The following is a 71,260-nucleotide window of genomic DNA, read 5'->3' as shown; positions in this document are numbered from 1 at the left end:
ATACCTCTCATATGGACCACAGGGACTTTATCTCCATCTACAGTATTCAAGAGTTCTGATTGGGCAGGGCCAGCTCGATTGATGGAAGTAGTTAAGGAAGATGAGGAGAAGGCTGAGGTACTTAACACCTACTTTGCCTCAGTTTTCACCAGTAAGACAGGTGGCCCTCAAGACAACTGGCCTCTGGAGCTGGTGGACAGGGAGAGGGAGCTGAATACCCCTCCTGTATTCCAGGAGGAAATAGTGACCGACTTACTGAGCCAACTGGATCCTAACAAGTCTATGGGACCAGATGGGATCCATCCCAGGGTGATGAAGGAGCTGGCAGAAGAGCTTGCCAAACCGCTCTCCATCATCTTCCAACAGTCCTGGCTCTCTGGGGAGGTCCCAGATGATTGGAGGTTGGCGAATGTCACCCCAATCCACAAAAAGGGCTGCAAGCAGGACCCTGGCAACTCCAGGCCTGTCAGCCTGACCTCTGTGCCTGGCAGGGTTATGGAGCAGTTCATCCTGAGTGCAATCACACAGCACCTTCAGGGTGGACAAGGGATTAGACCCAGCCAGCATGGGTTTAGGAGGGGCAGGTCCTGTCTGACCAACCTGATCTCTTTCTACGATCAGGTGACCCACCTGGTGGATGAGGGGAAGGCTGTGGATGTGGTCTATCTGGACTTCAGCAAGGCCTTTGATACTGTCTCCCATAATATACTCCTGAAAAAGCTGGTAGCCCATGGCTTGGACAAGTGTAGCCTCTCCTGGATTAAGAGCTGGCTGGAGGGTCGGGCCCAGAGAGTGCTGGTGAACGGAGCTGCATCCAGCTGGCGGCCAGTCACCAGTGGTGTTCCCCAGGGGTCTGTATTGGGTCCTGTCCTGTTTAACATCTTTATTGATGATTTAGATGTGGGGATTGAGTCCATCATCAGCAAATTTGCTGATGACACCAAGTTGGGAGGGAGTGTCGACCTGCTGGAAGGCAGGAGGGCTCTGCAGAGGGATCTGGATAGACTGCAGAGATGGGCTGATTCCAACGGGATGAAGTTCAACAAGGCCAAGTGCCGGGTCCTGCACTTTGGCCACAACAACCCCCTGCAGCGCTACAGGCTGGGCACAGAGTGGCTGGAGAGCAGCCAGGCAGAAAGGGACCTGGGGTGACTGAGTGACAGAAAGCTCAACATGAGCCAACAGTGTGCCCAGGTGGCCAAGAAGGCCAATGGGATCCTGTCCTGTATCAAAAATAGCATGGCTAGCAGGACCAGGGAAGTGATCCTTCCCCTGGACTCTGCATTGGTGAGGCCACACCTTGAGTACTGTGTTCAGTTCTGGGCCCCTCAGTTCAGAAAGGATATTGAGATGCTGGAGCGGGTCCAGAGAAGAGCAACAAGGCTGGTGAAGGGACTGGAGCACAAGTGCTATGGGGAGAGGCTGAGGGAGCTGGGGTTGTTTAGCCTGAAGAAGAGGAGGCTCAGAGGTGACCTCATCACTGTCTATAACTACCTGAAGGGAAGTTACAGCCAGGTGGGGGCTGGTCTCTTCTCCCAGGCACTCAGCAATAGAACAAGGGGGCACGGGCTCAAGCTCTGCCAGGGGAAATTTAAGTTGGATATCAGAAAAAAATTTTTTACAGAGAGAGTAATCAGGCATTGGAATGGGCTGCCCAGAGAGGTGGTGGATTCACCATCCCTAGAGATCTTTAAATGCAGATTGGACGTGGCGCTGGGTGCCATGATCTAGTAAATGAACTAGAGTTGGACCAAGGGTTGGACTCGATGATCTTGGAGGTCTTTTCCAACCCAATCGATTCTATGATTCTATGATTCTATGGAGCCCTGGGTGTTGACCAACCAGGTGGCCTTTGCCAAATGCAGCTCCCAGTGTTCGAAAGTTCCCCCACCCAACGCCTTCAAGGTTGTTTTCAGCAGTCCATTACATCGCTCAACTTTCCCGGCAGCTGGAGCATGGTAGGGGATATGATACACCCACTCAATGCCGTGCTCTCTGGCCCAGGTGTCTATGAGGCTGTTCTTGAAGTGGGTGCCGTTGTCAGACTCTATTCTCTCTGGGGTGCCATGTCTCCACAGGACTTGTTTTTCAAGGCCCAGGACGGTATTCCGGGCAGTGGCGTGAGATACGGGGTATGTCTCCAGCCATCCAGTGGTTGCCTCTACCATGGTCAGCACATAGCGCTTGCCTTGGCGTGTTTGGGGAAGTGTGATGTAGTCAACTTGCCAGGCTTCCCCATACCTGTATTTCGACCACCGTCCACCATACCATAGAGGCTTCACCCGCTTGGCCTGTTTGATGGCAGCACATGTGTCACACTCATGGATAACCTGTGAGACACTGTCCATGGTTAGATCCACCCCTCGGTCACGAGCCCATCTGTATGTCGCATCTCTGCCCTGATGACCAGAGGCATCATGGGCCCATCGGGCTAGAAACAATTCACCTTTATGCTGCCAATCCAGATCTACCTGAGAGACTTCAATCCTGGCAGCTCGATCCACCTGCTCGTTGTTACGATGCTCCTCATTAGCCCGGCTCTTGGGTACATGAGCATCTATGTGACGGACCTTCACACTCAGCTTCTCTACCCGGGCAGCGATGTCCTGCCACATCTCAGCCGCCCAGATGGGTTTCCCTTTGCGCTGCCAGCCGGCCTTTCTCCAGCGCTCCAGCCATCCCCACAGAGCATTGGCCACCATCCACGAGTCAGTGTAAAGGTAGAGTCTTGGCCACTTCTCTCGTTCAGCGATGTCCAAAGCCAGCTGAACAGCTTTCAGCTCTGCAACCTGACTTGATCCACCTTGTCCTTCAGTCGCTTCTGCAACTCGACGTGTAGGACTCCATACAGCTGCTTTCCATTTCCGGCTTGTCCCCACAATGCGGCAAGAGCCATCTGTGAAGAGAGCATATCGCTTCTCCTCTTCTGGTAGCTGGTTATATGGTGGGGCCTCCTCAGCTCGTGTCACCTGCTCCTCTTCTTCTTCAGAGGACAATCCGAAACTCTCACCTTCCGGCCAGTTAGTGATGATTTCCAAAATCCCAGGGCGATTAGGATTCCCTATCCGGGTTCGCTGCGTGATCAGAGCGATCCACTTACTCCATGTGGCATCAGTGGCATGATGGGTAGAAGGAGCTTTTCCTTTGAACATCCAGCCCAACACTGGTAGTCGGGGTGCCAGGATGAGCTGTGCCTCAGTGCCAATCACTTCTGAGGCGGCTCGAACTCCTTCATAAGCTGCCAGGATCTCTTTCTCAGTTGGGGTGTAGCTGGCCTCAGATCCTTTGTATCCCCGACTCCAGAATCCCAGCGGTCGTCCTCGAGTCTCCTCAGGTACTTTCTGCCAGAGGCTCCAGGATGGGCCATTCTCCCCGGCTGCAGTGTAGAGCACATTCTTCACATCCTGTCCTGTCCTGACTGGCCCAAGGGCTACTGCATGGGTAATCTCCTGTTTAATCTGCTCAAAGGCTTGTTGTTGTTCAGGGCCCCACTGGAAATCATTTTTCTTCCGTGTCACAAGGTAGAGAGGGCTTACAATCTGACTGTACTCAGGGATATGCATCCTCCAAAAGCCCACGGCACCTAGGAAAGCCTGAGTTTCCTTCTTGCTGGTCGGTGGGGACATAGCTGCTATTTTGTTGATCACCTCTGTTGGAATCTGACGACGCCCGTCTTGCCACTTCACTCCTAGGAACTGAATTTCCTGAGCAGGTCCCTTGACCTTACTTCGTTTAATGGCAAAACCAGCTCTTAGGAGAATCTGGATTATCTTCTTCCCTTTCTCAAAAACCTCCCCTGCTGTGTTCCCCCATACAATGATGTCATCGATGTACTGTAGATGTTCTGGAGCCTCACCCTTTTCCAATGCAGTCTGGATCAGTCCATGGCAAATGGTGGGACTGTGTTTCCACCCCTGGGGCAGTCGATTCCAGGTGTACTGCACCCCCTTCCAGGTGAAAGCGAACTGCGGCCTGCACTCTGCTGCCAACGGAATGGAGAAAAAGGCATTGGCAATGTCGATGGTGGCATACCACTTGGCTGCCTTGGACTCCAGCTCATACTGAGGCTCCAGCATGTCCGGCACAGCGGCGCTCAGGGGGGGTGTGACCTCATTGAGACCACGGTAATCCACCGTCAGCCTCCACTCTCCACTGGACTTTCGTACTGGCCATATGGGGCTATTAAAGGGTGAGTGAGTCTTGCTGACCACCCCTTGGCTCTCCAGCTCACGAATCATCTTGTGTATGGGGGTCACAGAGTCTCGGTCAGTGCGGTATTGCCGACGGTGCACTGTGGCTGTGGCCAGCGGTACCAATTGTTCTTCAACTTTCAGCAGTCCCACAGCAGAAGGGTCCTCTGAGAGGCCAGGCAAGGTGCTCAGCTGTCTGATTTCCTCTGTCTCCACAGCAGCTATGCCAAAGGCCCAACGCAGTCCCTTTGGGTCTTTGAAATATCCATTCCTCAGGTAGTCTATGCCAAGGATACATGGGGCTTCTGGACCAGTCACAATGGGGTGTCTATGCCATTCCTTCCCAGTCAAGCTGACTTCAGCTTCCAGTACAGTCAGCTGTTGGGATCCCCCTGTTACCCCAGAAATAGAGATGGATTCTGCCCCGACGTATCCTGATGGCATCAACGTGCATTGTGCACCAGTGTCCACTAAAGCTTTGTATTTCTGTGGGTCTGATGAGGCAGGCCACCGAATCCACACAGTCCAATAAACCCGATTGTCCCTCTCCTCTACCTGGCTAGAGGCAGGGCCCCCCTAGTTCTGGTCATGGTATTCACTGCGCTCTCCCTGTGAATATGACCGGGAGGTGCCTTCAAGAGGATCGGGCATAACATCATCATTTCTATACTGTCTGGAGCCTTGCCCACGAGAGACCGGAGCAGCCTTCAAGCTTGAAGAATTCCCTGTGTTAGTTGTGCCTCTTTGCAATTCACGTACCCGAGCTGCTAAGGAAGAGGTGGGTTTCCCATCCCACTTCCTCATATCTTCTCCATGCTTATGGAGGTAAAACCACAGATTGCCATGTGGAGTGTACCCTTTCTCCTTAGCTGGAAGACGCCTGCTTCTGATGGCAGAGACTCTCGTTTGTTCTGGAGAGATATGGAAGAGTCCTTCCTTAATCTTCTCTTCCAGTTCAGCCAGTTTTGTTTCCACAGCTGAGACGTGGGCTCGTAATGGAGCAGTGACAGTGTCTTCATAAATCCTGAGTTTGCTGACCAGTGCACCCACCTTGTCTTCTCCCTCTCTCCACTGCAATGTTGCAAGGTAGCGAGAATACATTTCTGGCCCAAGTCGTGCAAATTTTAACCACATCTGGGATGTGCACTGGACACCATCTGGGCTTTTAGGGAATCTCTCATCCTCTGAAAAGATTATCTCCAGTACGGCTAATTCCCTTAAGCACCGGATACCTTGTTCCATCGTGTTCCACTGTCCTTGCTGTACGTGGAGGTCCTCCTTACAAAGATATCTCTCCCTCACGCTTGACAACAGTCGCCGCCAGAGGCTGAGAGTTTCCTGTCTCTTTCCAATGCCGTGATCAATGACAACATCTCGAGAAAGGGATCCCAGCTGCCTTGCCTCACTCCCATCTAGAATTGTATCATTGGCTGCAGCATCCCAGATTCGAAGTAGCCAGGTCAAGATGGACTCATTTGCCTGTCGTGTGAACTCTCTCCGGAGCTCACGCAGCTCTCCCGGGGATAGGGACCGGGTGATTATTTCTGGCTCCATTTCTTCTGCTTGAGATGAAGGTCCTGACTCTTCCTCGTCATGCGCTATAGGAACTGATTTGGTCTTTGATTTTCTTTTCTGGACAGGGGCAACTGCTATTGGTTTCTGTTGTCCTTCTGGCTCCTCCATGGTTTGTGTGGACATGGTGCTGGTTGATTTGTTTCCCTTTCTCTCTGGCTCAGCTGTGGTTTGTGTGGGCATGGTGCTGGTTGATGTATCTCTTCTCCTCTCTGGCTCAGTCATGGTCTGGGTGGACATGGTGCTAGTTGATGTATCTCTCTTCCTCTCTGGCTCAGCCGTGGTTTGGGTGGACATGGTGCCTGTGGTTTGCTCCTTTTCTCCTCCTCCTGATGATGCTGTACCACCCCAATCAGTGTGCGGTAGGCAGTGGCCAGGGCCCAGCAGGTTGCTGTGAGCTGCACATCTCTGGGACTACCAGAGCATCTTCCTTTCACATAGCTTAGCATTTTGGCAGGGTCCTGCAGTTGTTCCGGGGTGAATTTCCAGATCATTTGAGGAGAGAAGGTCTCCAAATACTGGCCCATATCTTCCCACTTCCCGTGCCACTCAAAGTCATCCGCTCCCAGGGCAGGCCTCCAGCAAGTCTCCTTAGAAAGCCCAGTTCTGACCCTAAACATGGTGTATACAGTATAGAAGAGACAAAGCAACACTAACAGCACTAACAGTAGGATTATGCTGTCCCTAACATCAAAAGGAAGCTCAATATTTTCAATGATTGTTGTAGCAGAGGTGAAAAGGTGGAAGTAACCATCTCCGCCTGTTTTCCCCACAGTCTGGGTGCTATTTTTAATGAGACCCCAGAGGTAACAACCCAAACCAGGACAGGCACACCAGACTGAATATACATTCACAATGAAATTCATTGCTTCTGATGTTATGACAACATAAACATAGTATATTAATAAAGCAATTTTGATCCTTCTCCCTGGTATTAAAGAGAGCATCAAAATAGGCACATGGTTCCCCATGTGTCGAAATATGAACAGGCCCAGATACACCATCCACATGAATACATCAAGCAACATGGTAGTCAGGGAGTTTCTGTATCCAAATACACAAAATGAAATTGTAATTCTGACTTCTCTCTCGTGGCCCCACGTTGGGCGCCAAAAGATGTGCTGGTTTAAAGGTGAACCAGCAGGGGAAATGAACTCACCACGAGAGAGATTATAAGTCAGACCTAAAGTTTAATAATAATATTTCAATAGCAACACTGACACACAAGGGAAATTGCTTTCAACTCACAAAACCCCAGCAGTATAACCCAGTGTCCTGGGGCACAAACCCAAGGGGGTTTGTTTGCCCTTGTGCTGAGACCCCTGTGGTTCCCCCAAGTCCAGAGCAAAAGGAAAAGAAAAACCTGTTGGTGCAGGCGAGGGCTGTGGTCTGGGCGAGAGCGGTGATCTCCTCCTGTCGAGGTCCTGCTGCTGCTCTGGATCCGACGAGAGGTTCCCGAGGTCTTCTTACCCACCACTTATGTACCCTCAGGGAGCTCTCAGTCCCTCCCCCTGGGCGGGGACTCACACAATGGGTGATTAACTCTGGGAGCCAGGGGGTGTTGAGCTGTTGATGGCCCATTAGCAGCTCTGCCCCCCTCAGGCTGGGTGTGAAGGTGATAATGGCTCCCTGGGCAGCTGCTGCTAATGGCCCATTGACCTTGGGGAATGAATAGAGGGGGTAGAATACACAGCTTTGATCACCCCCACACAGGGTTAGCTGGTCCCTCCTGCTGAACTAGGACACTGGGGAAGAAAAGGTCCTTCTGTGCCTTTTCCTGAGCTGAGGGTGGCTAAACCCCAATGGTTTGCCCTCAAGAAGGTTTGCTGCCCACCCCCAGCCTGGGGCACAGTGTTGGCACCAGCAGGTTTTGTTCTTCTCACCCCATTTCCTTGGGAAGGATGGAAAATACAGCAAGTGCCCACGGACACTGTGCAGGGCTTCACCTGCTCAGCAGGGCTGGAGTGACCTGCAGCCCTACTCTGGGATCACTCCAAACATCCCCAGGGCTTGGCTTGGGGGTCTCCCCATCCCCAGGACACCTCTGGGTGCAGCTCAGGGCAGGAGAGGGAGAGACTGAGCTCTGAGGCTCTGCAGCTTTGCTGGGACAAGTGAACAAAGAGGCACCTTGTGGGTTTTCTGGGCTCTCAGAGAGGCTTGGGAGGTTTCCTGGCTGAGCAGAGGGATGTGGGGGGCCTGCAGCTGAGGCAGAGCATTAAAAGCAGATCAGGGAGCACAGAAGAAGAGCAGCTTCCTCCTTTGCTCCCAGTATGGTCCCTTTCTAGGTCCTCACTGGCTCTGGGCTCTGCTGGGAGCTGGAGGGGTTGGGCCACTGGTCCTGGTGGGCATCGTGGTGTGGGGACAGGGTGAGGCATCCAAATATTGTAGCACATTTCGCCCCCCCCCCCTCCCCCCCCGCCCCGGCCACTTGAGTCCATGGTAAAACTCCCCCAAATCCATGAGAGCCCAGCTCCAGGCAGGGGGTGGAGCAGATTCCCCCTGTATTTCCAGCAGGGAGCAGCTCCTGGGCAGTGGCAATCCCTGAGGGGCAGGAGGGCAGAGCTGCCAGCAGGGGCTGATTGATGTGGGTTTGGGGGCTGAGCAGCTGCAGGCCCCTCTCTCCACCCTGATGGTGCTTGCAGAATATCCAGGGATTCCCTCTGTGCTGTTGCCAGGAGGAGTTTCCACAGCTCCAAAATCAAATTAAAGATTCGTGGTTGTGTGTTATTAAGGGAAGCTGGTGGTTGATCTCTTCAAGAGAGAAGTATCAGGTGGAATTCTGGGTTCCTGGATCTTTTAAACCCCACTGGGGCTCCTCTGGAGCTGACTGCAGATGGAGAATTTCCTCTGGAAGCACCAGTCACTGCTGATCCCATCTGAGTAAGTGTAGGCACATTGGCCATTGCCCTGGATGCCAAACCTGCACCCAAGAGACCAGCCAGAGCTCAGGGAAAGAATTCCCATTCCCAGAGAGATGAGGATTCCCTTTCCCAGAGAGTGCTGCAGGAGCAGGGACCACCCTCCCCAGCAAAACTCCCTGTCTTGGATTGAGCTGGCAAAATGCCAACTGCCCAATAGAGAGCCAAATCCTCCCTCCCCCTGCCGAGAAAAGGGAGGAAAAAACCCTCTGGAAACTCAAACTAAGTTTCTACTTAGACTAATTATATATATTTATACAGAATAGAGAAAATTATAAGCAAACTACAAGATAACATACACTTCCACAAGTTAGAAATAACAAAAAATAACTGGCCATCAAAGAAAAATCCCACCATTCCAGCTACAAATAACTCTGGAGAACTCAATTACCAAGAGACAGAAAAAAGCAGAGAGAAAGACTAAGAACATTTTACTTCCCTAAGATAACATGGTGGTGAGCTGGAGCTGGTGTTTGCTGAATTTGAGGCCTAGCTGAAACTAAAGCCGAAACCACTACAATGTGTTATATCATATTCTGGTTTGGTTTTGGTTGTTTTTTTTTTTTAATTCTGTCTCTTTTACATAAATATAAGAAGCTTGTTTATTTGGATATAATTTTATTTTCCTTTCTCACTTTTTTTCCCCCCCCTTGCTCCTTTTCCTTTGGCAGGGAGGCAGAATCTCACTCTCTGTGCTGGGCAGTTGGCATTTTGCCAGTTCAAAATAACACTAATACTTAAAGACAAATATAGTGATTAAAACTCCAGAGGACCAGCAGGTGTTTTAGTATTGTCCTTTCAATCCTGCTGTAGGAGCAAGTGGGTCTGTAGCATTAAATCCTGTACACCCAGAATGAAGAGGCCATTCCTTTCAGGCACTTGGAACGCTGCTCCCTTTACTCACAGACTTCCCAGCATAACAACTGCGGCCCTTTCCTTCTGGCTTCTCCCCTCGCTGTCCATCCAAGACCCTTTGCAGCTGTGCTTCTCAGGCCCCAAGGTATGGTGTGACCCCCCTGTGGAACCTGTCCTGTCCCACTGAGGTCACAGTGACACAAACGAGTCAGGCTGTGCCTGTCACTGTTCCAGGGAACGGCCCTGGCGCCGAGTGCCCGCTCGGCACTGACGTTGGCAGGAGTGACGGGTGGGAGTGGGAGGAGGGAGGAGGTCACTGCTATTGTGTTGGTGTTTCCACAGAGCACTCCAGACTCACAGCCTTCTGGACCAAAATGTCTGGGTGACCCTGGCTAAGGTCACCGGACAGGACACTGTGTCCCTTGACACCGCCACAGTCCAGAACCCACTCATGATATGCCTGGTGGGTGTTCCTCTCACCAGCCTCGAGTTACAGCAGTCCTGCAGCAGCACTGCTGCGTTTCCAGCCTGCTGGACATCAACTGTGGCCACAGCTGTCCCAGCTCGGGAAATCTCCTGCCTTACCCCCACATGAGCTGCGTATCCCAGGCACCTGGAATGCAGACAACAGTGCTGCCTTTAAATTCACCAGCACAAGAGATGACACTGTGTCCTGGTGGGTTAGTGCCAACATACTGTGGTATCAAACTGCTTCCCTAATGGTGTAATTCAACCACAGCCAATCCAGCCACAAGTTTCAGCACACATGTGCAACTCACACAAGGTGTCTCTTTAATCTGTGGGGACGAGCCTGGGCCAACATGCAAATGGCAATTAAAGGTGGCTCCTGTACCTTGGGGAATCCAACTCTCTTATCTCCAAATGTAACTGTTCTTCAATATATAGAAACTCACCACCTGCATACCTGAGACATTCATGTATTGCTCCTGATTGCCAAGATACAGCTGAGTTTTGGGGCACTGCCAAAGTGATTGCTGCCTCTTTGCTGGTTGCTGTGGCAGCGAGAGCTCAAGCCCTCTCAGACTTCAATAGACTTGGCTGTTGGTTACCAAACCTCAGCAATGCCCCCAGCACAGCTCTGTCTGACTTGTTAATGGATGCAGAGAGCATTAGACACGCTGCGCTACAAAATCAGGCAGCAATTGACTCTTTGTTTTAGCACATTGTCCTGAATGTGGAGACTTTGAAGGGTTATGTTGTATGACCTTAAGGGACCATTCCAACTCTGTTCATGTACAACTACAAGAACTACAGACTCCCAGTCAACACCTCGTAGAGAACTCCAGCTGGAATCCATTTACGAGATGGACATGGGGCTGGGATTGGTTAAAGAAGGGATTGGTGCTTTGCACTGTAGGCATTGGGTTTTTATGCATTATCTGTTGTATTCCTTGTTCAGTATCATTAATATGAGTCTCAATAGACAGTGTGTTCCATCCCATTCTGTTCTCATGGCAGAACATCGACGTGTTCCAGCCACGGCCCAGGTGGTGACACTTGTGTCAGAGACCAGAGCCGTGTCTGGGCCTGTCATGTTTGGTCTGTGGTTGTGCTCATCGATGTGGTGTGAGAAATCACTGCAAAGTTTCCCTGTGGAGAACTGAAGCCTGGAGAAAGAGCCATCAGTGTGATGTGAAGTGCTGAGAGCTTGGGCTGTGCCCCAGGAAGAATGACGGGCAGAGCCATTGTTGTCCCGGAGTCAGCCCCTTGAGCTGCTGCAGCCTGGGCTGGTGCGATGGGCACGCAGGGGCTGGTGCTGCAGCTGGCAAAGCTGCCCTGCAGAGAGAGGAGCCAGGAGGGGTGGGCTGGGCTGGGGGTGAGGAGGCCCAGCTGGGCCTGGTTTGGTGCAGGGCAGGGACTCAAGGGGCACTGCCTGCCTGCCCTGCCACCAGTGCCGCTGCACCTGCTGCTCCTGCCCCGCGGGCTGGGGAGATTGCAGGGCTGGGGATGTGCTGTTTGCTGTGCCAAGGAACAGGATCCATTGGCTTGACTCACCAATAAATTTGCTTTGCTTCCTCAGGTGTGTTTTACCCTCCTTTACTTTGTGCTGGGAATCCTCCTGTACTCAGAACATTGGGAACAACCTGGTGTCCCACATTCCCAGTGACCCACGTTGGGAACACACCTGGCTGGTGATCTCCACACCCTCCTGGTTGCCTGTGGGCACTTGGGTGAATGCAGGGGGAGGAACATCCATCAGGACACAGACCTTGGGAATTCATTGGGAAGAGGGAATTTATTGACTTTACACCCCCAAAAATCTGACCTGCTCTGTCCATTGTTTCTTAAGGTGCCATCAAGCCTCCTAATTCCGTCTGAAATCCCTGAATTCCACTCAAGAGTCCCTTAACCTCTCCTGGAATGCCCAGAATTTCATTCCAAATCTCCCCAGTTTTACCTCAAAATCTAAAGTTTCCACTCAAAGTCACTTTAATTTCATTTCAAATTCCTTTAATTCCATCAAAACATTCCCTGATTTTCACCTTATACTGTAATTGTTCTCCTCAAAGTTGCCTTAGTTCCACCTTAAATCCCTATAAACCCATAAAATGCTGCTGATTTTCCCCCAAATCTCCTTAATTCCACACTGAATTCCCTTAATTCAACATTAAATTCCTCTCATTTCTTCCCAAATTCCCAAATTCAACCTAAATGGCTTTAATTTTACTGAAGATCCCCATTAATGTTGCACAGAGATCTCTTAATTCCATCAAAAATTTCTCCATTCCCATTTATTTACTCAAATTTTTATTAATTTCACCTATTTTTTTTCAAATCTTCCTATTTCACATCAAATCCTTTTAATTCTATCAAAAATTTGGGTTTTTTCTACCCAACAGATGCCTAATTCCACACTCAATCTTTAAACTCCGCTTAGGAATACCTTAATCCCTTTCACAATCTATGGTATTTAATCACAAATCCTGAAGATTCTACAAAAATCCTGTTAATTTCACAAAATTTATTTAATTCCAACCCAAATTCCCTTCATTGCACCCAACCTTTTCTAATTTTACCTCAAATCCCCTGAATTCCACTCTAAATTCCTTTCATTGCACCCCAAATTCCTTTTATTCCATCCAAAACTACCTTCATTCCACCCAGAATTCGCTCAATCCCACCTCAACTCCCTTCCCCAACTCCCCGGCCCGCCAAGTGCCCCCATATCCCCTCCGACCCCCAAGTGCCCCCTTGGAGCCCCAAATCCTGGGAAAAAGCTCCATGGGAAAGGGGGTGCTGGGGGACTTTGGAGGGATTGGGGTGGAATTTCCGTCTGGGGGGCATTTGGGATACAGTGGGGTTCCCACGGGGGTCTGTGAGGGCATTTATGGGGCACTTGGGGGTCCAAGGAGACACTTTGGGGGTCACTCGAGTGTCCAGCAAATGAATCTGGGGGTCCAAAGAGGATTTTAGGGGTCACTTTTAAGTCCTGGAGGAACTTGAGGGTCACTTGGGGGTCCGGGGAAATGATTTGTGGATCTTGAGTGCGTATTGGGGGAGCACTTGGGGGTCCTGCGGGCACTTCTGGGGCAGTTTGGGGTCCGGGGGGCACTGGGGAGGGGGCTGCAAAGCGGCTGGGACCGACCCGTTGGGCGCGGGGCAGACGGGAGTTGTAGATCCACCTGTGATTGGCCAGAGCGGGACCGTATTGCATGATGGGAGTTGTAGTACGAGACAGGCTCAAAATGGCGGAGATTCCATGCCCTGCTTCCGGTTCGGCATTCCTAGACGCTGATTGGCTGCGGGCGCTGACAGTGAGGCGGAGCGACTAATCAGAGACGGCGCAGACGGAGGGCGGGACTCGACGGTCCTACGGGTGGAGGTGAGTAAGATGGCGGCGAGTTTCGGGTAATTTCTGAAAAATTTGGAGCATTTGGGGGGTATTCGGGGATTCAGGGCGGGTTTTGGGGGTCCCTCAGGACTCTCCCACCCCCCACAAAACCCGGGACGCCCCCGGGGCCGTGTTGGCCATGAAGGTGAAGAAGCCAGGTAAGCCCCTCCCCCCACCCCGGGATGCGCCTCAGAACGCCGCAAATCCCCCCCGAAAATACCCCTGAGAACCCCAAAACCCCCACCTGGTACCCCCCAAACTTTCTCGGACCCTCAGGATGCCCCAAATCCCCTCCTGAATTCCCCTGAGCCTTTGAAACACCCCGGGCTCCCCCAAACACCGCAGAGACCCCCTAAACCCCCTTTCAGACCCACCAAACCTCATCCAGACCGTCTAAACAGCCCCGGGCCCCTAAAATGCCCCCATACTCATCTAAATTCAGCTTTCAGACCCCCAAACGACCGCAGGACTTGCCAAACCCCTTCTAGGGCACCCAGACCTGCCCAAATTCCCTCAACCTCCTCCCAGACCCCCACCCAGACCACCCTAAACCTCTCCAGGACCCCCAATCTTCTTCAAGACCCTCCCTAATCTTTCTTGCAGTCCCTCCAAGCCACACCAGGTCCCCCAAACCGCTTCCAGACCTACCCCAGCTATCCCAGGATCCCCTTAAAACTCCCTCCCAGACCTCCCAAAACAACTCCAGGGCCCTCCAAACCCCTGTGAGGAATGCCGAGGGTCCCAGGGGTGGCTTCTTGCCCTGAGTCTCTGCTTGGGGTGCTCGGGGAACCCCTGGGACACTAAAACAGCAAGCCTGGAGAGTGGGGACGCCCAATACATGTAGGACCCCCAGCAAACCCATTCGGGGAGACCCCCTCAAAGCCCAAAGTGGAGAGACCAGAGAGCAGAAACTTCTTGGAGGCTTTTTTGTGACTGAATCTTTGTGGTGCAGGAGGAACACAGAGCTGGGGAAGGGGGTTTTCAGGAGGCCACAGGGTCAAGGAAAAGGGGATGTAGCAGCTTGGAGAAGGGAAATGGGGGTCCAGAGGGAGTCTGCGCCCAGCAAAGGGGGGTCCAGAGGTTCCCAATGTTGGGCAAAGGGGAATCATGGGATAGGGAGACCTAGAGTGTCCAGAAAAAGGGATTGAAAAGGTCCCCCAGTGTTCCAAAAAGGTAGAGAGGGGGAGGTCTGTGGTCTAGGAAATTCAGGAGTGGGGTTTCCAGGGATCCCAAAGTGAAAAAAAACAACAGGAGGTGTAGGGGCTGGAAGAGGTGGAATGGCCAGGAAAGAGGGTGCAGGGGGGTATTGGTGCAGGGGATCCCAGTTCTTGGGAGTGGGCGTTCAGGAGGGTGCCAAAGTGAAGAAAAGGCAGGACTGGCGTGGGGAGAGGTAGTTGGTGGGTCCAGGGGGTCCCTGTGCCCAGAAAAGGGGAGCCCAGGGGATGGCAGGTTAAAGGAAAATGGAGTGTGGGATGGGTGGGAAAGGGGGGTCAGGGTTGTCCTGGAATCATAGAATTAAGGGGTGTAGGGACAGGAAACCTGAGAATGGCTGGGCAGGGATTTCTGGAGCCCCGGCAGCCTGGAGAGGGAGGTTCCTCAACAGACAGGAGACCCCGAGCAGCCCACAGCACAAAACACTCACACCTTGTTTTTCCCCCCAAACCAGGATTTCTCCTTCCCAAATCTTGTTGGGATGGAGGACGAGACTGCGAGGAAGAGCAAGATGCCCCGGGACCCCCAGGCAGGTGAGGAGGAAGTCAGTGCCCCTTTGCCCCTCTCTTGTGCTGCATCTTCCAGCCCAGCATGGCCCCGGCTGCAGGACAACCCCGCTGCCGACGCCGTCCTGCCGGGGCCGGGTTTGGGGGGATGTCCTTGGCCTTCCCTGTGGGCCGGAGACAAATGCCCTGAGTGTCCTTGTTCCTTCCTCCCCCAGGCCCTGAGCTGAGCACGGAGAGCACAGAGGACAAATCCCCCCGTCAGAACCAGGTGGCAGAGGCTGTTTTGAACAGCTCTGTGGCACAGGAAGTCAGTGGGAAGGAAAAGCCACAGAGATACCCCAGTAGGATGAGCTCCAAACCCAGCCTAATGTGCTCTGAGAAGGAGCAACCCATCCTGTCCCAGGAAGGCGTCCAGAGCTGCAGGCAGATCTCCAACCTGCAGGTCCATGTTCAGTTTAACCCTATGGAGAAGCCCTACAAGTGCTTGGAATGTGGGAAGTGCTTCAGGCAGGTCTCACACCTCTTCATGCACCGAGAAGTGCACGCAGAGAAGCACTGCAAGTGCTTGGAATGTGGGAAGAGCTTCACCCAGAGCACCCACCTGATCCGACACCAGATGATCCACACCGGGGAACGTCCCTTCGAATGTTCCGAGTGTGGGAAGAAGTTTCAGACCCGCGCTCATCTCCTCGGTCATCATCGCATGCACACGGGGGAAAGGCCCTTCCACTGCACCGACTGCGGGAAGAGCTACACCCGCAAGGACATCCTTATCAGCCACCAGCGCATCCACACTGGGGATAAGCCTTACAAATGTGGGGAGTGTGGGAAGAGCTTCACCTGTAGTAAAAGTCTCCTCCTCCACCGGTTGGTCCACACTGGGGAGAGGCCTCACAAGTGTGACAGGTGTGGGAAGAGCTTTAAGTGGAGCTGTGACTTGACCAGACACCGACAGACCCACCAGTAAGGGAAGGCCTATGAGTGCCCCGACTGTGGGAAGAGCTTTGTCTGCTGCTTCATCTTCATCACGCATCAGCAGAGTCACGTTTTGAACAGACCTGGGGACCGACATTCCCAGTGATCCACATTGGGAAGTGAACCTGGCTGGTGGTTCCTACATCATCCTGGTTCTCCATGGGCACTTGAATTAACACAGTGAGAGGAACATACATGGTGTCATTGGCTTAGTTACGCCCAGATTTAGGCCTTGGTTTTTAGAGCAGGCCTTGGGCAATCAACTGACTTGAGCTGGGTCAGGCCAGCTGACTTCCACTGGCCAATGATGTTGCATCCCATATTCTGCCATCATCTCAGATAAAAAAGGGAGTGAGTAGGGGTCTTCCTTCTTCTTCCTGCTGGACAAGCAAGGAGTTGGGTGTCAGCTCAGAGCTCTTCGGGAGAAACCAAGGCCCTCGATCAGTTCTTCGTCTTTACTAGGAAAGTAGAAATTTATTTTCGTTTGTTCTTGCAAACTTTTATTCTTAGTTTTGTGTTTGTTTTTTTTTTTTCCTCTTCTGTGTAATACATCATATCGTACCGAACTATGGCCTCTGTTTTAACTTTTTTTGGGGGGAAGGGTAAGGTTTTGTTTCCATGAGTGATTATTTGGCATTTTGCCAGGTCAAAACCATCCCACATGGGAACAGAGACTGATGTGGGAAATTCATTGGGAAGAGAGGATTTGCTGACTTTTGACCCTCAACCATCTCACCTCCACCATCCAGCTGGTTCTTCTGGTGCCCAAAAGCAATCCTGAATGGTGTTTGAAATCTTTTCTAAACTAAATAATTTCATTATTTCAATTATTTACAGCCCTGCCTCTTTATGGGCCACCCGACCCAACCCCATGCACACTCACAGGATGCCTTTTTTTGTGTTTTGATTTCATTTGATCCATTTTCCTCCCTTAAAATCACTTGAAATGGGGTTAAAATAAGGAAATTGAACAAAAACATTTAAATTCCCACATTTTTGCAGGGATTTGGGAAAGGAGTTTGGGGTTTGAAGGGATATTCAGGAGGATTTCAGGGTTCTTTGGGGAGTTGATGGAGTTTTCCCCAAAACTGAAGATTTCCAGACCAAGTGACTTTTTTCCACCATTTTGCAGTCTAAATCTCAGAGGGATTGTTCTGTCCCTTCATAATGACTCGATCCTACTGCAGAGAGAGGGGGGACACCAAACCCTGAAGGGGTGGTTTGAAATTGGGAGAGCTTGGATGCAAATTGGGAGGGTTGGGATGGGACTTGGAAGGGGGTGGGCTGGGGTTTGGGAGAAAAGAGATAAGGAACTCTGGAAGGACTGAGGGAGTTTCTGGGATGCCTTCCTATCCTGAGGGGGTACTGTGAGGGAGTGGGTGGGATGTATGACATCAGCACTTGGAGTGGGGCCCCACAGAGAGAGAAGCAGGGAGCTTGTTTTGGGGAGGACTCTGCTGCTTCCCACGAATTAAGGAGACTATAAACATCTTCTGGCTGTAAACATCATTTAGGGGCTGAAGTGAATACCTCACAGTTTTGAGGTTGTGAGATGACCCTAATTAGGGGAGGATCCTGCAGTTTTCAAGCAATTTTTATGGGTTCTAAATGGCTCTTGGGAGTTCCCTACTCGCTCTGGGGGTTGCAGTGACTCCCTGGCTCCACTGGGGGCTGAGGGGGGTTATAATCCCTAATTCTGAGGTGTTACAAGTGACTTGTGAGGAACCCATGTTGGATGCACATCACGACTGCAGGAGGGTGTTCCTCCTTCCTCCATACCTGCTGGGGTGGGGCTGGGACCCCTCCCCACACAGGGAGCACTGACAGTATATCTGGAGAACGGGGCTCCTCATTCACTGGGACCAGCCCAGCTGATGTCACAGAACCCCAGAATGTGCTGAGTGGAAAGGAACCCACAAAGATCATGGAGTCCAACCCTCAGCCCTGCACAAGACCATCCCCACGAGTCACACCTTGTGCCCCAGACCATCATCCAAACACTCCTTGAGTTCTGTCAGCCTTGGGGTGTGCCCACTGCCCTGGGAAGCCTGATTAGTGCCCACCACCCTCTGGGGGAAGAACCTCTTTGTAAGATCCAACCTAAGCCTGCCCTGACACAACTGCAGGCCATTCCCTGGGTGCTGTCCCTGATCCCCACAGAGCAGAGATCAGTGCCTGCCCCTCCTCTGCCCCTGCCCAGGAAATAGTACATGCAATGAGGAGATCTCCCCTCAGTCTCCTCTTGTGCAGCTGGACACACCAGATGCCCTCACACACTTTCCTGCAGGTCCTTGCCCATCTTGGTTGCCTCCTTTGGACACTTTCCAATGGCTCAATCTCTTCCTTCTGTTGTGGTGACTCAAATTGCCCCAATATTTCAGATGAGGGAACCGCCAGGGCTGTGTGATGTGGGGCCTGAGGGTGCCCAGGGGACACTGTGACACTGCAGGGCCCAGGGGACACTGTGACACTGCAGGGCCTCCTGGAACCCAGGGCACACTGTGACACTGCAGGCCCAGGGCACACTGTCACACACAGAACCAGCCAGCCCTGCCCGGCGCTTGACAGCAGCACAGAGGGCACTGCCCCCCCCCGGCGCCCATGGAACCACAAGAGGAGCCCAATTGGCCTCTCTGTGTCCAGCAGCAAAGGCAGACACAGCCCTGGCACAAGGGGCAGCTGCAGCTGCTCCTCCCTGTGCCCAGCAGGGCACACACATGCACCCCCCAGCACAGCAGGAGGCACATCCAGCTGCTCCTGAGCCAGCACAGGCACAGCCCCTGTGCCCCTCCAGGCCTGCACAGCTCCCTCTGTCCCGCCATCACCTCGGGCAGCTGCCCTGCACCTCTGGGGCTGCTCCCTGGCATCTCAGCTCCATCGGGGAGATGGGAAAAGACTCCAGGAGAGGCCTGGGAGGAGTCTCAGGTAGATCCTGGGAGATGGAGAATCTACAAAAGAAGAAAACTCATCTTGGGTACCTGCCTTGGAGGAGTCTGGAAATGATACACAGGATTTCAGATACTTAAATCACAGCTCAAAACTCCAGGACAAGCCTTGGAGGAGTCAGGTGCAGATACTTGGAAATTCAGGAACCACACAAATGAGAAAATCACCTCAGGAATCATTCCTGGAGCAGCGTGGGGCAGGCACCTGGCATTTCAGGTCCCCAGAAGAAAAGTTAAAACTCCAGGCAATGTTTGAGAAGGGTCCAGCTGGATCCCTGAGGATGCAATTTCCCTCCAAACAGAAAAATCATCTTTATTACCTGCGTTGGAGCTTCTACCCAGGATGTGAAATGCCAGAATATGAGAGGAAAAGACTCTGGGAGATGCCAGGAGGAGTCTCCAGTGGATCTGAGAATAGAAAGTTACTTCCAAACAAGCAAAACATTCTGGGATCTTTCCCTGGTGGAATCAGGGTCTGCTTCCTGGGAACTCAGCTGCCTCGAGGAGATCTGTAGACTCTGGGATGCACTTGGATTGAGTCTTGGTTTATAACAAATCAAAAATTTCTCTCCAAAGGAGATAAAAATCATATTGGAAACTTTCCTTGAAAGACTCTGGGCATGCAAAGAGTATTTTAGGTTCCTAAATCAGAGCTCAAAAGCCTCCAGGAGAATCCTGGGAGGAGTCTGGGGTGAATCCAGGAGGACAGAGCTTCCTGCAAAATATTCAGATTAAGGCCAAATAAATACAAAGCACCAAGATTCAGATCCAAATGAGCCCTCCCACAAATTTGCTCCTTGTCTTCTCTGCGCTTGGGGTTCTGGGGGTCCCCCCTGTCCTGGCTGTTGGAGGTGCCTTGTGTTTTGTGGGTCCCCTCTCTGGGGTTCTGCCTTTTCCAGGCTTGCTGGAGATCTCGAGAATTTCAGGGATCCTCCACTATGTGATCTGACCCCTTTGGGGTTCTGGGATTCCCCCCTCTCCAGGGTCCCACTTAGGACTTTTGTTCCCTAGAACTTTGCAGGAAAAGGATAAATCTTTTCACAGGTGGCAATGGCTAAAACAGAGACCAAAATGTCAACTGCTTTAATTCCTGATACAGGAACCCCCTGGGACCCCAAAACAGGGATTCCAGAGAGGGGGCACCCTCGGCACCCTGCAGAGAGAGGGCCCTTGGGAACCACCACCCCAAGCAGAGAGTCAGAGGAGAAGCTCCACTAACACCCAGCTCTACGATCACCCCTCTCTGCTCCCCATCTCCAGAAGTCACCACGCATCTGGTGTCCATAATAAGCCCCAAACTACCAAGATCAGGAAAAACAACCCTCATCAACATCAAACCTGCAAAACATCAAGATTCATCCAAAACTCCCTCAAAACCATGGAGATTAACAAAAAAAAAAATCCTTCCAGGAGTTCCCTTCCTCTGATCTTTCCACTTTGGTGTTCTGTGTTCCTCCCCCGTCTGGGCTGCCGGAGGACCCATGTGTATTAGGATGGGTGAGTAGTCCCGTTTTCTCTCATCCCAGCGGGTAAACCTGTTCTCTCTCAGCCCAGCGGGTAGACCTGTTCTCTCTAAACCAGGTGGGTAGGGCAGGTAGACCTGCTCTCTTCGACAAGCCTTCTCTTTCACCCGCAGCTCTCCCTCCCTTGCCTGGTCATCCACGGTCAGACCTGGGCTTGGCGGCGAAAGGGTAGACCTGTTCTCTCTCAGCACGGCGCCCACACCTGCTCCAAAACCCGCTCTGTCCACCCCACTGGGACCTCCCTGCCAATGCCATGGGTGCTGCTGACACAGGAACAGGCCCGGGAGAACGGCAGGGGACAGCCGCACTCCTTCTTCTCCTTTTACAGGGCTCCATCTGCACACCAGGAGGTTACGGATGAGTGGTTTGGCAGGGTGGGAAAGCGGGGAGAGGGGGAAAGAAGGCCTGGGCTCTCCAAACTCCACAGTGCCCCTGCTGCCCCACCAAGGGCCGTAAGGGCTGTGCCATGGAACACGAGAGCCGGGATGGGCCCGGACAAAGCCCCCCAAGGGTACCAGGATGTGCCGCTCCTTGGAGCCCGCGCTGGGGCTGCCGCAGGGCTGGGCCGGAGCTGCACACAGGGACGGCAAAATGACCCGAAAAAGTGCTGCAGGACCCCCAAGACGAGCCCCAAATAGCCTAGGGGAGGCTCTGAGGGGGCTGGGTTGTGTTTGGGGGGATGGTTTGGGCTTGAGCAACCACAAAGCTGAGCCGCCAATGCCCCTTAGGGGATATTGGGGGACCTCGGGAGGTGTTTTTGGGGGTCCTGGTTTCGGTTCCCGGCAGAGCCTCTAGGTGGGTGGGGGGATGCAGGGACCCCCTTGAGGGGGTTGGTGTGCCTCGGTCAGGCCTTTCATTGGCAGCCTGGAGAGGGGGGACCCAAGAAAGGGGGGACCCACAGAGCCCCAAAGTGGAGAGATCAGGGAAAGGGATCTGCTGGGAGGTTTGGTGTTGTTTTTTTGTTGTTGCCTTTTTTTTATTGCTGAGTCTTTGTCTTTTGGGCAGAATGTTGGGGGTGCAGCAGGGGACACAGTGTTGGGGAAAGGGGCTTTTAGGGGGTCTCAGGGCCAAGGACAGGGGGTGTAGAGGCTTGGAGAAGTGGGATGGGGGGGGATCCAGGGGGTTCCTGTGGCCAGGAAAGGGGGTTCCAGGGGTCCCTGATGTCGGGGAAAGGGGGTCATGGGACAGGGAGACCTAAAATGGCCAAAAAAAGGGGTTCAAGGGGTTGCCCAGTGTTCCAAAAAGGGACGTATCTGTGGCCTGGGGAATGAAGGAGTAGGAGTCCTGGGGGTCCCAGAGTGAAGGAAAAGAGGGGTGTGGGGGCTGGAATAGTTGGACTGGCCAGAAAAGAGGGTGCAGGGGGGTATTGGTGCAGGATAAGGGGGTGTGGGGGCATCGCAGTGCCTGATCATGGGGGAGTAGGAGGGTTCCAAGGTGAAGGAAAGGAAGCAATAGGGGTGGGGAGAGGTGGCTGGTGGGTCCAGAGGATCCCTGTGCCCAGAAAAGGGGAGTCCAGGTTGTGCCAGACTAAAGGAAAAGGGAGTGTGGGGTCTGGGGGAGGCAGGATGTGTGGGAAAGGAGGGTCAGGGGTGTCCTGGAGTCAAAGAAATAGGTTTTGTGGGTAAAATTCCCTGGGATGGCTGGGAATGGTGGCCTGAGGGCCTCCTGAGGTCAAAGAAAAGGGGAATCCAGGGGCTGGGAGAGGCCGGATAGGCAGGAAATGGGGGGGAGGTGAAGCCAAAAAAAGCTTCAGAATAAAAGGAGATGCTTAGAGACATTTTCATTCTTTTAGCAGCAAAGGAATTTGTTTAAAATATTGGAGGCAAAGCCAGTTCATGCTGGGCTAAATCTTGCCTGGCCTGTTTGTGTAAAATAAGCAATTTATACAGTTTTGAGTTCATGGTTACACCTTCTAATTTGCATATTAATGAGTTGGTGGAATATTGGGTGGAACTTTCTTTTTCACTTGAAATTTGTGTAGTAGTCTCCTGACTTCATTCCTTTAGGTGGTCTTGAAGTGTCTTCATCATTGTTGGACTTCTGCCTTTTCTTTGTTCAGTGACATGACCTGTCAAACTTGTCATATCTTGTCTTTAACTCTACAAAACCTTCTCTCTCGTACTTATTTCAAATGTTTAGGTGCAATTAATGTATGGCCTGGGAGTCTCTTGTGTCAGACTTTGGTTCAGTGAGCAGAACAAGTACTGCTATGGTAAAACAAAAAGAAAACGTGTTGAGTAATTTGGGCAGTTTACTTTTCTTAGCAGAACTGGGCACTTTTAACTCTTTTAGGCCTTGTTCTGCCATCACAGGAGGATTCTGCAGTCAAAGAAAGGGGATGTGGAAGCTGGAAAACCGGGAATGGTTGGGCAGTGGGGCCCTGGAGCCCCACTAGCCTGGAAAGGGCAAGGACCCTGGAGAGGGAGGACCCCCAATACTCAGGAGACCCCCAGCAGCCCAGACAGGGGGGACACCCAGAACCCCAAAATAGAGAGGCCAGAGAGAAGGAGCTTGAGGTTTCTTTGGTCTGAATCTTGGTGTTTTGGAGTTATTTAGGGACAAAAGATTCCTGGTGACTTCCAAAGATGGACTTGGGCAGGAGAAAACCCCAATTCAATGCAATCACACCCTGTTTTTTCCCTTGAGAATAGAACTTCTCTTCCTGAAGGTTGTTGGGATGGAGGAGAAGGCTGTGGGGAAGAGGAAGATGCCACAGACCCCCAAGCAGGTGAGGAGGAAGTCAGTGCCCCTTTGCCCCTCTCTTGTGCTGCATCTTCCAGCCCAGCATAGCCCCGGCTGCAGGACAACCCCGCTGCCGACGCCGTCCTGCCGGGGCCGGGTTTGGGGGGATGTCCTTGGCCTTCCCTGTGGGCCGGAGGCAAATGACCTGAAGTCCTTATTCCTTCCTGCCCCAGGCCCCGAGCTGAGCACGGAGAGTACGGAGGACAAATCCCCCCGGCAGAACCAGGTGGCAGAGGCCATTTTGAACAGCTCCACAGCGCAGGTAGTCAGTGGAGAGGAACATCCAGAGATCCTGCAGGAGGAGGGGAAGCTCCAAACCCACCTCCCCATGCTCTGAGGAGGATGAACGCAGCCAGTGCTGGGAAGGCAAATGGAGCTTAAGCCAGAGCTCTGACCTAAAGTAAAAAATGTCAGTTTTTGAGCTCCCCAGGGTCTGGGTGCAAGAGTCAAAGAGGTGTCCTTCATAGCAGTATAGTCAGTGCTCTGATTTATTGTTTACATTACACACACACATCACACACTTTTTGAGTCCACGAATAGTACAGGAATATTATTGGTCAATGACTAGGGTGTGCTTGCTTTACTACACAACTTGATTGGTACTTTTCTCTAAACTATGTCCCTCTGTATCTGTGTTTCTACCTGCTTCTCCTAACAGCTGCCACATACTTTATTGTTTACTGCTCTTCCTGAAGCAGGCTCAAGGATACAGGGGCCTCGTTTCCCTTTCCATGGGCTGGGTTGTGCACAAAAGCTTCCAAGTTCAAATGTCCCCCAACAAATGCCCTCTTTTCTTTTTGCACAACCCAGGCCTGGTTAATTGTCTTTACCTAGCCATTTCATACAACTTAAGGCACAGCTAAGCACAAGCAAGCAGATTAAAATAGTAGTTAAACACACAACACTTTACTTAAATAACTTTTGTAGCTACTTGGTAATACTAAATGACTTAAACTAATCACTGAAGGGAGAAGTTGAAACTGTCAGTTGTTTGAAACTTTCTTGCAGTTGCTTAAGGCTTTTATGTGTAGATTGGGAATGATCAAATAGATTCATGCAACACATTCTTTCAAAGTCTTTACACCCATGGCCTTGAGCTAACAGCAGGAAGGTTATGGCCACGCTATTTTGTAAAACTGTGTGCACAATGCCATCTACGAGTGGTCAATTTCGAAAGAGTTTTTGGTGTTACGTTTAGTTCTTTTTGCTGTTTAATAAGCCAATTGTTGAATTAACTTTAAAGATTTTATGGTGACTTTTATTAAACATGTTTTGAACGGGTCTTTGGGTGTTGCTACAGAGAGACAAAAAGAATTTTCCTTAGTTTTGTTAACAATTAAGGCAATAGGACTAAAATAACTACAGTGTTTTGAAAACTGAATAACTATTAAATCTCAGCTTTTTCAACTAAAAACCAAAAGCAGATGATGTTACTGCTACCTTCTTCATATAGTCTTTTAGCCATCTTAAATCTGCATGAAAAGACACTGAATGATTTGACAAATTCATTCAGCGCATCTATTTAATTCTTCAAAACTAAGGACCTGAGTTAAAAGCTGTGCTGAAAGCAAAGGAAATTAGAAGCAACTTTAATTTGCAATAATGCATACTTAATACTTATCTAAATCAGTGGTAAGACAGGGCATCTAAATTCTTCATGTAGATTTTTGGTCTTTTAAGATGCATTCATTAGTCATTGCAAACATCAGAGGACAGACACACACACAGTCATTTTGACAATTTTCTCTTTTTGTAATTGTGCCATAAAAATAGCAACAGTAGCCTTTTGCAGGGCCCTTGCAGACGACCAGTTGCACTTGGTGTTAACCACAGCACAGTTGTCACAATTACAAAAAATTTCCAATTTCATTTTCACCATAGATAAAAACTTTTTAGTTATAATCTATTTATAGTCCATTTTGAAGCAATTTGTTTAGCTACTTTTACTTATCATTTACTCTATTATTCACTGTCATTTACTTTTACTTTCACTTTTCTCCCCCCCTTTTTTTTTACAACACATGCTTTTAAAATTTTTGACATTTATTACTTTAAATTAGTAACAGAAAGTTATTTGCTGTTGTATATTGTATCATAGCAAGCTTAATACTATTTACTAAAAGTATTAGCTAATAGCATATTTAAAGCTAAAAATGCAAAATCGTGTTAAAGAAACTTAATTGCTGCAGCATTATGTTATTTTACTTAGCTATTATTTTAATTTTTATTAAATTTACTTTACTTTGCTAACTTAATATCTTAACTTTTTACTAAAGTAATGTTACTTTGTTTACTTAACTTCTTAATTTTTTTAAGAAATTAATAACATTTTTATTAGCTTAATAACTCAACTATCTTAACAGAAGAAAGAACATTATTTTGTTTGCATAATGTCACTATTTTCTATAACAAAGGGAAAAACATTCCTGCAGGAATTGTGCTTGATGCATCAAGAAAAACTTCAAAGCTTTAACAGAAATATACCAACACTACACAACATTATTGCTATAAACTGGCTATGTTGCATTGAGTCTCACATTCATAAAAACAGATTTTTAATACTTTTTTAGTCTTGCAATTTTACTGCTACTTGTGTCAAACATTCATCTTTGCATTCAAAAGAACATATTTAAACCAATTTAATGCTTTATAACTAAAACTATTATTTGTTTTAATTTACTTTGGCATTTTAAAAGGAGCTATTTTTTCTTGAAAATGCTCAAAACCAACAGATGGAAGCACATCAAGCACCACCAGGTGTCATGAATCTTGCATCTAAGGGATCAAATTTAAAGCTTTAATTAGTCACTCTAAATTTCTGTCATCAGATCTTGATTTAGTCAGAGGAAACTGGTTGTTCTTATCCAATGTTGACTTCAACCTGTGGAGACAAAAATAGAAACATTTCCCTAGATTATTAAATGCTTACAACACTTTATAACCATTTAATAAACACTGAATTAACAAGGGAATTAGTTTAACAGATTTCTTTTAGGTTTTTGTGTTGCTGTCTGAATTGCTGGAGAAAGATGCTGCATTCTGTCTTGCATGCTGTATTGCGGAACTGAGATCACAGGGCGTGAGGTGCTTGTGTCCTGTTGTTTCAAAGGCAAACTTTGCTGATGCGTGTTAAAAGTGAGATCACTCAAGTTGCTTGCTTTCTGGTTAACTGACAGGCTTGCAGTCCGTCAGAGGGTATGCTGGAACCACAATTCCCAAGGCTCTTTGCAAGACTACATTTCCCATAAGACCTTGCAAGGAGCTGATGACTTAATGCAAGGCTTTGCCTGTCCAGCTACAGAAACCACAATGCCCTGCGAGACTCGCGCATGACAGAAAGTTCGGTGACGCATGGAGGGAGCTCACCCCCGTCCCCATCGGAGGGGTGGCTGGCCCCTCCCATCTTGGAGTAGGAAGTGCCATTTTTAAATTACTCAGGAAAAATCTCTCATCGGAAAGCTGGAATACAACTCGAAACAAGGTTTTGCAGCCTCCACAGATGAAAACAAAGCAAAATTGAGTGAAGAGAGCAGTTTTTGGCAACGTACGGCTTTTTTGCAGGCTGAAGAGAATGTGTGGAGCTCAGAGACGATACAGAACAAAGCCCACGTGGTACGACCGGGCTGTACCGTCCTTTGCAAGTACAGATTTGTGTCCCGTGTCCCGTTTTGTGCTGTCTTTCTTTCTTGCACCAACTCTGGGATTGTGTGCAATGCAGCGAGGGGCAGCAGGAGGGGAAAAGAGACGCTCCCAAGGCAGGGAAAAAACAGCAGCAGGCGAGAGCAGCATGGGGTGCAGGTATTGCCAAAAGCAGTGGGAGCTGGAGCCGCAGCAGTGTTGGCCAGGGCTGAGGGGGTAAAGAGGCATCAGCTTCCCACAGAGACTGGTGCCGGACCCGCAATGCCAGCTCAGGGCCGGCGAGAACTAGTGGCAGGAGCGAGGGGAAAGCCAGCAGTTGTGCATGACTTCTAAAGGTGTTCCCCCACAGGGTGGCTTGCGGGGGGGGACTGTGGCAGCAGGAGCAGGAGCCGATCATGGCTAGTGCAGAAAACCACGGCAGTCCTTTTAGTTTTTATGTTCCGCAAAGCGTCCCCTGCAAGTTTCCTCTTATTTCTGAGTTCATACCAGAGGTTTTTTCTCATGGCTTCCCACATAAATAACGTGGGCAGGCTTTGGAAAAAGCCTTGCTCTCTAGGCCATACAACAAGCTTATCAAAAAGCTTTTCGTTGACTGGCTCATCACGCTTAGCCAGTGTGCCCAGCAAAAGCCATTTCACAGCAGCCGTCTCAGCTTCCATTTTTTCAATAAGCCAAGATTTTGATAGGAGGGGGAGAGCGACTCCCACTTTGGCTTACCACAAACCTTTCACTTCCCTCTGCTGGTAGCCTCTCCTATCTCAGCCTCCTCAGCTTGGACAACCAACGCAGCTCCACAGGCACCGATCTCAGCTCCCTGGTCCAGACTCCGACCGACTTGTGGGGGCGATGTTTCGCCACTTCTTTGCCCACAAACTCCACCAATTAAAGTAAAAAATGTCGGTTTTTGAGCTTCCCAGGGTCTGGGTGCGAGAGTCAAAGAGGTGTCCTTCATAGAAGTATAGTCAGTGCCCAGATTTATTGTTTACATTACACACACACATATCACACACTTTTTGAGTCCACGAATAGTACAGGAATATTATTGGTCAATGGCTTTACTACACAACTTGATTGGTACTTTTCTCTAAACTATGTTCCTCTGTATCAGTGTTTCTACCTGCTTCTCCTAACAGCTGCTGCATACTTTATTGTTTACTGCTCTTCCTGAAGTAGGCTCAAGGATCCTGGGGCCTTGTTTCCCTTTCCATGGGGCCTTGTTTCCCTTTCCATGGGCTGGGTTGTGCACAAAAGCTTCCAAGTTCAAATTTCCCCCAAGAATGACCTGCTGGTGCATCAGCAGCTTCAGACAAGGAAGAAGCGCTACAAGTGTTTGGCATGTGGGAAGAGCTTCTGCCAGAGCTCTGACCTGATAAAGTACCAGCACATCCACACTGGGGAATGGCCTTACACGTGTGGGGAATGTGGGAAGGGCTTCAGACAGAGCTCCAACCTGATCCAACACAAGATGATCCACACTGGGGAACGTCCCTACGAGTCTTCTGAGTGTGGGAAGAGGTTTCAGAGCAGCTCAGATCTCCTCAGGCATTAGCGTACACACACGGGGGAGAAGCCCTTCCACTGCACTGACTGTGGGAAGAGATTCAACCGCAAGTCCACCGTCCTCAGGTACTAGTCCATCCACACTGGGAAGAGGCCTAACAAGTGTAGGGATTGTGGGAAGAGCTTCAACCATATCGCTGACTTGACCAGACACCAACGGACCCACCAGTAAGGGAAGCTCTACGAGTGCCCCGACTGTGGGAAGAGCTTGGGTACTGCTCCAACTCCATCACGCATCAAAGGACCAAGGTTGGATGATCCTCAGTGACCCATGTTAAGCACATACCTGATGAACCATGTTGGGTAAAGACTTGATGACCAACATTCCTGATGAGCTCTGTTTACACAGTCCTGGTGACCCACATTCCACATGATCCATGCTGGACAGTTCATTGGGTTTGCATGGCCAGATTTTGGTAGTGGAGGGACTCTAGGGGTGTGTTCTCTTAGCAGCTGCCAGAAACTTCCCCCATGTCTGGCACTTGGTGTGACCCCCCTGAAGGTGAGGGTGACCCAGGTGCTTGTTAACCCACCACTTGGGGCAGATCAGATTTACTTTATCAATATATGTGTATATGTAGAGTTTAGAATAGTTTTGTTTGCATGTAAAGTAGGTTTGGAGAAGTTTTGGTTCCTGTCTGTAGTGATATAAAAGCATAAAATAAGAGTTTCCTTTCCTGGCTCTTAGCTCAGCCTGTCCCCTCAGGGGTGGGTGTTCTCCCCTCTGCTCTGGGTGGCTCCTTTACCCATGGATAGCAAAGCACCCATTGCTTTTGCAGCTGGAGAATGTTGGAGCCATGAGCCATCAGCATTCCAGTCGCTCCCAGTTTTGCGCCCCAAAAGCCAAGAGGGATTAATCAATCTCATCAAAGCAACCCAATCCCACTGAAAATGGCTCCATTCCACCCCAATTTTGTTTGATCCCACCATAAATTACTCAATTCCATGCAGGGCCAGGATTGAGGCTGAGGTTGGGGGTTGGATTGGCACAACCAGCCTCCAGAATGGATCGGGAATGGGGACCCCTGTTGGTCCCCCCTGTCTCACCCCACTGGGGGACTTCTGAGGGACCACCTGTTGACTAAAACCAGCTCTCAAAAGAAACCTCTCAGACCCAACTGGTGAGCTTGAGCAGCCAGACAGTTATTATCACAACGCCCTGCATGGTCACAGCCCACCGAGTGCCCTGGGAATCAGTTCTCAAAGTGCACACAGAGGGACCTTCACTGCAGCTGATGTGTCAGCATTTCATGAATATTCATTGTTTGTCCCCTTCCTTCCAGTTACATATTTGTGACATTTCTCAACACTTACCAGCATATTTGCATGTCCTTAGAAAGTCTCTGAGGGGTTTCTTTGTGGTTCTCTGACCAATCCGTAGCTGACATGACCCTGCCATTCCCAGGAAGACAGTTCATGGACTGTTCATGGCTCAGAAGGAGACAGGTGGCTTCTTCTCTTCCTTCCCAGTTTCCAGACTTTCTCACTCAAAGCAAAGATTTTTCTTTCTCAAGGGGATTCATAAAAAGGCATCTTTTAAATCAAATCCTCTCAGCTATTCTAGCTTAACATTTAAGGGGTTTCTCTTAGGTCCTGCACTAATCGATAATCTTTCCCATTTCTTTCTTTGTGGGTACTTGGATTTACAGTCTGTAAAGAAACTATGCTTAGCAAATTTGTCTGTTATTGGAACCAGTCCAACCTGGCTTTCTCGTTCCAAAGGATACAGGTTTTGCATTACCAGCTCCTGCCTTAGGGGTAATTCTTATGGGTTCTGCCCTTTTCAACTTTCCTGCAATTCCACTGGCCCACACAATAGGAACAACTGCATGTTCAGCTTCAGCTGGGATGTGGCTGCTGACCGGAGTTATTTCCTGCCCAAGAAGAGCTGCTGCACTGACATGTGTAGCCTCAGGAATTACGATTTCAATATCCCCATTTTTAAAATTTAATTTCTGCCTCAAGTTTTCCAATTCATCCTTCTACAGAAAATGTTTAAGGAAGTTTGGCAAGTAGAGAAACTGATGAATTACAAAATGGTTTCCCAGTTTAACCCCTGTCACACACATAACCTTTCCAGTGGTATTCTTTAATTCTCCTATTTTGTTAAGGAATGAGAAAGTTGTCCCTGTGTGTGACCAATTCATGGGACAACCAGACAGTGGGGACTCAACCCCACACCTTTACCCAAACAGTGGTATAAACATCAGTCTGATGCCTTAGAGGGTATTTTGATTTTTGATTTTTAACTTTATAGATTTTAGAAGTAGCTATAGTGAGCTATAGTGAATGTAGATTTTAGTGTGCCAGTATTTCTAGTAGCTTAAAGTTCAGTGTTTATGCACACCAGCCCTTGTCCCATATCAACCCCTCCAGATTTCACGAGCTGTTTAGTCTGGTTTTCAAGGTAACGGCTGTAAAGCACCTCAAGGCCTGCACCATGAGACACAAACACAGGCTGAGTGACCTCCAAACCCAGAACACATGAAAGCCTTCAAGTGCCCCTTTTGCCATGAGGAGGATGAAGATGATGAAGAGGGGATCCCAAAACTCCCCCAGACTCAATTCCAGATGGGTGTGCTGGGGGCGTAATGGGGCAGGACTGAGGGGAGAGTGAACGGGGATTGGACAGACATTATTATAAACCCATGAAGCCAGTGTTGGGGCAGAAGCGTGGACGGGCATTCCTGGGTGAGCCTGGGTGCTCATTAAAGCTGCTGCTCTCTTGTCTGCACCTGAAATTGGCTTGGAGTCTTTTTCTCCTTAGACTTTTCAGGCAATAATGCTCAGGGTATAGAGTGGGGGAAGAAGGAGGTGGGTGGGACACATTTGGACTGATGGAGTTTGTCTTCCCAACTCACCATTCCATGGTGTCCTGGAGGTGCTGAACACCTGCCCAGCCATGGGAAGAAGGGAAGGAATTCCTTCTTTTGTTTTGCTTGTGTTTGCAGCTTTTGCTTGGCCTTATTAAACTCTCTTTATCTCAACCCACATGTTTTCCAGCTTTTCTATCCCAATTCTGTCCCTGATCCAGCTGGTGGGGGAGTGAGAAGTGGTTGTGAGGGGCTTGGGGGCTGGATGGGGTGAAACCACACCAGCCTTTTTTGATGTCCAGGGTGGGGCTGGGAGTGTTGAAGATACCAACAGATAGGATTGGGATGTGCTGATGGAATTTGCAGCTGCTGGTGCTGTCTGGGCCTCCTGGCTGTGTATCAGAGTCTGGTGCTCCTTGGTGTTGTCGCTGCTACTGAGCTGCTCAGCTCTGACCACCTGTTATGCTTTGAGCTGGCAAACTGCCAACTACCTAGTACACAGTCAAAGAGATCCCCACCAGGGAAAAGGAGTGAGGGAAAAAAAACCAGTCATGAAGCTTTGAAATGGTAGGGCTTTTATATTTACACAGAAAAGAAGAAAACTCAAAGCAGAATATTACACATATTGAATGGAAATAACAACACCTCCACCGACTTGCCCATCTAATAACCCAGATTCCAACCACCCAAATCCCAGAAAACCTCCCAAAAACTCTTCCCGAGAAACCTCCCAGCAAGAGAGAGAGAAATTAACAAGAAAATGTTCATCTTCCTAGATAAACAACAGCATGGAACAACCTAATCTCAGGAGTCAGGGTAGCAGGATCCCCTCTGGTCAGGAGCAGGGACCGAAAGAGGACAGAAACTCATCTTCCCTCTCTTATTATACCCCTTGACACTTCTCGATGATGTCAGATGACATGAAATACCTCTTTGGTTGCTTAAGTCAGGCGATGTTTGTCCCTTCTATTCTATGTCACATCCTTTGAGGCCTGCTAAAAACTGAGGCCTAAATGGGACCTATACTGAAACTAAAGTCAAAACTACCACAACCTCCACCCCTTATTTCATATCATATGACGCAAAAAGCCCATATCCCATATAAATAATTTTCCAGGCTTAAACAGTCCTTGTTCTTTTTCGGAGCCATCTTCCACCCCTCCGTATTGTAGGTAATAGTCCATTAGGATGGGGTAGACATGTTGGGCTGGAAAAGCAGTTCATCATTGGACACCAACACTGGTTCAAGCTCAGGTCTTCTTTATCCGCTGGTTCATGTCCTGCAACATACAACTCAGAAAGCAAGCTACTTTTTCCCCAAGGTTAAATCTTCTTGAGGCACGCATTGGGTCATCCCATCTTCTCTCATTACCCACCAAGTGCATCCTGGTCCCTGAGCAAAAACAATCCCACAGATGAGTTTGCTTTTGTTCGAGGCAGGATTAACCCAGACTGGTTTACCCAGCATGCCTCTCAAGCAGATGATGGGAACCCTGTCTCCATCCACAATGTGAAGGGACTCTGACTGGGCAGGACCAGCTTGGTTAACAGAACCCCTAGTGTTGAATAACCATGTAGCCTTTGCCAGGTGCTGATCCCAATTCTTGAAAGCGTCCCTACCCAAAGCTTTCAGAGTGGTTTTCAATAGTCCGTTACACAGCTCAACCTTCCCAGCAGCTGCTGTGTGCTATGGGATATGTTACACCCATTCAATGCCATGCTCAAAGGAGCAAAGGCCCAGGTGGTAATCAGACTGTTCTTAAAATGAGTCCCATTGTCTGACTCAATTCACTCTGGAGTACCACATCGCCACAACACCTGCTTTTCAAGACCCAGAATGGTGTTTCGGGCAGGGGCAAAAAGCACCGGATATGTCTCCAACCAACCTGCAGTTGCCTCCACCATAGTAAGCACATAGTGCTTACCTTGGCGAGTCTGTGGCAGTGTGATATAATCAACTTGCCAAGCCTCACCATATCTGTACTTGTCCCACCGCCCACCATACCACATGGGCTTCATTCTCTTGGCTTGTTTAATGGCGGTACATATCTCACAGTCACGGATAACCTGGGAAAGAGTGTTCATGGTTAGATCCACCCCTCGGTCTCGTGCCCACCTATAGGTCGCATCTCTGCCTTGATGGCCTGAGGTGTCATAGGCCCTTCCAGCTAGGAACAATTCTCCTTTGTGTTGCCAGTCCAGATCTACTTGTGACACTTTAACCTGGGCAGCTTGGTCTACCTGTTTGTTGTAATGTTCGTCATTAGCTCGATTTTTGGGCACATGGGCATCCACATGACGAATTTTCACAGTCAAGTTCTCTATTTGGTTGGTGATGTTTTGCCATTGTCTCAGGTTTGGCCCAGTTTTTACCAACCCTGGACTGCCTCCCCCCTCCTCCCAAAGCCTTCCCAGCAAAGGAGAAAAAAACTGCAAAGAAAAGAACTCGAAAGAAACTGAACAGACTTAAAAGGAAATTACATTTTCTAACATCCACAAACCACGTATGCAATTGTATACACTATATGGGGCCCCACCCCAGGGAAAAAGAAGGGAAAAGGCGGGGGGGGGGTAGGGGAAGAACTGGTTAACAAGAAATATGGAGAGACAAACCCAAACCAAAACAAATGAAACAGACAGACACAATTAAAAACTTCAGGAAAGGAGAACAGGCGTGGTACAATCTCACCCGGGCTAGGAAGACCAACAGAACCAACAGGACCGTCCAGGCGCCTCCCTGCTCCCTCCAGCTCCCGGAGGAAGGAAAACTAAACTCCTCCTCTGTTATGTGGAAAAACACGTGTGGAATACTTTGTAATGTCCACTTCCGTAGTTATACCTAGTTGCTGAGGAAGCCATGGGTCAAACCCATTACAGCCATATATGTGCAGCCCAGATGGGTTTTTCTCCATGTCTCCAATTGGTTTTCCTCCATCAGTTTAGCCATCCCCAGAGGACATTTGCTGTCATCCACGAGTCAGTGCAGAGGTAAAGCCTCCACCACTTCTCTCATTCAGCAATGTCCAGGGCCAATTGAACCGCTTTGAGCTCTGCAAATTGACTTGATTCACCCTTCCCCTCAATAGCCTCTGCTAATTGTTGAGGGGGACTCCAAACAGCTGCTTTCCACTTTCGGGTTTTCCCTAACACGTGACAAGAATCATCAGTGAAGAGGGCATAATGCTTATCCTGCTCAGGCAACTGGTTGTATGGTGGGGCTTGTTCGGCTCGGCTCACCTGTTCTCCCTCCTCCTCATCTGCCAGGCTGAAATTCTCGCCTTCAGCCCTATTTGTTATGATCTCAAGGATTCCAGGGTGACTTGGTTTTCCAATTCGAGCATGCTGTGTAATCAGAGCAATCCACTTGCTCCATGTAGTATCAGTGACATGATGTGTGGAGGGTACCTTCCCTTTGAACATCCAGTTCAACACTGGTAGTTGAGGTGCTAGGAGAAGCTGTGCTTCTGTGCAAGTTACTTCTGAGGCTGCTTATATCCCCTCATAAGCTGCTAGGATCTTTTTCTCTGTAGGGGTGTAGTTGGCTTCAGATCCTCTGCAGCTGCAACTCCGGAATCCAAGTGGTTGGCCCCAGGCTTCCCCAAGAACCTTTTGCCAGTGGCACCAGGAAGCACCATTACTTCCAGCAGCAGAGTAGAGTATATTTTTCATGTCTGGTCCCGTCCTGACTGGTCCAAGACCCACAGCATGTGCAATTTCTTGCTTAATCTGCTTAAAGGCTTGTTGCTCTTCAGGGCCCCATTGGAACTTGTTCTTCTTGTGAGTCACTAAGTAAAGTGGGCTTACAATTTGACTGTACCCTGGGATATGCATCCTCCAAAAACCTATGGCCCCCAGGAAAGCTTGCGATTCCTTTATGTTAGTTGATGCAGCCATTGCTACAATCTTGTTGATGACTTCTGTTGGGATCTGTCATCGTCCACCTTGCCACTTGACTCCCAGGAACTGGATCTCTTTCGCTGGTCCTTTGACCTTGCTCTTTCTGATGGCATGACTGCCTCTAAGGAGAATTTGAATGATTTTTTTCTCCTTTTTCAAAGACTTCCTCTGCTGTGTCTCCCGATAAAATAATATCATCAATGTATTGCAGGTATTCTGGGGCCTCATCCTGCTCTAGTGTAGCCTGAATTAGTCCATGGGAATGGTGGGACTATACTTCCACCCCTGGGGCAGTCGGTTCCAGGTGTACTGCACACCCCTCCACGTAAAAGCAAACTGTGGCCTGCACTCTGGTGCCAAGGGAATGGAGAAGAATGCATTAGCAATGTCAATAGTGGCATACCACTTTGCTGCCTTGGACTCCACCTCATACTGCAGTTCCAGCATGTCTGGCACAGCGGCTCTCAGTGGTGGCGTAACTTCATTCAAACCCTGATAGTCCACAGTCAATCTCCATTCTCCATCAGACTTACGCACAGGCCAGATGGGGCTGTTGAAGGGTGAGTGGGTCTTGCTGACCACCCCTTGGGCTCTCCAACTCTCGGATCAACTTATGGGAACCACAGAGTCTCTGTTCCTTTTTGCTGTTGATGAACAGTTCGGGTGGCAATTGGCACTTGTTGGTCTTTGACTCGCAACAATCCCACAACAGAAGGATCTTCCAAAAGGCCAGGCAGGGCAGATAATTGTGTAAGTCTCTCTGCAGCAACTGCAGCCACACCAGAAGCCCATCGATAGCCCTTTGGATCTTTGAAGTATCCTCTTTTGAGGTAGTCCATGTCAAGAATGCAAGGGGCATCTGGGCCAGTCACAATGGGAAGCCTTTCCCATTTGTCTCCTGTCAAACTCACTTCGGCCTCTACCACCAATAACTCTTGGCTTCCCCCTATTACTCCAGAGAACCACATGGGCTCTGTGCTTTTATGCCTCGATGGCATCAATGTACATTGTGCACCTGTATCTACCAAAGCTCGATATTTTTGAGTCAGATGTGCCAGGCCACAGAATCCACACAGTCCAAAAGACTCGGTTGTCCCTTTCCTCCTCCTGGCTGGAGGCAGGGCCCCTCCGTTGATGTTCCCGGTCAAAGCATTCACTATCTGACTTCAGCAATGTTCTGTTAGAGACTTGTCTTGGTTTGAGATAAGCAACTGCCAACCCCTCCCCCAAGAACAGAGAGAAAAGCTTCTCTCCTAACACCAGGGAAAGGGAGGAAAAGAGAGGGGAGAGAAAAAAAACACTTCAAATCGCATTTATACTAAAACTACATATATTTTTCACAGAAAGAGACAATTAGAAGAGAGTACAAATATACACTCACACAAGTCTGCAACAACAAGTTCCCCACCTCAACTTCATAACGAACACACAAATTCTACTGTACTAACTACACATTACTTAAGAAAAGACTTATTCCCCAGGGAGACAAACTCAAGCAGAAAGGAGAGACCCCGAACAACAGATTTTACTTTCCTGAGATACCCTGTGAGCCAGTGGTGGGCCTGGTCCTCTCCATCCCCCCTGGGACAGCATCGTGCATCCTCCCAAAAGGAGGGCTGAGAAGCGACTGCCCTAACCACTCCCACACTGGTTCCTACTTCCCTGGAGATGATGTCATAATGTGGTATGGAATACAAAATTACTGGCTAGGAGAGGTCAGCTGTTAGCTCAGCCCAGCTCAAGTCAGCTGACAGCTTCGGCCTAGTCCAAACTCCAGAGCCCAAATTTAGGCCCACCTAGGTGAACCCATAACAGTGGCTCTGGTGATGGGTGATGGAGTTGGAGCAGCAGACAAAGCTCCTCCCACATTTGGGGCACGCACAGGGCTTCCCTTACTGGTGGGTGCGTTGGTGTTTGGTCAAGTGAGAGCTGGTGGTGAAGCTCTTCCCACACGCGTCACATTTGTACGGCCTCTCCCCGGTGTGGGTACGCCGGTGCCTGATGAGGTCGGAGTTCTGGTTGAATCTCTTCCCGCAGTCGGTGCACTGGAAGGGCCTCTCCCCCGTGTGTGTGCGCTGATGCACGAGGAGACGTGAGCTTGTCTGAAACCTCTTCCCACACTCGGAACACTCAAAGGGCCTCTCCCCAGTGTGGATCCTTCGGTGGATGACAAGCTCAGAGTTCTGCTTGAAGCCCTTCCCACAGTCCACACACAAATAAGGGCTCTCCCCAGTGTGGACGCGCCGGTGGGTGACGAGGTTGGACTTCCGGTTGAATCTCTTCCCGCAGTCGGTGCACTGGAAGGGCCTCTCCCCCGTGTGTGTGCGTTGATGCTTGAGGACATCTGAGCTGCTCCGACACCTTTTCCCACACTCGGAGCACTTGTAGGGACGTTCCCCGGTGTGGATCCTCTGGTGGCGGATCAGGTGGGAGCTGTGACTGAAGCCCTTCCCACATTCCCTACATGTGTAGGGCCGTTCCCCAGTGTGGATGTGCTGGTGGCAAATGAGGTGGGAGCTCTTGCTGAATCCCTTCCCACATTCCAAGCACTTGTAGCGCTTCTCCCTGCTCTGAAGCTGCTGCTGCACTTCCAGGTCAGAGCTCTGGTTGGAGCTGTGGCCATCTTTCCCATGCTGGGTGGCTCTATCCTGCTCAGAGGACCCAAAACTCAGTTGAGAGCTTCTCCTCCTGCGGGATCTCCTGGGCTTTTCCTCCTTGGTGACTTCCTGCTCTGTGGAGCTGTTCAAAACAGCCTCTGCCACCTGGTTCTGTCGAGGGGATTTTTGCTCCGTGCTCTCCATGCTCAGCTCAGGACCTGAGGCAGGAAGGACAATGAGAGGAAGGAACAATGAACAGGAAAAAGGAGAGGAAGAAAGAAAACCAGAAAGGAACAAGGAGAACGAACATGGAAAATGAAACAAAAAGAAAAGCAAAAGAAAAAGGAAGAAGGAGAAAAAGCAACAAAAAAAAGGTAAGAAGAAAAAGAAGCAAGTAAAGGGAGAAAGAAAGGATGAAAGAAGAAAGAGAAGGAAAGGTACAAAAGAAGAAAAGGAAGGAAGGAAGGCAGGAAGGAAGGCAGGAAGGAAGGAAGGCAGGAAGGAAGGAAGGCAGGAAGGCAGGAAGGCAGGAAGGCAGGAAGGCAGGAAGGCAGGAAGGCAGGAAGGAAGGAAGGAAGGAAGGAAGGAAGGAAGGAAGGAAGGAAGGAAGGAAGGAAGGAAGGAAGGAAGGAAGGAAGGAAGGAAGGAAGGAAGGAAGGAAGGAAGGAAGGAAGGAGAATGAACTTAAGGGAAGTTGGAGAAAGGAAGGAAGGGGTAAGAAGGAATAAGAAAAACAAAGGAGAAAAAGCAAAGAAGGAGAAAAACAAGATGAAGTAAAGAGGAAATGATAAAAACTGAAAGGAAAAAGGGAGAAAGAGAAAGAATAAAGGTTGGAATGAGAAAGAAGGAAAAGGAACAATGAAAAGGAAAGAGGAAAGAACAAAAAGCAGGAAGAAGAGAAAGGAAGAAAGATAGAAAGAAAAAAACAGAAGGAAGAAGGAGAGGAAAGTACAAAAACAGAAAAAGAAAGAAGGAAGAAAAAGGGAGAAATAGAGTAGGGAAGAAGAAGGAAAGACAGGGCATTTGTCTCTGACCCACAGGGAAGGCCAAGGACATCCCCCCAAACCAGGCCCCGGCAGGATGGCATCGGCAGCGGGGCTGTCCTGCAGCCGGGGCCATGCTGGGCTGGAAGATGCAGCACAAGAGAGGGGCAAAGGGGCACTGACTTCCTCCTCACCTGCCTGGGGGTCCTGGGGAATTTTCCTCTTCCTTGCAGTCTCCTCCTCTATCTCGCAAAGTTTTGGGTATGAGAAATCCTATTCTGGGGGTAAAAAAAAATATGTCAGCACGTTGGTTGGGGGTTTCTGCTTTCAAATCTAACTCTAGAAAGACACCAGTGTCTCAGTTTGAACCAATTTAGCAGGAGGGGTATTGTCGAACTAAAGTCTCTTGCTTGGGATTCCCTACTCAGGTTTCTGCAATGCAGAAAGAGTGAAAAAATACATTTATATGGAAGGGAAAAAAACAAAGAAACAAAAAAACCAAACAATCCTCTTTACCAAGAAGAAATGCTGAAAACAATACTCAGAAAACTGGGCTTAACAAAGTCAGGAGGAGAAACTTCCCAAGCCCAGCCCACTATATCTAGTCAAGGTAGTGCCTGGCCCCCCACTTCCTATAAGATTATAAGTCAGAATTACAATTTAATGACAATATTACAACAAATGTAATGGCAGAAAGAGAAAAAATGGTTTTAACCCACAAAACCCCAGAAGTATAACCCAGCCCCCTGGGGCACAAGCACAGAGGGGTTTGTTAGTCCCTGTGCTGAACCCTTTGTGGTTCTCCCAAGTCCAAGGTAAAAGTTTGAAGTTGAAAACCTGTTGGTGCAGCTGACAGTTGTAGTCTGGTGGAGAGTGGTGGTCACAGGCTGGTTGAAGGTGGTGGTCTCCTCCTGTTGAGGTTTTGGTCCTCCTCTCAACCCAATGAGTGTCCCCTGAGGTCTTCCTAGCCCCAGATATGTACCCCAGGGAGCACCCAGTCCCTCCCCCAGGGCGGGGACTCACACAATGGGTGATTAACTCTGTGAGTCAGGGGGTATTTTGGAACCCTTGATGGCCCATTAGCAGCCACGCCCCCCCAGACTCAGTGTGCAGGTGCCAACGACTCCCTGCAGGGGAGTTATCCCAGCTCTTATCTCACAGATAGGGCTGGTTTAGTGAGACATTCATGTCAATGTTTTCAATACCTGTATAAATACCAATTTTTTCAAGTACTCTCAGCACAATTATTATATTCTTTATTACAGTATTTTACAATATTATTATAATTATATCATATTAGAACTGCTACAGGCCCTCACTCCAGTTGAAATTACTGAAAAGTGTGGCATTAAAAACTGTCCCTCCACATTTTGGGATGGTGTCTCAGACCTGGAATGTGCCAATGGGAAAGGATAATTGAGGGACTGAGTTCCAGTTTTACTTCTATATGACAAGAAGAAAACTAAAAAATATGTGTGTTCTGTCCCAGGTAGCTCCAGCTATGAGAAGGATCCAGGGTGTAAATACTAATTAGGATTAATCAATCCTCAAGCTGCACACCAGTTACACTCTCCTTACAACCAGGAGAAAAACCTCAGTGGACAAAAGCTGATGCATGAACTGTCATTTTAGACATGGAGGTTCAAAGGTTATTTAGGTCACATGTTTAGGGCTGGTTTGGGTCCTAGTTTTGGTTTTCTTCTAGGGCTGGTTTTGTAGCTGGTTGAGGGCTCTTTTAGGATTGGTTTTAATTCTAGTTTCAGGGCTGGTTTAGGACTCATTTAAGGCTGGTTTTAGGGCTTACTTATTTCTGGTTTAGTGCTGGTTTAGGGCTGCTCTACAGCTGGTTGTAGTACCTGTTAAGAGCTGGTTCGGGGCTGTTTTCAAGTCTGGTTTTAGGGCTGGTTTAGTGAGACATTGGTGTCCATCTTTTCAATAAATGTATAAATACCAAATTATTTTCCAAATGCCATGAGCACTAAAACCAGTCCATTTTATGCATTATTTTTTTCAGTATTATTATATTCGCTGTGCCTCACCTAAAAAGTCCATTGCGCAGGCTTGAGGGGTTCACCCGCATTGCAAAGCCCTGTAGCGACAGGTGAGGGTCGAAAACGGCAGGTGATAGGAAGCAGCTGGAAGGCTCAGACCCAACCCTGCATGCAGGCAGTTCAGGATATGGGTCATTCGAGACTTGACCCTGGAGATGAGGGTCTCTTGCGGCAGCATCCTGAACAACCAAGCAGCCTTTTCTTGGGACAGCACTGCTTGCTCCACTCGGAGAGGGGCCCAGCAAAGGTGGCCTAAACAAAGCTCATCTCCACACCCGGTTGGATAACCGCGGCCAACCGGCATCTTCCATGCGGTCAAACAAAAACAAAGAGATTTCAAAGGCATACACCTGCCTGCAAAGGTGTGCTCAAACTAACACTCACATGTTGGAACATCAGAACCATGCTTGATACTGGGGATAGTGGACGGCCTGAGCATCGTTCTGCTCTAATTGCCTACGAACTGTCATGGCTCAACATTGACGTTGCTGCTCTCAGTGAAGTTCATCTTCATGAGGAAGGCAGCCTTAAAGAGCATAGTGCCGGCTACACACTCTATTGGTCAGGCAAACCCAAAACCGAAAGACCCCTTTCAGGAGTTGGCTTCATAATTAAAAACTCCATTGCCTCCAAACTTGAAAATCTGCCGACAGGTCATTCCGATTACATTATGTCCTTACGCCTCCCACTACATAACAACTAACATGTTGGTTTTTTTAGCATATATGCCCCAACTCTCCAAGCTGACCCAGCAGAAAAAGCCAAATTCTACACTGACCTGCGCCGTCTCACCCAAAATGTTCCTGCAGATGATAAGATCATAATCCTTGGTGACTTCAGTGCCAGAGTAGGTAAGTCCTGGGCAAGCATGGCATTGGAAACTGCAACCATAGTGGAGGCATCCTGCTAGAGTTTTGTGCAGAACGGCAGCTCACCATCACCAACACTATCTTTCAACAGAAAGACAGCCTGAAGACAACCTGGATGCAACCTCAATCCAAGCACTGGCACCTCATTGACTATATCTTAGTACAACAGACAAATGTCAGCGATGTCCGTCATACTCCAGTGATGCCGAGTGCAGAATGTCAAACAGACCATCGCCTTGTGCGCTGCAAACTTAACCTCTGCTTCAAGCCCAAGCCTAAGAGAGGCAGCATTCCAAGGAGGAGGCTCTAAGTTAACAATCTTCAAACAGCCACAGTGAGAGACAGCTTCCAGGGAAACCTTCAAACTAGACTTAAAGATAATCCCATAGATCTCTCTCCTGAAGCATTTTGGCAACATATTAAAAGTTGCATCCTGCAGTCCTCTGAAGAGTTCCTAGGGTTCTCCTCCAAGAAAAACAAAGACTGGTTTGATGAAAACAATCAAGAGATCCAGGAATTGTTGAAGAAGAAGAGAACTGCTCACCCAGCACACCTTGCTCAGCCATCTTGCCATATAAAAAAGCCGCCTTTCGTCTTGCATGCAGTGAGCTCCAACAGAAACTTCGAGACATCCAGAACAAATGGTGGCTCAACCAAGGAGAAAAGACAAAACTATGCGCAGACTTGGGTGACCAAAGAGGATTCTATGTGGCCCTGAAAGCAGTGTACGGACCCACACACCAGGTTCAAAGCCCCCTACTCAGTGCAGATGGTCAAATGCTTCTCACAGATAAAACCTCCATCCTGAACCGATGGTCAGAGCACTTTCAGACTCTCTTCAGTGCCAGCCATGTAGTCCAAGGCGCAGCAATTCAGCACATTACACAACAACCGGTGAAACATGAATTGGATGCAGCCCCTACTATGGGAGAGACACTTAAGGCCATACAACAGGTGAAAACTGGAAAGGCTTCCAACCAAAATCTGGAAGCATGGACGTCAAGCATCACACCTGGACTAGCACAAAGGAGAGTTGTTCCTGGCTCGATGGGCCCATGATGCCTCAGGCCACCTGTAGGTGGACGAGGCCGAAGGGTGGATTTAACCATGAACATTATTTCCCAAGTTATCTGCTATTGTGAAACCCCTGAGAAGGGGATAGTGACCCCATTGTGGGGATAGAAACCCCTGAAAAGGGGATGGAGACCCCTGAGAAGGGGATAGAGACCCCAGCGTGGGGCCAGTAACCCCAGTGTGGGGATGGTGACCTTAATGAGGGTGTAGTCACCCCTGAGAAGGGGATGGGATGATCCCAATGTGCAACTCAAGGATATTTAACCTTGAGAAAAAAAGGTAACTTGCATTTTGAGTTCTGTGTTGCAGGACATAAACCATTAGATGAAGAAGACCTGAGCTGAACTGGTGTTGGTGTCCAATGATGAACTGGTTTTTTTCCTGCCTGAAGTACCTACCCCATCCTAATGGACTATTTCCAACAATATGGAAGGATGGAAGACAGCTCTGGAAAGAACAAGGACAGTTTAAATGTGGGAATAAATAGATGTAGACTTATAAAATATAAGTTTGACGTCATTTGGTATGAAATAAGGGGTGGAAGTTGTAGTGGTTTTAGCTAGGCCTCACATTGTCAGGCTCAGAGAATCTATGTGGATTGGGAGACAGCTCTCACCTGACTGGGTAACCAAGGAAGTATTTCATGTCAGATGATGCAAACTTAAGATATGTGTACAGCAGTGGGAGGTGTTAGGTCAGTTCCATCATGGCTGCACTAAGAGGAGAACGTCTGGCAGCTCCTCTACTATGCTAGGCCCTGCTCCGGCTGCTGCTGCTTGCATTTTGTTTGAGTTCAGGGAAGTAGAAATATTTTGTTGTTATACTTTCTCTTTCTTGCAGGGTGTCTTTTAGAGTGCTTATGAATCTAGGGTAGCGGGCTTTGTATTAACTGGGGAGTGAGAGGTTATTTCTTCTTACACATGTATAACTTGCGTAAGTGTGTGTTATATTGCAGTTTCCACTTAATTTTCTCTTTTCTGTATAAATACATGTAGTTAGTTTCAGCATAAACCTGGTTTGAAGGGTTTTTTACCCTCGCTCTTCTTTTTCCCTTGGCTGGTTGGGGGGGTAGGAACACTTTTTCTCTGTCTTGGACACTTGGCATTTTGCCAGCTCAACCCAAGACAAACTCCATGCCAAATTTCACGAGCTTGTTGTGCGTTGCTGGGAACAAGGGGAACTACCACCAGATCTCCGTGACACAGTCATCATCACCCTGTGCAAGAAGAAAGGAGAAAAATCAGACTGCTCAAATTACTGTGATATTACTTTGTTCTCCATTGCTGGTAAAATCCTTGCAATCCTTCTGAACAGATTAGTACTCACTATTGCAGAAGAACTTCTACCTGAAAGCCAGTGTGGTTTCAGAGCCAACAGGAGCACCACAGACATGGTGTTTGTTCTCAGACAACTGCAAGAGAACTGTAGGAAACAGAACAAAGGTCTCTATGTAACCTTCATTGACCTCACCAAAGCTTTTGACACTGAGAGCAGAAAAGGTCTGTGGCAGATCTTGGAATGTTTAGGATGTCCCCCCAAGTTCCTCAAAATCATCATCCTGCCACATGAGGATCAGCGTGGACAACTCAGATATGGCGATGCACTCTCTGAGCCCTTTCCAATAACCCATGGTGTGAAACAAGGTTGCGTTCGTGCGCCAACTCTATTCACAATCTTCTTCAGCATGATGCTCCAAAGAGCCACAGCAGACCTCGATGAAGGAAACAACATCTACATCTGATATCGTACCGATGGAAGCCTCTTCAGCCTAAGGTGACTGAAGGCCCACACCAAGACCCTGAATCACCTTGTCCAGAGCTGCTTTTTGCTGACAATGCCGCCCACGTTGCTCACACAGAAGCAGCTCTGCAGCACTTCACATCCTGCTTTGCAGAGGCTGCTGAGCTTTTTGGGCTGGAAGTCAGCCTGAAGAAGACAGAAATTCTCTACCAACCTGCACCTCAGGAAGTCTTCCATCATCCTCACATCACCATAGGCAATTCAGAGCTTAAGTCAGTCCAGCAGTTCACCTATGTGGGAAGTATCATTTCCTCAGACGGTAAGATTGACAAAGAGACAGACAACAGGCTGGCAAAGGCATACAGAGCCTTTGGAAAACTCCATAAAAGAGTCTGGTCCAATAAACACCTGAAGAAAAGTACAAAGATTAGTGTCTACAGAGCCATTGTACTGTCTTACTCTCTTATATGGGTCTGAATCCTGGGTCATCTACCGCCACCACCTGCAGCTTCTCGAACGCTTCCATCAGCGCTGCCTCCGTTCAATCCTAAACATCCACTGGTCTGATTACGTGACCAATGTGTCTGTTCTCGAACAGGCAGGGGTCAGCAGTATCGAGGCCATGCTGATGAGAACGCAGCTGTGCTGGGCAGGGCACATCTCCAGGATGGAGGATCACCCACCGTCTCCCAAAGATTGTGCTCTGTGGTGAACTCGCCACCGGCTGCCGCAAGAGAGGAGCCCCGAAGAAGAGATACAAGGACTCCCTGAAACAACACCTCAGCTTTGGCCATATTGACTAACACTAATGGTCCATTCTGGCCTCCAATCAGGATTCATGGAGACTCATCATTCACAACGCTGCTGCTTCCTTTGAGAATGCAGCAGAGTCAGTCTGGAGGAGAAAAGACAACACAGAAAGAACCGTTCCTTGCCAATGTCACCCAGGGAGATGTTCCGCTGTGCCTTTTGTGACCGGACCTGCCTATCCCGTATCGGCCTTTTTAGCCACCAGCATGTGCAGCAAGCGAGGGTAGTGCCCTTCCCAAATCTTCGTTCACGAAGCCTGGCCATGATCATAATTACAGTAATACTATAAAATAATGTAATAAATAACATATAATAAAACTGAAAAATTATTGCATAAAATTATTGGAGTTATGATAGCACTTGAAAAACAACTTGGAATTTATACAGGTATTGAGCACATTGACACTAATATTTAACAAAAAAAGTGGTGCCCCAAATTTATCTAGGAGATAAATATTCCTTAACTCTCCATGATATCTCTGGGAAAAGTCTCAGCAACATCTGGAGTCCATCAGCTCACCAGTTTGATCTCCCTTGATACTTTATTGCTTTGGTCACCAAGCCCAGGGCTGAGGGCAGAGCAGCACCAGAGGAGCAGAAAGTCCCAGGTTTGCCCAGGAAACGAACACATGGACTTACCAATAATGCAACATAAATCTCCCATTTTCTATCAGCTTTAGTAATCAAAAACCTGTCCTAAACTAGCCTCAAAACAGTCCTAAACCAGCCTCAAAGCAGCCCTAAGCCTGCCCTAAACTATTTCTAAACCAGCCCTAAAACCAGCCTCAAACCAGCCCTAAACGTGTGATCCAAATAACTTTTGAACCTCCAAGTCCAAAATTACAGTTCATGCATCAGTTTTTGTCCACTGAGGTTTCTTTCTCTTGGTTGTAAGGAGAGTGTAACTGGCTGTGCAGCTTAAGACTTAATTAATCCTCATTAATATTTACACCCTGGATCATCTCATAGCTGGAGCTACCTGAGACAGAACACACATATTTCTTAGTTTTCTTCCTGTCACACAGAAGTAAAACTGTGGAACTCAGTCCCTCAATTATCTTTTTCCATTGGCACATTACAGGTATGAGACACCATCAGAAAATGCAGAGGGAAAGTTTGTAATGCCACACTTTTCAGTACTTTCAACTGGGGTGAGGCACTGTAGTAGTTCTAGTAAGATATAATTATAATAATATTGTCAAAAACTATAATACAGAATATAATAATTTTGATAAATTAATGTGCCAAATTGACTTTTTGAGTGCTGAGAGCACTTGAAAAAAAATTTGGTATTTATACAGGTATTGAAAACATTGACAATAATGTGTAACTAAACCAGCCCTAAAACTAAAGTTTAAACCAGTCCTAAACCAGCCCTTAAACCAGCTCAAAACCCAGCCTTTAAATCCAGTTCTAAACTGGCAGGGGGTTGGAACTGGATCCAAGTCCAGAGGAGGAGTTGGGTTTTTAACTAACTCCTGAAACTCAATTCACAGAATCACAGGATTGTTTGGGTTGGAAGGGCCCTTAAAGCTCATCCCTTTCCAAACCCTGCCATGGGCAGGGACACCTTCCACTGGCCCAGGTTATTGCCATGTTTGCCTCTTTCCAAGCAGTGAAGGATTTACAAGATTTCCAAATCAAACCTCTGACTCTCCAAAATCTTGGCTTTGACTGTCCAAAAGGTGCCCAAAAGCTGCAGAACTGTCTGCAGTGTGTGACCCTTCCCCCCTAACCAGGCAGGTCATTTGGGGGTTGGAAATGGTTTGCAGGGTCTGGGTGAAAGTTCTGGGGATCTCTCCGGTGTTTTGAAGGTCTCTGGGAGGTTCTCTGGGGGTTTTAAAGGGGGGTATTGGGTGTTTTGGGATCATCTGGGGATATCTTGGGGGTTTGGGGGGCCGGGGGAGGGGGGGGTGTCTCTGGGGTGTTTTGACGGGCTCTGGCAGGTCCAGGAGGGGATCTGGGGCATCCTGGGGGAGTTTTGGGGGCCCCAGGTGGGGGTTTCAGGATCTCAGCAGATTTTTTTCGGGGGGGAGGTGGGAGGGACCTGACGGCCGTGCCGGGGTGGCGGGAGGGGCTTACCCGGCTTCTCCACCTGCACCGTCACGGCCCACACGGCGCGGGGGGTCCCGAGAAGAAGGAGCTCCGGGAGAGGATGGGGAAAGCTCCGGGACAGGAGAGGGAAAAACGCACGGCCTCCTCCCCTCCCCCCGCCACATCCGGGTCTGCGCCCGTCACTGCGCAGGCGCTGACGCCACTGCCCGCCCGACCCCGAGTACTCCGCGGTTGTCATGGCAACGCGCGGGCAATGCGAGGAGTGACGGCGGAAATGGCCAATGGGCGCTCAGGATCAAAGAGTGACAGGTACAGCAGCCAATGCACACTCGGCAAATTCTCCAGCCCCGCCTTTCTGGGCCCGCCCATCGTTTTCCGGGCGGAACTTCTCGACCCGCCCCGATCGGCGGAAGAGCCCGGGCAGGGTCAGGCAGGGCCGGGCAGGATCGGTCAGTCCCGCCCCGGTGCCCCGGGCGCTCCCCCCGCCGCAGCCCCCGCTGCCCCCGCTCCGCCGCTGCCGGGCCGGCCCTGGCGCTGGGTCGGGCCCCGCGGGCTCTGCTGCTGCTGTCGAGGGCCGAGGGAGCTGCGAGCGGGGCCGGGATCGGCGCTCCGGGGCAGGAGAGATCCCTCCCCGAGCACCATCTCGGGCAAATCAGACTCTGAGTGGGCGTGTGAATTAAATTGTTACTGCCAGAATGAGAGCAGGAGAATGAGAAGTAGAACTTAACCCGACAAACCCCTTCCCCCCACCCCTCCCTCCTTCCCAGTTGGGCCTCCTCCCCCTCAGCGGTGCAGGGAGCTGGGAATGGGGGTCCCACTCAGTTGGTGGTGGTGCTGCTGCTCAGGGAGAGGGGTTGGAGTCCTTGCCCTTCTCCCCTGTGGGGTCCCCGTGGTTTTGGGCTTATCCTCTTTTATCCTGTTTCCTGGTGCGGAAAGAAACTGGGACAATTTCCTGGTATTTTTTCCCGGTTTTTTTTTCCATCAGGTCTTGGATACATGAGAAAGAAAATCATTGTACCTCTATCAATAGCTAATGCTGGGGGTTCTGGGGCCAGCCCCAAATTGGGCTTAACACCCAAAAACACGAAGAAAAAGGAGGGAACAAGGTTGGGAATTGGTGGTTGTTTCATGGAGTGGTCCAAGTGTCTTCAATCTGGAAAAAATGTGAATTTCGGGGGTGGACAATGACACGGGGGGGAGGGGAGAAGAAAAGTCAAAATAAAGATGATGTAAAATTCAATCAAACCCCAGACTCACCCCTTCCCAGTGGGAGTGGTGCCATCCCTGTGATTCAGGTCAGAACTCCTGTCAGGGGATCAAAGAGGCCAAAGATTGGGTCAAAACCAACAGCAAAGGCCATTTCAAGTCCCTCTCAGCCCATATTTTGAGGAAGAAACACCCAATAGTACCTGTCTCCTGCTCACCTGCCTGTGACTGCAGAGCTCCAGCCCCTGACAGGCTTCAGCCTCACATTAGGAACCTCAAATAAAATCTTTGTGAATCAATTTAAGGAATTTCCACCTGTTTTCCTCCTATTTGGCCCAAGCATTGCCCCCTCAGGTGTTTCTGCATTCCCAGTGAGTCCCTTGCCCTGGCTGTGCTCAGCCCCATTTCCCCAGGCACAGGGAAGGCTGCAGAATGTAGAAATATGTTTTTAGAAAACAGATAAGAGGCCTGGCTGGTGCCATTTTTGGGGGCCAGACTCGCCTCAGTCACGATGTCAGAGGGTGTCCGAGGTCAGTGTCACTCTCAGGACTTGTCATGGGCAGGGAAACAGTTTGTGCCAATCTGAGGCATTCTGGGGATGGACTTTCTCCAGCCAAGAAATGTCACAGGGAGTGTATTTGGGCAGAAAAATGCTTCTTTCAGGCTCTGGGAAGACTTTTGTGTCTGTTACCTTTGGGCTCCATTTGCTTCTCCATCCCCATGTTGAGGTTTCTAAACTCATGGGGAGAGTTGGGTTTGGTGGCCTCTAAAATGGGATCTGGGCTTGAAAAGAGCAGGGAAAGGCTGGAAAACCTCTGGAATTGGTACAGTTTTGCCTCCAAGGCCCTTCCCTTGGTGGCCAAAAGCAGCCCCAGGGGAGCCAACCCAGCTGGGAGGGGAGGGAAGGGGCTGAGGGAGGAGCTGAGGGCTGGAGGGTCCCACGGCCACCAACTCCCAGCCCTGCCAAGGGCTGCAAACTGAGCCCATTCCAGGAGGTTCCAGGTGCTCCACTCCAGCCCTGTGTCCCAGGCTGCTGCACCCCCTGAGCTCCCTCAGCTCTTGGCTCTGCAAGGAATTGGGAAACTGGGCTCATGGAAAGAGAAGCTGTGAAGATCAGGCCTGTGAGCTGGTGGTGCTCCAGAATGAGACACAAATGGGAAATAGGGAGGAGGAGGCTTGAAAAGGACCCCAAAGTCCTGGGTTTTCAGGTGGGCAGGGATTGAGGAGGCTTTGGGGTGGTGTTCAGGGCACAGGGACACTTGTGCCCCATGGATTTGGGATTCACATTTCCTCAGTGGCTTTGCATCCCATGAAACTCTCCCCAGAGAGATTTTTGGAACAACTGGTCACCTCCATTTCCCAGGAGAACCCCAAGGCTTTTCCAGGCAGGAACCTGCAGCCAGTGTGGGTTGGAGTGAGGGCAGGGCAGGAGTGGGGATGGGTGAACAACACATCCAGCACCCCCCAGGTGGGACTGTCCAAGGGCTGTTGGGATAAAAAGCAGCTTTGCTTCATTTCAGACCCATTTTGTGCCCTGATCCCTCTCCCTGAGTTTGTGGGGTCTGTGCAAAGGTTTCTGTTCCTCTGGCAACGCTCTGCAGACCAAGGGCTGGGGGCACAGGGCACAGTGGGATGATAATTAATCAGGAACAAATGAATAATGAATAATTTAATTAGCAAAAGCTTTCATAAGTGGAAACAAAAATATTAATTTAATTATTAAGCTAATAAAAATAAATCATTAAAATAAATTAGTAAATAAAAATAAGTAAAAGAAATGCATTAAAATTACGTATAAATCAATAATAAAGAAATTAAAAATAAAAATAAATTTTAGAATAAAATATATTTAAATTAGAATTAAAATGTTACTTTAGATAATATTTTATAATATATAAGCATATAAATTATACAAATAAACATGCAATGCATATATAATCAAATAATAGTAATGAAAGTATTATTTTATAATATATAATTAAATAATTATGTATATTTTCAGCATTATATATTATTTATTAATATAGTAAATAATATTTTTTGCTATTATTATATATAAATATATAAGTCTTCTTATTAATATATATAACTATTTCGTGATATGTATTAGTATTATTGAAAATATTATAAATTAATTAATATGTGTAATAGATGCATAAATAAATAATAAAATTCTGCTATGAATATATAATCAAATGATTAGTATTAAAATATTATTTAAAATAATACTTTATTATATATAAATATTTTAAATGTTAAATAAATAAATAATCAAATTCTGCCATGGAAATCTAATCAAACAATTAGAATTAGAATGTTATTTAAAATAATATTTTTAAACAAACCTATAAAATATAAACATTTTGTAAGTATAATAATGATAAAATAATATTGATGATATATAATATATATTATATTTACATCATTATATTTGTATTAGTCCATTGCAGTGAAAGGGAGGAGGAGGAGTAACGGAGGGAGGCGGGTTTGTGACCTGCAGAGACGACTTCACAGAAGTTAGCAGCAACAGGCAACTTTATTCATCCGCTCACAAACTCTTATACACTTCAAAAGCTGAATCCCTCCGCAGCTCTGCCACCTTGGCACTGATAATTGGTTAACAATGCTGTTTACATGTCAATGCCCGCTCTAATTGGCCGATTACACACATCTGTTGAGAGGGTGGCAGGAGCTGCTGACCTCATTAATTAGTCCTTGAAGCTACAACACGCTAAGCACAGAAACAAGTTCAACACACAACTCACACTTTAGATCTAAGAGCATATAAAATCCCAACAATTCCCCCGTTTATTTTTTTTGAACTATTCGTGTTTGATTAATTGTCTGCAGAATGGCTTACTTAACATACCTAACTTAACATCCTAAGAGCATAATATAAACACACACAGCAATAATATCATTAAGACTTAACTTAACTTAACCGAATTACAATGCTAACTTATTAATCTTAAGAAGGTAAACTAAAAACTTAAAAGAGAAACCTTATCCACACTAGTCACTAAAACAGATAAATGCCGGCATAGTAAGAGTTATAAGGCACTGATTAGAGTTAAGAAGACTTAAAATACTACTTAACCATATGATAAAAGGATTTCTTATTTGAGATTAGCTAACACAAGTCTCTTGCAGTCTGGTTACGTTGTCAAAGACAAACCAAATACCCTGAGTTGGCAGCAGAGTAAGGCTAACTTCACTCATAACAGCAGAACTACCAAACATACACAGTTCTATCGTTATTACAGGTGACAACTTATATGACCTAAGCAGACCCAAACAATTGGCAGAGTCCAACAGGTTGATCTCGAAAAGTAATATCGTCGCCACGCTGATTGTCGTCGTCTGGTGTGTCTTTATCTTGTTGTTTGGTGGCTGCCTTGGTCCACTTTGCCGGAATCCATTGAGGTCCTGTTGGTGTCAAAACACAATTATAGCCTCTCCCAAAGAATATTACTTCATCAGGGCCTTTCCATTCACCTGTTTTAGGATCCCTATAAGTAACCTTGACAGTACAGTTGGGCTGTATTTTGGGCAGAGCTCTACCATGTAATAGAGCTGCAGGTTCTGCATTATCCCCAAAAATACATAAATGATTCATTACAAAGAGTGCCTTGTTTAGCTTCTCCTGAATATCTAATTCATCCTTAAATTTATCCAAGTATTCCTTTAAGGTTTTATTGGTTAGTTCAACTACAGCTTGTCCGGTAGGGGAGTGTGGAATCCCTGTTACATGTTTAATTCCCCAATGTTGAAACCACTTTTTCACACTTTGACTGACATATGCAGGCCCATTATCTGTTTTGATGGTTTCTGGAACCCCCATGACTGCCACACACTGCGTCAGGTGCCGTTTAACATGCAAAGCCCTTTCTCCTGTTTGCGCAGTGGCCCATACAAACCGCGAGTAAGTGTCAACTGTGACATGGACGTACTTAAGCCTCCCAAAACTGGTTTCGTGTGTGACGTCCATTTGCCATATTTCTAGGGCTTTTAACCCACGTGGATTTGCTCCCATGCCAATTCCAGGCCCATGGTGGCTGCATTGAGGGCAAGTTCTCACAATTCCAGAGGCCTCTGCCTGAGAGAGCTCAAAGTCCCTCATCAGACCTTTAGCATTTTGGTGGAATTGACTATGCGCCATCCTGGCAGACTCGAATTTGTTAAGTGGACAGTGGATCGTTATTGCTGCAGAGACTAGTGCATCTGCCTTTGCATTGCCGTGTCCCAGACCCAAACTCCACTGATGGCTCCGTATGTGAATTACACAATACGGCAAGCTGCGCTGTCGAGTAGCTTGCTGGAGCTGTTGGAACAATCGTACTAATCTCGGCCTACCAGTTTCTCTTATTGCTGCATCCTCAATGCGCTGGGCCACACCTGCAACGTACAATGAATCTGTTACGACATTCAGTGAACTCATCATCCAGTGATTAAATGCCCAACATACTGCGGTAAGTTCTAGTGTCTGCAATGTATCCTCAGCAGTTCCCTTTAGCACTTTCTTTTGCCACTGATTATCTGTTTTCCACACAATGGCAGCAGTTTTCGATAACTTCCCTGCATCAGTAAACACAGTGACAGCATCCACCAGCAGTGTTCTAGAGCACAAGGGTATGCCTGACCATCTCTGCGTGGTTAACAAGGTCCCAAGTTTCCCTGTAGGAAATTCTGTGGTTATGGAACCTGACCATCCTAGCAAGCTTCGTTGAAGCACCTCTGAGTTATTCAAGGCCCATTCAAGTTCTGTTGGTGTCATGGGCAGATGGACATATTCTGGTTCTGCCCCTGAAATGGCAACTGTTCTTGTTCTAGCCTTCATGATGAGGTTTGCCATGCTCTCGATGAGTGGCACAATGCTTTTCTTGGGCATAACTGGACCAAATACCCACTCTATCAAACACACTCTCTCCTTCTGTTTTCCCCCCTTTTTCTTTTGCCATTGAGCAATCACTGCATTCACGAATGGGGCCGACAGGAGAACAAAAACCGAAAATGGAAAATTGAGAATTCTGCGGTGTGCCCATCTATTATTAACTTTGTCTACAATGTTTTGGAGGGCCATACGTTGTGCATCAGAGACACAGACAGGCTGGGTAGGGTCTGTACCCTTCAGCAGTGGCAACAGAGGTGCAAGGTCTTCATTCCGTAAGCCTACCACTGGCCGTACCCATTGCAGATCCCCTAATAGTTTCTGAGCATCATGCAGGGTAACAACCTCTGTTGATATGGTCAGTTTTTGGGGACGGATCACTGAATCTGAGATAGCCCACCCTAAATACTTCCAGGGCTGGCTAATCTGGAGCTTTTCCTGTGCTATTTGAAGTCCAAAGGCAGAGAGGGTATCAAGGATTTGCTGAATTTGTTCAGAAGTAAAGGACTGTTGTTGACAGAAAACCACATCGTCTAGGTACTGGTAAATTAATACATGTGGCCATGCTTGCCTTAGGGGAGTTAGCGCAGCCGCTACATAGAGCTAACACAAGGTGGACAGTGAGCTGGAATGCGGCTGTGTTACAGCTGCAAGCCGCGCAGGGAGTTGGTCAAGAATGTCAGCAATAGCCTTGTTCTCCTCTTTTACCGCTGCCCCCACAGCTTCAGCTAAAAATACACTTTGTTGTTGTGCCTGAGCTCTGGAAACACGGTCCAGCATATCCACCAGCGAGGCCTCCTTAGGCAAAGTGCTTAAGAGCAATCTATTTTTACCATTTGCATGTTCAAAGGCGAAGGTCTTAGGGAGATTCTCTCTCATACCTTCCTGCAAATCCGCGTCAGATTCTAAAGCACTGACTAAGCGATTTATAAAGGTCTCATAAGTCTCTCGCTCACCCTGACGCACATTCGCCCAATTTGGCCCCTTTTTCTCTGTTGGGATACACAACAACGCCTTATGAGCTGCCTCTGCAGACGCTCTATGGAACTCAGCAGGAAACTGGAGCTGTCTGGGAGTCGCTTAGTACGGGCCTTGCCCCATTAGCATATCGAGCTGTAACCCATGCAGTGCATGCCCCTGCGGCACTGGTGTATTCACAACCTTTCTACATTCTTCCTCCCATAACTTTTCCCACTGCACATATTGAGATGGTGTGCATAGCAATTTTGCCAAGGCCATGCAGTCATTTGAACACAAAAGCTCTGCGCTAAAGACATACCCCAACATTTGCTTTACCGGTTCACTATGCAGCTGGTATTGAGTAACCGTAGCTCGTAGCTGCTGTAACAGCTTCCATTCATAAGGCTTGTGAGTTCCTATGGCCTGGCCCTGCGGGTTGGTGGTTTGCAGTACGGGAAACCCACAATGAGACCCCAAAGCCCCTACCGCCGCCCAATCACCCTCCAGCAAGGCATCCCATATTATCCCGGACCAATTTCCCCCATTCCTAGGACGTAGTAGTAACCCCCCACCCGACTCTATCATTACGTCATTCCCGAAGTCAAGAGCCCTCATGTTATCTGTGATGCCGGTGGGGGGAGGGGGTGGTGGAGGCCACAGCGGCGGCCGATAGCGCGGAGCGGAGGGGATCTGAGAGCCCCGATCTCGGCGCTTGCGGGCGATGTCGTCATCGGAGTCAGAGTCGCTGGAGCCGCTGGGCGGGAGCGGGGTCGACCTCGGCGTTTTCGGACGGCAGCCAGAGTCCCCAGCATCGGCAGCTGACGTAGCGGAATTTGAGGCTTCAGCAGCTGCGGCAGCCTCTTGCGCCTCACCAGCGTTCTGAAGGACTGGTACTTCCACGCCAGGGGCTACAGGAACCGTCTTGAAAAGTCCCGACTGGCCACGCCGGTCCTCATTGTCATCTAGCATATGTTGAGCTGCCATAGCCACTTTTTTCTCAGTCTGGTACTGCTTAAGGTGGCTCATAACTTCTCGCCAGGCTGGTCCTAGTTCTTTCGCCTCTTTGCCTCCATCTATTGCTTTTTCACAGAGCTTATTACCTACTTCTTCCCATTCCAACACATCAAAAAGTTGCGATGACAGTTTAAAGAGTCCTGCTTTCTTAGCCCACGCGAGCAAACATAACAGCTTTTTCGTGGACACAGCAACGCCTCGCACAGCGAGAAACTCTAAGAACAATTGCTGGGCTGCATCCTTCTCCATTTTTCACTCGTTTACAGCCCTTCACGCCCGGGGTGTCGACAAAACCTTTGGCGTGTTCGACCTGTCCTCCCACTACTTCCTCTTGCGAGGGGCACTCACATGTCCAGATGAGCTGGATCTTGCGGGCAATGTCCTGCACGTCCAGGTACCGGATTCTGCGGGACCGGGTCCACTTGTCTGAATTCTTCAGATTCTGCGGACTAAAATCGCACGTCTGGTCCAGCCAGATTTTGCGAACGCTAGCAACCTGTTTTGGGTGCCAGATAACGGAGGGAGGCGGGTTTGTGACCTGCAGAGACGACTTCACAGAAGTTAGCAGCAACAGGCAACTTTATTCCTCCGCTCACAAACTCTTATACACTTCAAAAGCTGAATCCCTCCGCAGCTCTGCCACCTTGGCACTGATAATTGGTTAACAATGCTGTTTACATGACAATGCCCGCTCTAATTGGCCGATTACACACATCTGTTGAGAGGGCGGCAGGAGCTGCTGACCTCATTAATTAGTCCTTGAAGCTACAACATGCTAAGCACAGAAACAAGTTCAACACACAACTCACACTTTAGATCTAAGAGCATATAAAATCCCAACAGAGGAGGAGGAGGTGGGGGCTGTACATTCAGGAGCCCTTTCAGCACCTTTCTCTCTCCCCCCACAGCCCCTTCACACCCCTCGGAGCAGCTTCACCCTCGGCAGTGGCTCTTTGTGGCTCCTGCAGCTGCGGTGACACATGGACAGCGACTCAGAGCCTGGAGGGACACGAGCCCACCCCCCTGCCGGGCTCTGCTCCTGCTCCAGAGGGGCCAAACCCCGCCGTTATCCCGGATCCCAATGTCCCAGGGACAGGGACAGGGCACTGACCACCATCTGTGCCAGCCCTGCTGTGCCCCGGAAGGGCCCCGGTGAGTGATGTCCCTCAGCCCCTCTGCCCCATCCCAGGGGGCTCTGCTTGGGGGGACGGGTTTGGAGGGGCCAATGTCCCTGATGGGGCTGGATCCCTTCCCTGCAGGAAATCCTGGGGAAGAAAAGGACCTTCTGTGCCTTTTCCTGAGCTGCTGGTGGCCAAACTCCAATGCTTTGCCCTCCAGAGGGTTTGCTGCCCACCCCCAGCCTGGGGCACAGTGTTGGCACCAGCAGGTTTTGTTCTTCTCACCCCAGGGAGGTGATGGAAAATACAGCCAGTGCCCACAGACACCATGCAGGGCTTCACCTGCTCAGCAGGGCTGAGGGGGCCCTGCAGCCCCCTCTGGGATCACTCCAAACATCCCCAGGGATTGGCTTGGGGGGTCTCTCCATCCCCAGAACACCTCTGGGTGCAGCTCAGGGCAGGAGAGGGAGAGACTGAGCTCTGAGGCTCTGCAGCTTTGCTGGGACAAGGGAACAAAGAGGCACCTTGTGGGTTTTCTGGGCTCCCAGAGAGCCTTGTGAGGTTTCCTGGCTGAGCAGAGGGATGTGGGGGACCTGCAGCTGAGGCAGAGCATTAAAAGCAGAGCAGGGAGCAGAGAAGAAGAAGAGCTGCTTCCTCCCTCGCTCCCAGGATGGTCCCATTGCAGGTCCTCACTGGCTCTGGGCTCTGCTGGGAGCTGGAGGGGTTGGGCCACTGGTCCTGGTGGACATCATGGTGTGGCTGCTGCAGGGACAAGGTGAGGCATCCAAAAGGGGTAAAGCACCCTTGAGTCCATGTTAAAACTCCCCCAAATCCATGAGAGCCCAGCTCCAGGCAGGGGTTGGAGCAGATTCCTCCTGTATTTCCAGCAGGGAGTAGCTCCTGGGCAGTGGCAATCCCTGAGGGGCAGGAGGGCAGAGCTGCCAGCAGAGGCTGATTGATGTGGCTTTGGGGGCTGAGCTGCTGCAGGTCCCTCTCTCCACCATGATGGTGCTTGCAAATACTCAGGGATTCCCTCTGTGTTGTCGCCAGGAGGACTTTCCAGTGCTCCAAATTAAATTTAAATATAAATCAGAGGGGCACTCATGGTTGCGTGGGAATAAGGACAGCCCCAGACTAGTCCTAAACCAGCTCTAAACCATTCCTAAACCAGCCCTAAACCAGCCTCTTCCCTGTGTGTGCACCCACCCACAGCACAGACTGTTCTGGGGCAGCATGACCTGCTGGCCCTGCAGAGCTGCCCCATGGGAACACTGACATTGTTTTTCACAGGCACCACAGCTTGTCCCTGCCAGCCCTGCCCACCGTCCCCCCCCCCCGGTTCAGGGACTCCCAATGTCCCCTGGACACCAAGGAACCAAAGCCCCGACCCCCAGAGTGCAGCCCTGCCCGTGGGCCAAGGGCCCCCCGGGCTGCCCTGCACAAAGCAGCCCCTCCAGACCTGCCCAGAGACACAACTGGGGACACCACACATGATGCTTTTAGGAAACAGCTACAGGCTTTGCTTGGCTCTTGGGAGGGGTCATTGTTTTATTCCAAATGTTCAGTTACCCCTTTGGGGCAGCGTGTCCAACAGGCCACTGTTGTGTTCCATTTGGGCAGAAATATTTCTCCAGGGAATGCAGGTGGCACAGACGGTGCAGAGGGAGCTGCCAAGTCACCCCAGTGTTCAGCCCTGCCCTGACTGGCACCAGCACTGCACTTTCTCACACATCTCTGGTGAAAATAAAGGTGCTGGAGTTTAGTTTCTAAACAAGGAACCCTTGAAAAGATCTGTTTAGGACCTGCCAGCAAGGTCACTCAGGAGCAACCAGCACAGGAGTGGGCAGGAACTGTTGGCCAGAGGTCCATCTCGGACGGGAGGGTGGATATTTTAATTTTAATTGACACTACAGAGGCAATTTCTGGGGTGGCCTCTGGAATTTTATTCTATTTCAAGAGCACCAGCAACAGGACTGTGTTTGAGTGCTGCAAATGCGCCCTGGATGGCCCCAACTCTCCTTGACTTAGTGCTCAGGGGCTTGTGGGCATTGCAATGTCTGCTGATGGCGACAGCTGAGACAGAAACACTGAGTTCACTGTCACAAATGCACTGTGGGTGGCACTGATCGAAAGAGGCAATTGCAATTTTACTGATAAAATTCAGGTGGAAAAAATAAATTTATACAGCATAGATTTCTAATAAAAAATCAGATCTGTGCCAGAAATTTCTTTGTGCACTGCCTATTTTAGATGGATGTTCTAGTGGTTTCATGGGAGCCTCAAAATTCTGCTTAGTCCATCATTGTCACACCTGCAGTGCCAGGGGCTGCAGGAGTAAAGGGGACCCTGCAGGGAGGCTTCAGATCTGTTCCCTAAATCCCATTCTGAAAGGAGATTGGATGAGGGAGAGCCCAGCGAGTTCTCAGTGAGAGACAGGCAGCTGCCAGCAGGTCCAACCAGCACACTGGATTTACACCATCTGAACTCTGCTGGGGGTCCCTCTGGGCTCTGACACTGCCCCAGACCCCTCTCCCAGCCCCTCGCTGGCCCAGAGGAGCCACTGCCCGTGCTGGGATGCTCAGGGAGCACTGGTCTCTTGCCAGTGGCTTCCCTGCCCAGCCAAGTAGGGCTGCCTGACCTTCTCATCAATCAACATCCCCAAGTCCTTCTCCTCTTTGGGGCTGCTCTCAATCCATTCTCCATGCAACCTGAGTTTGTGCTCCATAATCATGTGACAAACTGCAATGCATGCAAATAGAACAGACTGTGGCTAAGCCTTATCCTCCCAATCCTCAGAGGCAGAGGAAGCTTTGTATTCTGAGGAGGTTTTGTGTCAGTGACTAGAGCTGTCTCTGGGCCTGTCATGTTCGGTCTGTGGTTGTGCTTGTTGATGTGGTGTGAGAAAACACTGCAGAGTTTCCCTGTGGAGAACTGAAGCCTGGAGAAAGAGCCATCAGTGAGAGCTGGAAGTGCTGAGAGCTTGGCCTGTGCCCCAGGGACAATAAAGGGCAGAACCGTTGTTGTCCCGGAGTCAGCCCCTTGAGCTGCTGCAGCCTGGGCTGGTGTGATGGGCACGCAGGGGCTGGTGCTGCAGCTGGCAAAGCTGCTCTGCAGAGAGAGGAGCCAGGAGGGTTGGGCTGGGCTGGGGGTGAGGAGGCCCAGCTGGGCCTGGTTTGGTGCAGGGCCTGGCCTGAAGGGGCACTGCCTGCCTGCCCTGCCACCAGTGCTGCTGCACCTGCTGCTCCTGCCCCGCGGGCTGGGGAGATTGCAGGGCTGGGGATGTGCTGTTTGTGTGCCAAGGAACAGGATCCATTGGCTCGGGGAGATTGCAGGGCTGGGGATATGCTGTTTGTGTGCCAAGGAACAGGATCCATTGGCTTGGGGAGATTGCAGGGCTGGGGATGTGCTGTTTGTGTGCCAAGGAACAGGATCCATTGGCTTGGGGAGATTGCAGGGCTGGGGATGTGCTGTTTGTGTGCCAAGGAACAGGATCCATTGGCCTGGGGAGATTGCAGGGCTGGGGATGTGCTGTTTGTGTGCCAAGGAACAGGATCCATTGGCTTGGGGAGATTGCAGGGCTGGGATGTGCTGTTTGCTATGCCAAGGAACAGGATCCATTTGTTTGCTCACCAATAAATTTGCTTTGCTTCCTCTGCTGTGCTTTAGTGTCTTTATTTTGTGCTGGGAATCCTCCTGAGCCTGGAACATTGGGAACAACCTGGTGACCCACATTCCCGTGACCCACATTGGGAACACACCTGGCTGGTGCTCTCCACACCCTCCTGGTTCCCTGTGGGCACTTGGGTGAATACAGGGTGAGGAACATCCATCAGGACACAGAGAGACGTTGGGAATTCATTGGGAAGAGGGGATGTGTTGACTTTGCACCCTAAAAAATCTCACCTGCTCTGTCCCATCATCTCTTATGGTGCCATGAAGCCTCCTAATTCCTCCTGAAATCCCTGAATTCCACTCAAGATTCCCTTAACCTCTCCTGGAATGCCCAGAATTTAATCCCAAATCTTCCCAGTTTTACCCCAAAACCCTAAAGGTTCAAGTCAAAGTCTTCTTAATTCCATCCAGCATTCCTTTAATTCCACCAAAATATTCCCTTATTTTCACCTCATACTGTAACAGTTCTCCTCAAAGTTGCCTTAATTCGACCTCAAATCCCTATAAAGCCATGAAAATCATGCTGATTGTTCCTCAAATCCCCGGAATTTGACCCACAATTTTCTTATTTCCACATAAAATTCCTCTCATTTCTCTCCAAATCCCCAAGTTTAACCCAAAACCCCTTTAATTCTACTGGAGAGCCTTAATAATATTTCCCACAATTCACTTAATTCCATCTTAAACCCCCTTAATCACATTTATTTCACTGAAAATTCTATTAATTCCATCTAAAATTCCCAAATCTCCCTGTTTCCACCACAAATCCTCTTAATTCCATCCAAAATTTCTATATTTCTACCCAAAGTATCCCTATTTCTACCCCAAATCTTTTAGTTCCACCCAAAAATACCTTAATCCCTCTTAAAATCTTTAATATTTCCTCCCAAATCCTTTGGATTCCACTAAAATCTCCTTAATTTCATACAAAGAATATTGAATTCTATCTCAAATTTCATTTAATTCCACCCAACCTCCCCTAATTTCACTACAAACCCCCTTAATTCTGCAATGAAATCTTTGAATTACACTCAAAATTCCCTACGTTCCATCCAAAATTCCCTAATTCCACCACAAATCTCAATCCCACCCCAATACCTTCCCCACCTCACCAGCCCCCCAAATGGCCCCAAATCGCCCTGGCCCTCCAAGTTCCCCCTGTGGAGCCCCAAATCCCGGGGAAGGGCCTCATGGGAAGGGAGGGCTGGAGGGATCTGGGGGTTTGGGGAGGAACTGGGAGCTCAGAGCTCACTTGGGGGTCACTTGGGTGACCCATACGGGTCTGAGGGGGCATCTGTGGGGCACTGGGGTGGCACTTGAGGGTCCAAGGAGACACATGGGGGACACTTGAGGGTCCGAGGATGGAATCTGGGGGTTCGAAGTCTTTCAGGGGACACTTTTGAGTCTTGGATAAACTTAGGGGGCACTTAGGGGTCCGGGGAGGGGATCTGAGGGTCCAGAGTGCGTATTGAGGGAGCACTTGGGGGTCCTGGGGGCACTTCTGGGGCAGTTTGGGGTCCGGGGGGACGGGAGTTGTAGTCCCAACAATGATTGGCCAGAAATGGGCGCCGGTGCATGATGGGAGTTGTAGTACGGGACAGGCTCAAAATGGCGCGGGACTCCAAGCCCGGTCAGAACCGCTGCATTCCTGAGCGCTGATTGGGTGCAGGCGGAGACGGGCAGGCGAGGCAATCCATCAGAGATGGCACAGACGGAGGGCGGGACTCGACGGCGTTGCCGGGAGAGGTGAGCAATGGCGGCGAGTTTCGGATAATTTCTGACAATTTGGGAGCATTTGGGGGTCATTCAGGGGGGCATTCGGGGACTCAGGGCGGGTTTAGGGGGTCCCTCCCGACTCGCCAACCCCTCACAGACCCTCGGGACCCTCCGGGGGCCGTGTTAGCCGTGAAGGTGAAGAAGCCGGGTAAGCCCCTCCCCCCACCGCGGGGATCTGGCCTTAGGACCCCCCAAAACCCTCCTAAAATGCCCCTGAGACCCCCCACCCCAACACCTGGGAGCTTCCAAACTGCCCCGGACCCCCAGGATGCCCCAAATTCCCTCCCGAACTTTCCCGAGCCCCTGAAACACCCCGGGCCCCCTCAAGCACCCCTAAACCCCCTCCCAGACCCCCCAAACCTCTCCTAGACTGTCTAAGCTGCCCAGAACCCCTAAACTGCCCCCAAACAAACTGAATTCTGCTTCCAGATCCCCCAAACCACCACAGGACCCGCTAAACTCCCATTCTAGGGCACCCAGAGCTTCCCAAATTCCCTCAACCTCCTCCCATCCTCCACCCAGATCACCCTAAACCTCTCCAGGACCCGCAAACCACCTCAAGACTCCCCTAAACTCCCTCCCAGTGACTTCAAACCTCGCCAGAACCCTAAACCGCTTCCAGACCTGCCCAAACCACCCCAGGATTCCCCTAAAACTCTCTTCCAGAACTCCCAAACTACCCCAGGACCCCGAAAACCACCCCAGGATTCCCCTAAAACTTCCTCCCAGAAAACCCAAACTACCCCAGGATCCCCATAACCACCCCAGGGTGCCCCAAAACCCTCCCGGGCCCTCCAAACCACGCCAGGTCTCCCAAACTGGGAACTCAAAATGACAACTGAAACAGGGAGAACTGAAGCTGAGTGAGGCACGTGGGCAGCCGTAAGAAGTAGTGAAATGCGATTTATGGATTGGGTTTTTTCTAGAAGCTGAAAGGGAGAAATTGGGGATGTTGCTCTTGGAAAAGGGAACAGTGTGAGCAAGTGGGGAGTGACTACAGTGTAGGGAAAAAAGCCCCAAAGGGGCTTTGCTTGAGGAGCATCTCTGGATGGTGGAAAATCCTGGGAGCCTCCCATTCCCCCAAATGGAGGTGTTTGACACAGATCCCCATAAACCCCAAAACATCAAAATTTGGTTAAAAACTCCACCAAAGTATAAAAATTAAGATGAAAGCAATTCAAACCACTAAGATTCACCTCCCAAAAACTCTCTCAAAAATTTTCTCTCTGTGGTCTCTCCACTTTGGGGTTCTGTGGGTCCCCCCTGTCCAGGCTGTTGGGGGTGCCTTGTGTTTTGGGATTCCCTCTCTGTGGTTCTGCGTTTTCCAGTCTGCTGGAGATCTTGGAAATGCCAGGGGTCCCCCACTCTGTGATCTCACCCTTTTGGTGTTCTCGTTTTCCCCTCTCTCCGAGGTCCCACTTAGGACTACTGAGAGTCCCAGGGGTACTTTCACCCCTGACCCTCTGTGCTGGGTGGTCGGGAACCCCCTGGAACCCCAAAACAGGGATTCCAGAGAGGGGGCACCCTCAGCACCCCTGGCAACCTGGAGAGAGAGGGCCCTTGGGAACCACCACCCCAAGCAGAGAGTCAGAGGAGAAGCTCCACTATGCCGCAGCTCTATGATCACCCCTCTCTGCTCCCCATCTCCAGAAGTCACCACGCATGTGGTGTCCATAATAAGCTCCAAACTACCAAGATTCAGGAAAAACAACCCTCATCAACATCAAACCTGCAAAACATCAAGATTCATCCAAAACTCCCTCCAAAATACTGAGAGTAAGCCAAAAAATCCCTCCCAGTTCTCTTTCTCTGGTCTTTTCACTTTGGGGCTCAGGGTTCCCCCCCGTCTGGGCTGCTGGGGGACCCACGTGTATTAGGATGGGTGGGCAGACCTGTTCTTTCTCAGCTCGGCGGGTAGATGTTTTCTTCTAATCCAGTGGGTAGACCTGTTCTCTGTGCCAGCCCGGCGGGTAGACCTGTTCTCTGTGCCAGCCCAGCGGGTAGACCTCTTCTCTTTCCCAGCCCGGCGGGTAGACCTGTTCTCTGTGCCAGCCCGGCGGGTAGACCTCTTTCCCAGCCCGGCGAGTATTTTCCAGCCCAGCGGGTAGACCTGTTCCCTTTCAGCCGGGCGGATAGACCTGTTCTTTCTCAGCCGGGTGGGTGGATCTAAGCACAGTGGGTAGGCCTGCTCTCTCTGCCGGGTAGGTAGACCTCCTGTTTCCGTCGGACCCTTTTCATCCACGGGTCCCCCTCCCTTGCCTGGACGTATTTGGACAGACTGGAGTCGGCAGGGGGCGGGTAGACCTGTTCTCTCTCTGCCCGGCACCCACTCCTGCTCCTGTGTTGTCTGCTCTGTCGGGCCCACCCTGCCAACGGGGTGGGCGCTGCCAACCCAGGAACACCTCCGGGAGAACGGCAGGGGACAGACACGCTCCTCCTTTTCCTTTTCCAGGGCTCCAACTGTGCGCCAGGAACTCTCAGCTGAACCGTTGGGCTGGGTGGGAAAGAGGGGAGAGGGAGAAAGATTGGCTGGGCCCCCCAAACTCCACAGTGCCCCTGCTGCCCCACCAAGGGCCGTAAGGGCTGTGCCATGGAACACGAGAGCAGGGATGGGCTCGGCCAAAGCCCACCAAGGGTACCAGGATGTGCTGCTCCTTGGAGCGGAGCCGGAGCTGCACACAGGGACGGCAAAGGGCCCCAACAAAGTGCTGCGGGACCCCCAAGCTGATCCCTGAATAGTCTGGGGGAGCTCTGGGGGGTTGGGTTGTATTCAGGGGGATGGTTGGGGCTTGCGGGACCCCAAAGCTGAACCACCAATGCCCCCTGGGGGATATTGAGGGTCCTTGGGAGGTGTTTTTGGGAGTCTCTGTGTTGGTTTATGGCAGAGACCTTTGGTGTGCAGGGGAATGCGGGGACCCCCCTTGGGGGTGTTAGTGTGCCTGGATCAGGCCCTTTGTTGGTAGCCTGGAGAAGGGAGACCCCCAATACACGTGGGACTCCCAGCAGCCCAGACAGGGGAGACCCCCCCAAACCCCAAAGTGGAGAGACCAGAGAGGGGGAAATTCTGGCAGGGCTTTTTTTGGCTGAATCTGTGTGTTTTGGATTGAATCTTGGAGGTGCAGGGGGGACACAGTGCTGGGGAAGGGGATTTTCAGGGTGTCGCAGGGCCAAGGAAAGGGGGATGTAGGGGCTTGGAGAAGTGGGATGGGGAGTCTATGGGAACCCTGTGCTCAGGATGCCAGGTTAAAGGAAAAGGGAGTGTGCAGTCTGGGAGATGTGGGATGTGTGGGAAAGGGGGGTCAGAGGGATCCTGAAGTCAAAGAAATGGGGGTTTGGGGGCTGGAAAACCAGAAATGGCCAGGTAGGAGGGTCCTGGAGCCTTGGCAGCCTGGAGAGGGTGGGGACCCTGGAGAGGGAGGACCCACAATGCACAGATCTCCAGCAGCCATGACAGGAGGGACACCCAGAACCTCAAAGTAGAGAGGCCAAAGAGAATGAGCTCCTGGGAGGGTTTTCGTGAGCTGAATCTTGGTGTTTTAGAGGTTTTTATGGCCACAGGGAGCCCAGTGAGTTCTAGAACTGGACTGGGGCAGGAGGAATCCCCAACCCAATGTGCTCACACCTTGTTTTTTTTCCCCAAAAAAACAGGATTTCTTCTTTCCAAAGCTTGGCCACATGGAGGAGGGGGCTGCAAGGAAGAGGAAGATACCCCGGGATTCCAAGGCAGGTGAGGGGGAAGTAAGTGCCCCTTTGCCCCTCTCTTGTGCTGCATCTTCCAGCACAGCATGGCCCCGGCTGCAGGACAACCCCGCTGCCGACACCGTCCTGCCGGGGACGGGTTTGGGGGGATGTCCTTGGCCTTCCCTGTGGGCCAGAGGCAAATGCCCTGAGTGTCCTTGTTCCTTCCTGCCCCAGGCCCCGAGCTGAGCACAGAGGACAAATCCCCCGGGCAGAACCTGGTGGCAGAAGCCATTTTGAACAGCTCCACAGTGCAGGAAGTCAGTGGGGAGGAAAAGCAAAGGAAATCGTGCAGAAGGAGAAACCTCAAAGACCACGAAAGGTTCTTCAAGGAGGAAAAAGCAACCCTGCACTCAGAAAGCAGCAAGAGCTTCAGCCGGAGCTTTGACCTGTTGCTGCAGCAGCGGCTTCAGACCAGGGAGAAGCCCTACAAGTGCTTGGAATGTGGGAAGAGCTTCAGCACCAGCTCCTGCCTAATGCGCCATCAGATGATCCACACTGGGGAATGGGCCTACACATGTAGAGAATGTGGGAAGGGCTTCGGCCACAGCTCCAACCTGATCCGCCACCAGATGATCCACACTGGGGAACGGCCCTACGAGTGTTCCATGTGTGGGAAGAGGTTTCAGACCAGCTCACATCTCCTCAGGCATCAGCGCACACACACGGGGGAGAGGCCCTTCCTCTGCACCAACTGTGGGAAGAGCTTCGACCGCAAGGACACCCTCGTCAACCACCAGCTCATCCACACTGGGGAGCGGCCTTACCAGTGTGAGGAGTGTGGGAAGAGATTTAACCGGAGCTCCCACCTCATCACCCACTGTCGCGTCCACACTGGAGAGAGGCCTTACAATTGTGAGGAGTGTGGGAAGAGCTTCTCCTACAGCTCTGCCTTGACCCAACACCAACGAATCCACCAGTAAGGGAAGCCCTACGAGTGCCCCGACTGCAGAAACAGCTTCTTCCTCTGCTCAAACTTCATAACATTTCAAATTCTTTACGGCCCTGCCTCTCTATGGGTCACCCAACCCAACTGTTTGCACGCTCAAATAATGCTTTTCTATGTCCCTAATTTTCTTTTCATCCATCTTCGTCCGTTAAAATCACCCAATGTTGGAGTAAAAATAAAGAAATTAAACAAAGATATCTAATTCCCAAGCATTTCACTGGGATTTTGGAGACGAATTTGGGAGGCATAAGGTGGGATCTGGAATGACTGAGGGAGTTTTTAGGGTGCCCTCCTATCCTGAGGGGAGAACTGTGAGGGAGTGTGGGGGACGTGTGACATCAGCACTTGAAGTGGGGCCCCACAGGGAGTGACACAGGAATCTTATTTTTGGGGAATCCTGCTGCTTTCCACCAATTCTTTTTGCTATAAAAATCTTTTGGGGGTCCTCTTTCTCTTTTTCATGAGCTGAGGTGAACACATTGCATTTTGGGGTTAGTGACATTACTGTTTGGAGGAAGACCCTTCTGTTTTCAGCCAATTTTTAGGGTTCTAAATGGCTTTTGCAAGTCCCTCACCGCTCATTCTGAGGGTCACAGTGACCCCCTGTCTCTGCTGGGGGCTGAGGGATTCATAGGCCCATCCCCAAGAGTCACACCCTGTGCCCCAGACCATCATCCAAAAACTCCTGAAGCTCTGTCAGCCTTGGGGCTCTGCCCACTGCCCTGGGGAGCTCCTGGAGGCATCTCCTAAAGCTGTCCCAGCCCCAGCTGATGGGAAGTGTGAGGAGGGGACTGTTGGGGGGCACTTTGGAATAGCTGTGGAGCTGGGAGGTGCAGCCAGGAGTGCCCAGGGCTGTGGGGCAGAGCAGGGTCCTGCAGCCCAGGGCGCTGTGCTGGGGCAGGGACTCTGCTGCCTGCCAGGGGCAGCTCTCAGCCGGCCCAAGGAGCTGCTGACAGGCCTGGGCGGAAGGGCTGTGGGGAAGGAGCAGCCCTTGGGAGGGCTTCTTGTGTCGCTCAGGGGCTGCTGCAGGGCTCAGGACTGCTCACAGCCTCCACATCAACCCCAGACAGCTCCCAGGGTACATTTCAGGGAGGACATTAAAGAGGACTTAAGTGAAAGGGAAGCATCCTGTTCTTTCAGTCCTCTGACCTGGCATGTCTGGCTGGGCAGTGGCACATACAAATTAACATCTGATTTCAGGAGGAGGCACTGAAACTGCAAATCTGGTTCTCCCAGGAGTGAATAAACCAGGGGCTTCTCTCTAGGAGGCCTCGTGTCCTGCTCTGTCCACCCCAGCTGCACCTCTGGGCTGGCACCGAGGAGATGTCCCAGATCTGCCTTTGGAAGCAGCACTGCCCTGCTCTCAGCACAGCACAGACACTTGTGGGTTTATGTTTTCCAAGATGTTTTGGTGTGAAATCAATGTGAATGCAGCACCAGGGAAAGCTGAGAGCAGATGGGAAAGAGAGTGATGGACACTGCAGCTCTCCTGGCTCTGCTCTGAGCCACAGAGAGCTGAGCCCCTTTGCCTCATGTCTTGTCTCAAGGCTTTTCATATTTTCAATCTAAAGAATGAAAATTTGTAACCCTAAGAAGAACACTCCCCAAGTATAATGGTGTAAAATATAGAACACAGATACAATGATTTTAAGGACATGTTCAGCCTCTCCGCTGCAGAGTCAAGAGGACAGATGCTTAGAATTTTATAAAAGGTGGGTTACATTTGACATGTCCCTTTATTGTTGGAGCTGTCACAAAGCAGCTCCATGTCCCCAGTGCCGCAGAGCAAAGCTGAGGCCTTGGCAGCACATGGGCAGAGCTCCTGCTGCTCACACCACCCTCAGGCAGCACTGACCAGAGAAGGAAATGCATTTCTGTCTGGGGGAGATTTATCTGAAAGCTGCAGTGACTTTGTCAGAGGGGTCTGTCTTCATTGCTCCCTGTCCTTTGCTTTTCCTCAGTTTTCTTTCCCTTTGGACCTGTGATATGGCCCCAGGACAGCACAGCCCCTCCCTCTGCAGGGCAGCACTTCCAGCTCAGAGCCCTGCAGGGATCACAGCGTGGGACCCAGGACCGACTGCTCAGGCTGGACTGGACACACTCACCTGGGGAAGGGGATGCCCTGGAGAAGAGCAAGGGAGCATTTCTGTGTCTGCAGGGAGAACTCCCTGGTGTCCTCTTTTGGGGCTCAGCTGCAGGGAAGGATGAAGTGTTTCCCAGACACAGGGTCTGGGGAAAGAGAACACACCTCAGTGCCCCCCTCACGCACATCTGCTGTGTGTGAGAACGCCCCAGGCCACAAACACCTGCCCAGGGGCCCAGCAGTGGGGCAGCACTAGGGTGCAAACAGTGCAGGAGAAACTTCCCCCTGCAGATCCCACAATCATGGGCAAAGAGAGACCACCCAGGCCACCACACCCACCCCAGGCTGTTGAACCTCCTGACTTAATCCTGGGGACCAAACCTGTTGTTCTCCTTCCTCCTCTGGACCCAGGAGACCCAGCGTGGGGCACGATCCTGCCCCAGCAGCAATGACTGGCAGGTCCCTCAGCCCTTGGGGCAGGAACTCCTCAGGGCACAGCCCCTTGGCACTGTAGCCCCACAACCTCCTGTAGAGCTGCACCTGCCTGGGGTCAAACTGCCCAGCACGAGGGAAACCACCAGACAGAGAGCAGAGCTGGGCTCCTGGAGAACATCAGGATTTGCTGCCCTGCACAGGCAGGACAGTTTTCCAGAGCCCAGTTCAAACAGCCACTCCAGAAACTGTGGTTTCTTCCACAGGTCCCTGTAAGTCCGAGTCTGAACCCAGTCACTCCTGGCCTCACCCAATATACCTGCACTTTGGTCCCACTCACTCTCAGTAGTTCCCAGTAGCTTCCATTTAGATCCCAGTCTGCCCCTGTGCATCCCAGTCCATGCCAGTCTACCTCAGTGTGTCCCACTCTGTCCCAGTCCCTTCCCAGCAGTCACCACCATTTCTCTTATCCTGCCTCCCTGCCCCCAGAGCTGCCTTCAGATGCCGCCCCCACCAAGGTGCTGACGGGGGTCGGGGGCTCCGGGTTGGGGTTCCTCTGCCTGGCCCTGCATGGCATGAAGGGGCCACTGGGACACTGCAGGGCCTCCTGGAATTCAAGGCACACTGGGACACTGTGGCAGGACATCCCCCCTGGAATGTGACCAAGACAATGCCCCATTTGCAAATGTGTGGGTGGGGAGCTGAGAGGGGGCCAGGCCAAGGCAGGAGATGTTGAAATCAGTCTGGATTAAACCCCAAATCAACATCCTGATGGTGAGGCAATCACTGGAGCCCAGTGACAGTCAGTCAATCCCCTTACACTGTAAGGGGACAGGATCTTCCAAGAAATCCCTTTTTTGGGGATGTATGTGTCTAATTTCTTCCACAGGGTGGAGATCTGCCCCCAAGGTCAGTTCTGAAGTGCAGAGCAGAGATCTCCCCAGGAGCCTTGGTCTGAGTGAGTTACATCAAATCCCTACTTAATAATTATTTCTGATTTGGTAGCTTTATTGTAATTGCTTCAACAATTGCTATAGGACAGTGATCCATGTTGGGCACAGACCTGGTGACCCACGCTCCAGGGGATCCATGCTGAGCAATGCCTTAGATCCCACCTCCAGCAATTCCCAAGGCTAGCATGACCTTTGGGGCAGCCACTGGGATTTGGACCCCTGTGGTCTGATCCTGCTATCGGCACAAGATTTCCTTTGGCTCCAGCAGGAAGGGCAGCAGGAGGTTTCCTGCCTGCTTAGGGGGCAGCGCTGCAGGGGCCGCTCATGGCAGAGCCCCCTCTCTGCTGGTGGCAGCTTTGCTCTTGGGGACACTGCTCTGCTCCAGCCCATGGACACCAGCAGTGCCCAGGGCCAGGACCTTCCCCAGTGGGGCCCCTCTATGCACAGGGGCCCCTACCCCAGGGTGCTGTGCCAGCACCCCCAGACACCTCCAGCCCCGGGAACCCAGAGGAAGTGGAAACCACAACTCTGCAAACGTTGTGTGTGCGCAAAGCAAATGCAGAGACCTGAGTGTGAAAAACAAACCCTACGAGTCATTTTTCATCTTATTCCATCTGCCCTGTCCAGATGGGAAGGGCAGTGACGGAGCAGCTTGGGCAGCACTTGGCATCCAGCAAGGGATAACCCACTGCACTGCCCCAGCCCAAGGCTCTGAGGGGGGGCCCTTGGGGGGCATTTCCAGCCCTAAGGGAGGAATCTCCCCACACACCCCAGGAGGGGTTATGCTGGAAGAACCTGCCACTGTGAAAGGGGACTGTGAAAGGGATTGAGTGACAGTCCTTTGCCTCCAGTGGTTGCCTCACCATCAGAATGTTAATTTGGGGTTGAACCCAGACTGGCTTCAACATCTCCTGCCTTGGCCTGGCCCCCTCTCTACGGCCCACCCACACATTTGCAAACAGGGCATTGTCTTGGTCACATTCCAGGGGAGATGTCCTGCCACAGTGTCCCAGTGTTCCTTGAATTCCAGGAGGCTCTGCAGTTCCCCAGTGGCCCCTTCATGCCATGACTTTCTGAAATGTCTCAAGGTTC

The 71,260-nt window shown here is 50.1% G+C and overlaps 1 protein-coding gene and 1 pseudogene across 1 annotated transcript; one reads left to right on the top strand and one right to left on the bottom strand.

Moving 5' to 3' along the window:
* The first annotated feature begins 13,385 nt into the window (after positions 1-13,385).
* LOC139684186 (zinc finger protein 420-like) lies at positions 13,386-66,897 on the top strand (annotated as a pseudogene).
* LOC139684189 (uncharacterized) lies at positions 51,035-55,818 on the bottom strand. The gene is made up of 2 exons (XM_071579792.1): positions 55,022-55,818; positions 51,035-52,011 (listed from the first exon to the last, which is right to left on the bottom strand). The coding sequence occupies exons 1-2, from the start codon at positions 55,694-55,696 to the stop codon at positions 51,712-51,714; spliced, it is 975 nt and encodes a 324-aa protein (XP_071435893.1). The 5' UTR covers positions 55,697-55,818; the 3' UTR covers positions 51,035-51,711.
* Positions 66,898-71,260: the final 4,363 nt, after the last annotated feature.

Source organism: Pithys albifrons, chromosome 36 (genome assembly GCF_047495875.1).
Source record: "Pithys albifrons albifrons isolate INPA30051 chromosome 36, PitAlb_v1, whole genome shotgun sequence".
Taxonomy (NCBI): Eukaryota; Metazoa; Chordata; class Aves; order Passeriformes; family Thamnophilidae; genus Pithys; species Pithys albifrons.
The sequence above is the reverse complement of the archived record's forward strand: the minus strand, read 5'-3'. Positions and strand labels throughout refer to the sequence as shown.

Coding starts and splice junctions, on each gene's coding strand:
- LOC139684189 (XM_071579792.1), bottom strand. CDS start 55,696: ATGGAGAAGGATGCAGCCCAGCAATTGTTCTTAGAGTTTCTCGCTGTG. Junction 52,012..55,021: donor CTCTTGACTTCGGGAATGAC/GTAATGATAGAG, acceptor TGACACCAACAG/GACCTCAATGGATTCCGGCA.